The sequence below is a fragment of the Mustela putorius genome, unplaced genomic scaffold (genome assembly GCF_011764305.1).
Source record: "Mustela putorius furo isolate JIRA1106 unplaced genomic scaffold, ASM1176430v1.1 tig00000640_pilon_pilon_pilon, whole genome shotgun sequence".
Classification (NCBI taxonomy): Eukaryota; Metazoa; Chordata; class Mammalia; order Carnivora; family Mustelidae; genus Mustela; species Mustela putorius.
The window spans coordinates 9,060,784-9,132,872 of record NW_025421432.1 but is presented as its reverse complement, the minus strand read 5'-3'; the positions used below and the strand labels follow the sequence as shown (position 1 = coordinate 9,132,872).

The window sequence follows — 72,089 nt, the reverse complement described above, 5'->3', positions numbered from 1 at the left end:
CAACTCTTGGTTTTGGCTCAGGTCATGATCTCAAGGGTCATGGGACTGAGCCCCATGTGGAACTTCCCTCTCAGCAGGGACTCTGCCTGAAGTTTCTCCTCCCCTGCCCCTCCCCCCACACCTGCATAAGCACGCACCTGTGCGCTCTCTCTAAAATAAATAAGTAAATCTTGAAAAAAATGAAATGTTACTTAGTAACAAGGGACTTTTCCTCCCCTTTCTTTCCATTTTTCCTTCTCTCTTTCTCTCTTTTTTTTCTTTCTCATCTCAAACTCAAATAAAAAAAGAGGCAATTTCTACATACCGCATATTCTCCTATCACTAATGAGAGTCTAGGCTTGGAAGATCCAGGCTATTAAGGGCTTAATTCAGGTTTTGTAGGTCTTGAAATTTAACTTTGAGGGCCTTTAAGAACAAGAATACAAAGGGCTCTTGGGTGGCTTAATCAGTTATGCCTCTGATTTAATTTCAGCTCAACTTGTGATCTCAGGGTTGTAAGATTGAGCCCCATATTGGGCTCCTTGTCCAGCAGTAAGTCTGCTTGAGATTCTTTCTCTCTTCCTCTGCCCCTCTCCACCCCATTTGCGCTCTTTTTCTCTAAAAATAAAAAAAAAAAGAAAAAAGAGAGACACAGAGAAAGAAAGAAGAAAAATTTTTAAAAGAAAGAAAAAGAATACAAAATTATGAATTCAAAATGAAATATGAAAACAAACATTTGCTTAGAATAAGGAAGGAAGGAAATTACAATAGATTATAAATCTTACAGAAAAAAGATCATAAAATCTATAAAAAATGCTTAATTTATTGCCTATGATACTTTTTGTCTCTTTATCTTTTGGTTGTTTACTCTTTGATCACCTTTTTCACAGAACAATGATTTTACAATATTATCTATAGAGATTTATTCCTATAGGAAGGCTTGTCAAAGTGGATTTTTCTTTATAATTGATAATATAGAAAAGTTTCATCTCAATTCTGTTGACTGACCTATGAAATCATGCTGCAAACCACATAGATACACGGTACTCCACCAAACTTCACTCCCCTTAACCAGATTTCCAAAACCCCCTCCACTACTCCCAGTGCCCCTCTACCCATGCTTCCCACCCCACTCCTATATTCCACACTAGAAGACAATCTACCTCAAAGTCAGAAAGGAAAGAGATGGTCGCCTAACTAATTGTGAATAACATCCCATAATTCTCCTTGCTGGCCTTGGCTTGCATGATTTTTGTAACAAAATAGCTATGAATGAAAAAAGAAAACAGGAGATTATAATTAAGAAGGTGATGGCTAATATTATGACTGATATTATTAACTAAAGGTATTTAGAAAATTAAATGAGGTAGGGAAAGCTTTTTTATTAATTAAATTAAATCAAGTGGGGAAAGATTTTTTGAATAAATCATTTACTTATTCAAAAAACATTATTGAATTAGAATAAGTACATAACCATGAAAGATATGTAACAGTATTTCTAAATGTGATTATATTCTCAAAATTAACATACATTAAAATTGACTTGTTTTTGTTTTTGTTTTTTGCATTTGACATGAAATTATATGAGTTTTAACACATGCATAGCTTCATGTAAATACGACCACAATCCGCGTATGTGATTGTTCCATCACTCCAGGCTCTACATCGGATCTCCAGAACTTATTCATCCATAACTAGAAGTTTGTCCCTTTGACCAACATCTCCTCATCCCCAGGACCCCTAAATCCTAGCCCCCAGCAACCACCCATTCACTCCCTACATCTATGAGTTCAGTTTTTTTAGATTCCACTTACATATAGCTGAAATCATACAGAATTTGTCTTATTTATTTATTTATTTATTATTTCATTTGGCATAACGCCCTCAAGTTTCATCCCTGTCTTTGTAAATGGTATATTTGGATGCCTTCCATCAGGTTTATTTCTAGGGTGTTGAATTCTTGGTTTTGGTTTCTATAACTGGATATTGAATTTTGTTAAATGCCTTCCTTGTATAAGTTGATAAGATCATATTTTTTTTCCTTTAGTCTATGAACAGGGTGAATTACATTGAATAATTTTTCACATATTGAACCAATCTAGAATTTTCAAGATAAATGGTGCTTGATTATGGTGTATTATTCCTTTTTTTAGGTTCCTGGATTTGATGTTAGTATTATGTTGAGGATTATTTGAATCTACGTTCACAAGGAATATTTGTCTATGGTTGTCTTTTTTCATGCTTTTCATGCTAGAATTATAATATCAGGATATTTCTGGCCTCATAAAATGAGTTGTATTCACTCTTATTCTATTATTTGGAAGAGATTATATAGCATTGGCATTATCTCTTATGTGTTTCATGGAACTTTTCAGTGAAACTATCGAGCTACAAATGATGTTTTTCAGAAGATTTTGAATCACAAATTAAATTTATTTGTTTTATAACTATTCAGCTTATCTCTTTCTTCATGGGTCAATTTTCATACCTTGAGACTTTCAAAGAATTGCCTTATTTCATATTAGTTGTTGTATTTATGTGTTTAAGTTCTTCACATTTCTGTTTTTCATTTATTATCTGTAAGATCGGTGGTGATATCCCTCTTTCATTTCAGTTGTTGGTGGTTGGTGTCTTTTCCATTTTTAATTTGTCAGTCTAGTTAAAAATTTATCAATTTTATTAATAATTGGAAACATAAATATATAGAGTATGTATTGCAAATAATATAAATGTTTCTATATAATTTTATGGTCAGTGCATATATTCATACATTTATTTATATTTGTATAGATAAATATATGTAGATGTAAATATAGATAATTTAATAGATGGACATGATTGGGGCAAAACATGAATAATTGGTGAATCTGATCCTTGTACTACTTTTGTAACTTTTCCTTAAATTTAAAATCATTATAAAGATAAAAAGTAACAAAATAAGGTAGCAAAAACACTAAATATTGAGAAGCAAGAGGAAGAGAATCAGATTACTCTACCATCACCAGAGCATTTTAGATTTTATGGAGGAATGGTAGAGGGTGGGATTTATTCAGCTGTGCATTGTGAACCCTTACATACAGTGCTAGATGTTAATTAATATTAGTTAATTAATATTAAATAATTAATTAATATATAGAAAAACTGAAATTAAAAAATTTAAATTCCTAAATATATTTTAAAAGAATTGGGAAAAGCAGACTGTGTGCTTTGCTTGTGTGAGACTCCACAAGTCTCTTCTTGCTTTGCTGTGTTTGGCAGTTTGTCCTCTGCCATTGCTTAGGTCAGTCAGGGTCAGGGCCACCATACCTACTTTCAGAAATGAAGGTGGGATATCTGTCTGTAGCCCTTATCCTAATTTTACCATTCCACCATTTTATTTTATTTATTTATTTTTAAAGATTTTATTAATTTATTGACAAAGGAAGAAATCACAAGTAGGCAGAGAAGCAGGCAAAGAGAGAGGGGGAAGCAGGCTCCCCGCTGAGGAGAGAGTTCAATCCCAGGACCTTGAGATCATGACCTGAGCCGAAGGCAGAGGCTTTAACCCACTGAGTCACCCAAGCATCCTCCATTCCACCATTTTAAATTGCATTCTAGAAAGGTGGTGAGGTTTTATAATACCTTCAGTAATGTACCGAATTAGCCAGATTCCCATGTCCTCATTTGAAATAATATTAAAAACATTTAGACCTTTCTGTTTGTTTACAAGATCTATAAGCGAGAATAGCTAACTGAAATCTAGTCACCCCAACCTGACTGACACCAGTGACTTTAATGCAGTTGAATGAATCTCTCTTTGCCTTTTCTCTGTCCCTGTTTGTCTCTGTCTCTGACTCTCTCCCTCTCTCTCATCTATCCATGTATCTGCTATCTGTTCACTACATACTGTGGCATACATACGGATGCCACATGTTTTCTTAAGGAAAGAATCAGTGACTTCTGTGATGTAACTATTACCTGGGTTGCTAAATTATTCTAGTCCAAATATATGTCTAATCATAACTCAATGTATCAGTAAAAAATGTTGCATTTTAAATGTTCACCTGTGCACTAAAAGAGAGATGTGAGGTCTGTTTTTGTTAAATGTGTTACCAACACCAGTAATTTCTCTTAGTTTCAAATATACAAGGTTTTTTTTTTTAATACTGATTTAAGCAACTGTACTGTACCTACCAAATTTCACTAAAATATGTAATTTTGTTCAGACTCATTCATATGCTTCCTACATAGAACAACCCAGTGTATTTAATGCAGCACCTTCTCCTGAACTCAGAAATGACCTCAGATACTATTTTACATTGATTATCAACCTATGACACTGGTATGCATAAAAATTTAAATTCATAATGATTTATTTTAATTACTAAATATTGAAGTTCAGTTTAGACAACATGGAAAGATACATGGTCGCACACTGAGAATACATTAGCAGTTTTAATGTTAAAGGTAGTAAAAAGTGACATGGGCACTGTCCTTGCTTATAGCTATGGCTGGAAATTAACTTTTGTATGTGACAAAATTTGCTAAGATGTAGAATATACGAGAAGAATCCTAAATAACTCATTAAAAAAAACTCATTTGAAGTTTTTATTTTTTCTCCCCAGAATAAATGCATATGTGTCTTGTCAAAAAAGAGACTAATTAGTTTTGAGCTATTGCTTTGAAGATACCAGGCACTCTTTCAGGAGAATGATGGTGAAATTTTATCTTACATCTCATAGGCAAATGTATTCGGATGGTGAGGATTAATGGCTTCTTGTCATTGAAGCTTAGAAAATTAACCATTTCTATCTAGAAACGAATGAACTGGAATATTTTGGTGACACTATATCTCACATGCGAATGCCCTTTATTTACAAAATAAGTAACTCCTTACAAAAATTCATGTTTATGTTTGGGAAGCATTAAAATGTGCCCTTTAAAAATATTATTTGCCTCAAGTCTATCAAGCTTAATGACTGTGACACATATCGAAGAAAAAACAAAATATTTCAACAGATTTTTTTCTTCCCCCTAATGCTATATAAGCAGTTTTCCCACTTGTTAAAAACTGTTTTGTCCTCCTAAAGTTTACTTGTCAGAAACAATAAAGAACAAAAAATGATCTTATACTTTAAATTATGCTAGCCTTAGGCAAAATATCTTTGAAAGCCTACTGCCTCCTTCTTTCCTATTTCTAAAGATTACTGGCAATCTGGAGATACATTAAAAAGCCACTTCCACAATATTGCAGAAATTGGGGTAGAAGATGCACAAAGAAAGTAATATGTATATTAAGTCAAATTTATAAATCAAGGGAGAAGTGTGCTTGCATAGGGTAGCAACAGAGAGAGGCAGAGTGGAGGAAGTCGAGCAACATTGAATGTAAGAGCAACTGTGAGAGAGAGAAGGATCTTTAGGATGATATTCTTTTCTTCAACAAAACCCAAATGTGCTCAAACAGTGATCTTCAGGTTTCTGTATCATCAAAGAAAGAGGTCAACACATAGTTGAAAATGCCTACTGACCACCCACTGGCTTTGACAGTTCGACCCTAATTATTTCATTCTCTGTTCCCAGGTGCGAGTGAGAGCCTGGCAGTAAGGTAGGTTGGATGAAGTGAGCCTGATACCTATAAATCAAGCCACTATAGGATGTCGGTTTTACCTACAGATACAGGTGTTGTTGGCATTGAGACAATGTATGATATCAAGAATAAAGCTAAGAGTGGTGCAAATGTATTATTTGGTGTGTAAAGGACCACCCAAAGTAATATGTGATGTCTCAAAGTTTGTTTTGATCGTCAATAGTACTTAGTACCACAAGGATCATTTACCTGAACCAGAACTAAATACCAGCAAAAGCTGGTATAGCGATTTAGGAAGTGGACACCTGGATCACACTGTGGTAAACAGACTTTCCTGCTGTTTGGGAAAATCTGCTTTGAAGGTTTAAAACCAAGGATTGGGAAAGGCCATTCCTGAGGCAGCAGGAAGCAGGGTTGTAGAGGATGGAAGGCTGAGAGAAGACAAAAGCTTAGAAATTTCACTAACTTTTCTGTTACTGTTCTTGAGGAGCTCAGGGTAGGGAGATGGAGCGTGAGGGGGGTTGACAACATTCATGGAGCCCCAAGAATCACTGAATATCCTTGAACGCTCTGGGGTTTTTAAACAGGACAGCTGATATCATGTAGATATCTTGTTGAGGAGGGAATTTCTCCTGACTTTTAGGACACACTGGTACACATTTTCTAGAGCTGGGCAGCAGCGATGACATGTACCCAGATAGGCATGGATGAGAGATTAATCAAGTACATTCAAATGAAACTTCCATTCTGGAGATTATATATGAGTCCAATCATTATTCCTAATCTGAGTTACATGAATGATTTTCTAGAAAGAAGCACCTATAATCTCTCAAAGGATGCCTTAGGAAATGTCTCTACAGTGTTAATAATTGAATTTTAAAGAGAAATAAAGTGACTACCAGTTGGTATAACTAATATATTTTTAACATTTAAGGACATATAACTGGAATAAAGGAGCATGAAGAAATAGTTCTTAAAAAAAATTAAACCTCATAATCATTGCATTCAATTAAATTACAGGCTAGTGTGTTCTACTTTTGTAGCTAAATCAGGGATGCATGTACTATTTTGGAAAGCTGGGTTATAAGCTTAATACGCTGGTGTTTACGGGGTAGCATAGTCCTGAAAAGCCTTGTGCATTACCTTTATTGCCCTGTAATTATCCATTTAAGTGTTTATATGTTGTCCACTTTTCAAGACATCTTGCAATTAAGGCACATATTTTAATATCTTAATCATTTTATGGACCAACATCAGCCTAGACCTTTCCTATTCACTTAACTAAGTGGGCAATCAATACATTTTATTAAATGCATCAGAGTATGACTCAGCTAAACTTACTGGTGTACTTCCTAGTGAAAGATCACGTGACAATAGCTCACTCACACTGAAGAAAAATACTCAGGTAAAAATAACGAAAGCTCTTTGTTCTTAAATTTGACAAGGCAAACCTATAAATTGAAGGCAAATTTCATATGTAGTTATGTCCTTAAATGTTGTAATAAATGGCACAGGTGGAAGGAAATTAGTAACAGGAGCTACATATTGGAAGTCAAATGAGATGCAGAAAATGTTAAGGTCAAGCTTGACTAAAAGATGATGAGGTGCACATAATGTACAGGGATATGGCTAGATATGTAAATGAAGTCGGGTAATGGGTTACATTAAAAGAGAAGTAAGGGGCGCCTGGGTGGCTCAATGGGTTAAAGCCTCTGCCTTAGGCTCAGGTCATGATCCCAGGGTCCTGTATCAAGCCCCTCATTTGGGCTCTCTGCTCAGCAGGGAGCCTGCTTCCCTTCCTCTCTCTCTGCCTGCCTCTCTGCCTACTTGTGATCTCTGTTTGTCAAATAAATAAATAAAATCTTTTAAAAAAGAGAGAGAGAGAAGTAATTGGAGCACCATATATAAGCATTATAATGAGATGCCTAAGCCTTAGAAAGTTAGATTTTAAGAAAGAAAGCAGCAGCCAGGCATAGAAAAGCACATTTTGATCCTTGTGATCTTATGTAATCACTGGAAGAGGCTCTTCCCACCCTCAGAGTCCCAAGCATGCTTCTTGCCCTGTCCCCAAAAAATCACTTTATGATTTTCTTATTGTGGAAAATTGCTTATAGTTCTCTAATAGCACCTACCAGTAGAAAAAGTTGATTTGGTCAAAAGGTGGCTGATGTGATTGAATTAATTAAAACTGCACTTTGACTAAGGTAATTTTGTGTGGATTTTTTTTTTTTTTTTTTTTGCATTTAAATGACAAATGTTATGGCCAATAATGGAAAACAAAAATAAAAACACTAAGCTCCTTCTATTGAATCAAATTAATACTGAGACTTTTATCTTAACAAAAAGTACTTTAAAAGATTCCAGTAGCAGAACTTAGAATGATGAGACACAAATTAGTTCAATAGAGTACTTAAATCTAATTTATCAACTTTAAAACTATAATATTTTTAATTTGGAAAATAAGTAAATTTATAGAGTAAGTACTGTTTCCAATTCTCTTTTCTCAGCTAGTTCAAGTAAATAAAAATAACTTATCCTTACGTGTGTAATAAATACATGCTTAATCCTGTGTAAGGGAAGCAAAACTCTATTTCTGCCCCCTCTGGGGTTTTCAACTGGGACTCTTACACAAAAAGACAGATTACCAAGAGAAAAACAAATGATTTATTAATGTGTCCAGTGCACATCACATGGGAGAAACCTAAACCAAAAGTAACTCAAATTGTAGCTTAGAATTCCAGTTTATATAACATCTTCAACAAAGAATAATACATTTGTAGAGGATTGGCAGGACAGAGGAAAGCAAAGTTAAGCTTCCAGGGACAGCAAACTATGGCAACATAAATATATGGGGGGAAGTAATGGAATGAGATTTGTTTTCAGATTCCTCTGGTGCCATCTCGGGGAATGATAAGTTTGTCTCCTGTTAAAGGAAAGACCTGGGAAGATGTACACCCCCCCTTTCCGCAGGAAAGAGGGAGATTTTTCTACATTTGCTGCTTCCGAATTGTCTTTAACTCAAAATGATTTTTATGTTAGAGAGCATATTTTTGGGTGACATATTCTGGTTTCTTTCAAGAAAAGAAAAAAAAAACAACTAAAAAGAGGGAAATGAAAACCATATTCAATTTCAACAAAGAAAATGTCTGTTAAAACTTTGGCATATATCTTTAACTTGATACAAGTTCATTTCCTGGATATTTGTAATATTAACTCCATTGCACTGCTCTATTAAATGAATCATATTATTTGAAATGCTTGGAGGCAAAGGCTTTGGTGTCAGAATGAAGTTCAAATCTTGAAGTACTTATATAGCTTCAGATTATTACTTGGCTTTGTGGCTGTTGTCATTTGCATGTTAGTTTATTTCCTGTGTGGCAGATCGAAATGTGTTTTTATTAAAAATTTGATTTGATACTGTAATTTTTCATTCTAGAATTTCCATTTGATACTTTCATTATACTTTCTATTTTTCAGATGAGATTTTCTGTCATTTCATTCATTACAAATGTATTTTTTAAATCTAGTTCAGCATGGTTAAAATCAATGTTTTAAAATCCTTGTCTGATAATTTCAACATCTGTAGCAACTTGGAGTTGTCCCCATTGATTATTTTATATCTTGAGAATAGGTTACATTTTCTTGGTTGCTCATATGTCAAGTGATTTTGCACTGAACACTAATTTTAAATGTTATATTTTGGAGACTCTGGATCCTGTTGGATTATTTTCAAGGCTGTTGAATTTTTTTTTTTTAAAGCAGGAAATTAATTTGATTTGATTCAAACTACAAACTGACTCTTGGGTGGCAGCTTAGGCCACAGCTCAGTTCTTCCTTCTCACCAGGTCATAGCTAGGCATTTTTTTTTTTTTTCAACTGCCTCATGCTTAGGTGGCTAAAGATTTAGCCAAAGTGTTAGAAAGAATTTATACAAAGAATTTGGGGCATCTCCTCTTTTGGATTTTTTTTTCCTTTACTCTCCAACACATGTGATTGTTCTGAAATCCTTTTCTTCTTCAAGCCAGAAAAAATGACTTATCAGAGTTTTAGCCACATCTGAGGCAGCACGACTTCCTACCTTTAGGCTAAACTTAGAAAACACACACACATACACAGAGAGAAAACTCACACTTTGTGTTTCTTGTGTTTCCTTCTTTCAAGTGTCAAATTTCCTTTAGAATTTGCCTGACTTTTTTCACTCTCCAGAGCCTTCAAGTTTTTATTTTGATTTTTATTATCTCATCAGAGTTTATAGCTATTATTTTTGATATTGTCAGTTGGTTAAGAATTTACTTGCCTGCATAAATATATATATATATATATATATATATATATATAATTTTTTTTTTTAACTGTCAGGGAGAGAGAGAGTGAGAGAGGTTGCAGGGGGGATGGGGGGAGGGGGTGGGAGGAGAGGGATCTGGGCTGGTTACTATGAATAGTATGTTGTTTAAAGACTGCTTTCCTAGAAAATGTATAATTGAAGATGCCGAGTATCAGATACTCAAAATCCATTAGGAAAATATATGCATTACTAAATTTGCATTGGTGTCTTAGAGATCCTTAATGATATAGAAAACACTAGAAAGAGGGAGAGAGAGAAGGAGAGCAAAAGTATAGTGTAGGCTATACTGAGTAGCCACAGTTTGGTTTAAGAATCTGGTTTCTTTTGCCGTGCAGAAGCTTTTGATTTTGATGAAGTCCCAAAAGTTTATTTTCGCTTTTGTTTCCTTTGCCTTTGGAGACATATCTTGAAAGAAGTTGCTGTGGCTGATATCGAAGAGATTACTGCCTATGTTCTCTTCTAGGATTCTGATGGATTCCTGTCTCATGTTGAGGTCTTTTATCCATTTTGAGTTGATCTTTGTGTACGGTGTAAGAGAATGGTCGAGTTTCATTCTTCTACATATAGCTGTCCAGTTTTCCCAGCACCATTAAAAAAATAAAGAGGCAACCCACGGAATGGGAGAAGATATTTGCAAATGACAGTACAGACAAAAGGTTGATATCCAGAATCTATAATGAACTCCTCAAACTCAACACACACGAAACAGGCAAACATATCAAAAAATGGGAGAAGATATGAACAGACACTTCTCCAATCAAGACATACAAATGGCTCTCAGACACATGAAAAACTGTTCATCATCATTAGCCCTCAGGGAGATTCAAATCAAAACCACATTGAGATATCACCTTATACCAGTTAGAATGGCCAAAATTAACAAAACAGGAAACAACATGTGTTGGAGAGGATGTGGAGAAAGGGGAACCCTCTTACACTGTTGGTGGGAATGCAAGTTGGTGCAGCCTCTTTGGAGAACAGTGTGGAGATTCCTCAAGAAATTAAAAATAGAACTTCCCTATGACCCTGCAATTGCACTCCTGGGTATTTACCCCAAAGATACAGATGTAGTGAAAAGAAGGGCCATCTGTACCCCAATGTTTATAGAAGCAATGGCCATGGTTGCCAAACTGTGGAAAGAACAAAGATGACCTTCAACGGACGAATGGATAAGGAAGATGTGGTCCATATACACTATGGAGTATTATGCCTCCATCAGAAAGGATGAATACCCAACTTTTGTAGCAACATGGACAGGGCAGGAAGAGATTATGCTGAGTGAAATAAGTCAAGCAGAGAGAGTCAATTATCATATGGTTTCACTTATTTGTGGAGCATAACAAATAACATGGAGGACATGGGGAGTTAGAGAGGAGAAGGGAGTTGGGGGAAATTGGAAGGGAAGGTGAATCATGAGAGACTATGGACTCTGAAAAACAATCTGAGGGGTTTGAAGTGGCGGGGGTGTGGGAGGTTGGGGTACCAGGTGGTGGGTATTACAGAGGGCACGGATTGCATGGAACACTGGGTGTGGTGAAAAAATAATGAATACTGTTTTTCTGAAAATAAATAAATTGAAAACAAACAAACAAACAAACAAAGCCTCTCTGGAAAAAAAAAAAAAAGAAAAAAAAAGAATCTGGTTTCTTAGGCACTGGAAAATGAACTGTTCCAGTAACTGCTGATAACTTGTAAAAACTGTAGCTAGCTGCCAAAATGGATATTGGGATGGTCAAGCTTCTTCTTAACTGTATTCAACTTTTATGGTGGATCAGCAAATTCCATAAGATTTCACCATGCTCCCCAGTTGCACAGACTGTGAAAAGGGCCATTGGAACCCATTTTGGTCTAACTTTCTTTGGAGGAGTCCCAAATGTGATTCCTCCTCTCAAAGGCAACTGGCCCAGGGGATCCAGCTGGCCCAGGCCCAGTCTGGCTAATTCAGTCCCTGAGGAAATCAGTGTAGCTTGGCTCTGGCTACTCTAAATATTTAAATGTTTGTCATGGGGAAAGTCCTATTCTTTTTTCCTTTCTCTTTTACTTTTTCTTCCTGGATGACTTCACCCATTCCCACAACTCTATTGCCTCCATATGCTAATGACAACCAAATTTATATCAGTAACCCTCATTTCTCCCATGAGTTCCAAATTGGAACATCCAACTGCCTAATTTACATCTATTTTAAATATCTCACAGATATCTCAAACTTAACATGTCAAAAATTAAACTCTTAATTTCTACCTCCCTCCTCCTCAAATCTTCATCTTCTCTAAACTTTCTCTAATGAGTTGTTCAAGTCAAAGACCTAGACTAGTCTCATTCCAATTTTAAAAACTTCTAGAAATCTATGGGAAAAAGAGACAACCTATTAGACAATGAGGCAAAGAATATGAACAGATAGTTCACAGGACAAATACATAAAAACATAAAAATTTACTTTTATTAAGAAAAACACACTTATTTTAAAATATCATTTGTCACATATCCAATGGAAAAAAATTCTAAAATTCTGAAAATTACCATAATTGTGAAGTCAGCACACAAATGATGGGGCATCTCTGAAAGAGGTAAATATCTGGCAGTGTCTACCAAAATTACTGATGTGCTTAATCCTTTAACCCAGAAAACCTACCTCATGTAACCTAAATAATAAATAGGGTATTATAATATACAGATACAGTTGCTATAAGGGGGTGTGGCTTTCTTCAGAACCAATTAGAAACAATGTGAATATCCAACAATAAGGATCTGGTTAAAGAAACTTTTCTCTTTTATCCTGAAGAGAAAGTCACAGTTAAAAAAACAATCAGGGAACTTCCAAGTACAGATAGGGAACAATTTTTAGGATATTTTTGGAAAAAGAAAGTAAAAAGAGTACATAACCACGTATATGTTATGCCACTATATAAAAAAGATAGGAAGGTGATATGTATAAACATACTCGTTTTTATTAACTTAAAAACTGAAAGAACAAATGAGAAACTAATAAAAATGGTGAAATGAGGTGAAGGGACAGAGAGGGGAGTGAGGTTTCTTGGTATACATACCAAGAAACCTCACCAAAAAAAAAAAAAAAAAAAAAAATATATATATATATATACATACATATATATAGCAGGCTCCCTGCTGAGCAGAGAGCTCAATGTGGAGCTTGATCCCAGGAACCTGGGATCATGACCTCAGCTGAAGGCAGAGGCTTTAGCCCACTGAGCCACCCAGATGCCCCACTTGGCATATATTTTTAAAATAATTCTGTCTTTAAGTCATATAATACATTAACGGATCACAAACTTTATGTAAGTTAAATTACTAAAACTCAACAGAATAATAGAAAAAAAGTAACAATACATTGGAATCTAGAAAAGCTCATCTAGGATTCATTTAACATTAGAAATCTAATCTAATCTAATTCTCAACACTAATGTTTTTTTGGGGAAATTTATATTATCATTGTTAAAGTTTTAAAAATAAAGAATGGTGTTTTAGAATTTGATATTCATTTTCAAAACACATCTCTTACCATTTTCTCTTCTATATTATCCCAAGAATTCACACAGTATGGTTTTCCAACTCCCATAAATTAACAATCAAGCAACCAGTACTTGATGAAAACCATACCTGTTAGTTTAGCAAAGTTAGTACTGAAAAGTAACAGTCATTAGTAGCTATTTGTAAGAATTCCTGATATCCTCTGAATGGTCATTTTCTTAATCAGTGCTCTAATTATATTAAGAGATATAAAAATGACTGACCATGAGTTAGAAATCTTAGAAATTAAGGAATAGATGCTAAAGAACAGACGATAGGACTTATACAACAATAACCCTGCATATGAATAAACAGGAAGACTTGTTAAAACACCAATTCCTGGCCTTGCCCTCAAAGATTCTGATCCCGTGGGCTTGGAGTGGGGCCTGAGATTGGTGTTTCCAGTATACTATCCAATAATCTGTTGATGCCTGTTAGAGAGTATTTTGAGTCAGACTGAACTGTATCATAGCACTAAAACTCTACAAAGATGAATAGACAGAGGACACTGGGAAAAGAGAAGATGAATTATAAGTGACAGAGAAATTTATGGGGTGTCTGGATAGCTCACTCAGTTAAGTGTCTGCTTTTGGCTCAGGTCATGATCTCAGGGTCCTGGGATGGAGCCCATGTCAGGTTCCTCACTTAGCAGGGAGTCTGCTTCTCTCTCGCCCTCTGCCCCTCCCCCTCATGTGTTGTTCTCTCTTTCTTTCTCTCAAAAAAATAAATAAAAGCTTACAAGAAGAGAAAATTCTTAATTGGTTAGGTATACATCAGACTTAATGATCCATATTACAGCAATACAAAAGTAGTTGGAGATCTCTTAAATTGCCATATATATATTTTAACTTCTTGCATTCTTGCACTTCATAGACTTCTCCATGTGATAGGACATCTTCTATCTGCCAAAATTATTAAAGGTTTTATGGACAATGTGAATGTGCCTTGAGTTTATTCTGTGGAGACTGGGGACTCATCGAAGAATTCTAAATAGAACACTATGTGAGCAAACAAAAGCTCTTCCCTCTGCCTTCTCAGTTTCTGTGACTGGCGTAAGACAGATTGATGAGAGAAAAACGCACAAATTTTATTTAATAATTTTGCTTGCACATGAGATTCTTCAAAGGGAAAATGAAGACCCAAAGAAGCCTTTAGGCCCCCGAAGTTGTGTATCTGTTTGAACAACAGATGATAGAGTATGGAGATGTGACAAGTCTAAAGGGTTTGGGATAAAGGAAGTAAATTGGGGGGCAGTGACTGGGAGATACATTAGGGTGAAGGGCAACCCATGAACTGTAAGGTTTATTTTAATAAGTTTGTTTGTACAGGTCCATTCCAGTGTCAACTCCCCGTCTCTGGTGATAAACATGTTCTTTCCTTCTTGGTACAAGGCACCTTACTCATGGGAAATTTTATGACCTGCTTTTAGGTAGAGAGGAGGAGGTCAGAAAGCCTTTCCTGCATCTGCTGTTTTTCAAGTACCTGCAGCACAAAATAATCAACATGCCAAAGTAGTATATTTTGGAGTGGCATGTTCTTGAACCTTTCACATGATAACATTGTATTTTACTTGGATCAGTATGACAGCAGTGTGGAAGACGGGTTGTTAAATTTAAGTCAGAAAATGCACTTATAAATCACAAATGATAGAGCATACTTAAGTGGTCAGTTAATTTTTGACAAAAGTGTCAATGTAATATATTATGAAAACAATTGTCTTTTCAGAAAATGAGTCTAGAACACTTAGATTTCTGTGTGGTAAAAAAAATAAAAAATAAAAAATGAGCCCAGACCCTGACTTAACATCACATGTAGAAATTAACTTGAAGTAGAGCATAGACCTATCATAAAACTCAAAACTATTAAATTCTTAAAAGAAAACATGGTATAAAATATTTGTGCTGTTGAGTAGGGCACAAATTTCTTACATAGGACATTAAAAAGCACAAAATGTAAGTGAAAACATTTGATAAGATGGACTTCATTAAGGTTAAAAACTTAAAACTTACACTTTTCAGAAGATACAGTTAAGAAAGTGAAAATATATGCCAGTGATTACAAAAAAATGTAAAAATAAATAAAATACATATTTGACAGATGGTTTGTATCCAGAATACATTTTAAAAGAACCTCATACAACAAAACAAACATCTCATTTAAAACAGGTCAAATGATTTGAATAAGCACTTTACTAAGAAGATATCTGAATGGCCAATATGCTCATGAAAAGATACCGAACATCACTGGTCATCAGGGACATGCAAACTGAGACCACAATGAGATCCTCCTCCCCACCCATAGGAATTGCTAAAGTTAAAACAAAAACAGTTAACAAGGGCATGCTAGAGCATGTAAAACTTACATGCTTGGTGAAACATTAAGCATACAGCCACTTAGGAAAATAATTTGATAGTGTCTTTTAAAGTTATACATATACTTTCCATATGACTTAGGCACACTCTCACTCTTTTCCCAATAGGAAGGGGAAAATATGCCCAAATAAAGACTTGTATGCAAACATTAATAGCAGGATTGTGAATAATAGCCAAGACTGGAGAAAAAAAAAAATCAGTCCTTCAGCAGATAAACAAAGAAAATATGCAGATATCTATACTATGGAATACTTCTTTGTGATTGTAAGGAGTTAGAGGGACATAGGGGTTTATCAAGGGAAAGAAATATGACCACACAAGCTTGTAAGACACAGCAAGCTTTTCTGAGTGGCTTTTAGACAGGATTGCCAGAGAAGAAAGTCCTTCACAGGATGAGACTGTTTCTGAGGTTTACAGCAAAGGGGCTACCATACAGGAGGGCAGGAGTACAAGGGACTATAGCGGGAGGTTAGAGAGGAAACGTACATGTCTAGCTGATATGTTTCAGCACCATAGTGGGGAGTCTCTAAATCAGTGACCAGTCACCTTTCAATGGCAATAGCAGCTCTGGATTTTATAACCCTAAGGCTCTATCTTAATAATGACCAGCAGATACTGGGTGTAATTTCTCAAGAGATGTAAAGCAAGAAAATCCTAAATACCTAAAAATCTGTTTGTCTGTTATTGGAAAAAAATTGGATGTGTAAAAATAGGAGTTTGGTGCCAGCAGACTACTGAGGTAATATATTTCAGGCTTCCATGAAGAAACGAACAAACTTAGGATCCAAAAAACTTAGGGTCCATCTTTGGCTCATATATATAATGGTAACAAGAAAGGAGAAATGGTAATACATTTGACATCATGCACATCTCAAAAATATTATTATAAGTAAAATAAGTTAAATGCAAAAGAACATGTATTGGTTAATTATGTGACATACTAGAAAAGATGAGGCTAATAGCAGAAAACATATTTGTGGGCTCAAGTCCAGAAGAGCGGACAGACAGTAAAGGAGAGAGAGAACTTTGGAGAGAGAGAGGACTTATCTTTATGTCAATCAGGGTGGTGCTTACACAATTACATGGCATCACTCATACTCATAAAACTCCATTTAAGCAGGAAAGTCTTCTTGTTTGTAAATAGGGAAATAAGAATAATTAATGATGAAGTTGATTTTAAATAAGAATGCTGACTCTAGCAGAAACATGAATTCAAGTTCATTTTTGGCCATTTTCCTATTTTGATCCTTTCCAGTGGTAAGAATTGCTAGCCCTGAAGACACAGACAAAATATGTTCATTGATTAGTGCCTCAAGAGAAAGCATGTTCTTCAAAAGGAGATGTGAGACAGGTAAATTTCAAAAAGGTAGACAGGAAAAGTATTTTTATAGGCGTGATAACAGGTATCCTGGGTAAGCAGCAAAACTAGTCATTTCTGGGAGGATGCACATGGTGCTTTGTTGGATTGCTTCTGAATGAGCAGTACAACATACCTCAGATTAAACAATAAATTAAGTGGGAAGTTGTAGAATACCAGAAAGTAAGTTCTTAGTTTACAACCTGCACCTGACCTTTCTGGTGGAACAGTTTACTTCTTATTGCTCCTCTCTGCACTATGAGGCTTCTGGGAGACTGGGTGATACTCATCGCAGATGCTTTTAAAATCCTCCGCATTATCTTTGGAATGCAACTTTTAGTCCAATTTGCTTATTTAAGAAATTTGGTTCTACTAAAATTAGGAGATTACATGTATTTAAAAAATCAAGAGCCACTGTGATCTCTTCTTATCCAGAAATGTATGCACAGTGCCTTCTATGCAGTCTCAGCTCACTTTAGCACAGATATAGCCTAGCTTAGGTTTTCCAAAATTTCTCTGGAGCAGGACATTGTTTAATTGTGTGGCTTCAAGGAGTATCCTCAGAAACAAACAAAATAAGACTTCATATAATCTGAGATATGAACACGATTAGTAGTTATATTCCATAGATTTACTGCATTCCTAATCCATTTTAGAAGGTATTCTAAAAGAACAGATAATTGTGTAGAATGAAGCAACTATGAAAACGTAAAAAGACCTTTTGAAGGTATGTGGTATATAGAGTATTCAAAAAGTATAAAATGGGGGTGCCTGGGTGGCTCAGTGGGTTAAAGCCTCTGCCTTCAGCTCAGGTCATGATCCCAGGGTCCTGGAATGGAGCTCCATATTGAGCTCTCTGCTCAGCGGGGAGCCTGCTTCCCCCCTCTCTCTCTGCTTGCCTCTCCGCCTATTTGTAATCTGTCAAATAAATAAATAAAATATTTTTTTAAAAAAACTTAAGTCTTATCTGCAAAGATATATTTCATATTATTTTGAATGTCTTCTTTCTCTACTGTGAATTAAGGATGGATAGTTCACCTTATTTCATGGTAGACATCTTAATTTCCATAAATGATAGATAAAATAAACCATAAGGTCACTCTATGTTTTGCTATTCATGAAGTCAGGAGATTTGGGTTCTAGTCTAATTTTATATCATCTCAAGTTAGTCTCCTTAGCTCTGAAAACCAATGCCCTCATATCTAAAATGAGACCAATGATATCAGCTCTGTCTGCCTCATGGTGAGGTTATGAATAGCAAGTGCCTTTGAGAGAGCTTTCAAACACTGTAAAGCCATCTATAAACAGCAGTGCTTAGCTCTAAAGTGCCATAATAGTAAACATACCATACCAGCTCATTTTGATTCATTCATGTATTCAATAATTCAGTTCTTCTTCTTTTCCCCTACTAAATAAATACTGAGTATCTCCAGTGTCCCAGGGATTATCCTATGCCCTGAAGATAAAGAGATGTAAAGGACACAGAGTTAATCTTTCGGATACCCAAAGGGCATCTAGGGTGGGAGACAGACACATAAGCAGCTTATCAAAATACAAAGTCATAATTGCCTTACTAGACATAATAACAGAATCATAAAAAAAAATAGGAGTCCAATAACTCTGCCCAAGAGAAATGTTTCATAACAAAAATAAGTAGGGGTGAATTTTGGTAGATAGATGCAATTAGAAGTTTGATTTCTGGTTAGAGAATACAGGTAGAGATTAAGACTCAGGTTAGAGTAGAAGGTCCGGGAAACCAGTTTTTTTTTTTTTAAAAAAAGGTTTTATTTATTTATTTGATGGAGAGGGAGAGAGTGATCACAAGTAGGCAGAGAGGCAGGCAGAGGGAAAGGGGAAGCAGGCTCCCCACTGAGCAGAGAGCCGGATGCAGGGCTCGATCCCAGGACCCTGAGATCATGACCTGAGCGGAAGGCAGAAGTTTAACCCACTGAGCCACCCAGGCACCCCGGGAAACCATTTTTTACTGAGGTTTTGCATGAAGGATATGTACTTTAGTCAAGATTGCTACAAAGGCTCTAAGCTGAATAAACAGTCATCAATGATAGGCCTCTGAATGGTTTAGATTAACGAATTCAACCATATAATTTTACGCCTTTAGTAGATGATTGACAGCCAGCCTCACCCTAGCAGCCATAGGAAATAGCATTCTGGGGCTACTGCAATGATAAATGTATGTGTGGTTCATCAACAGGGATTTTCATGCTTAATCGCAAAGGCTTACAAAAACCCCAACTGAATCTGAGAATTGATATGGAATAATAAAGACCAAGTATAAGTATAAAACTTCCTGAATGATCTAAGTGAAGGGATTTAGACCATGCCAAAATATACCTCTTTGGCATTTTGATTATTTTGAAGATGCTTGAGAAACAGCAGATGCAGGAACCTAATGTTTTCAATCTAACAGTAGGACATAAAATTTCCCATGAGAAAGGTGCCCTCCCTGTATCAGGAAGGGCAAAATAATCTTATCACCAGAGACTGGGAGTCCAATGGACCTGTGCAAACAAACTTACGAAAGTAACACTTATCATTCATTAATTCTACCCCCTCATCGATTTCCTAGTCACTGAACCACAATTTACTGCCCCTCACTCAAGCCCTTTTGTCTTGTCACTTTCCCATGATTTACTCTTCCTTGTGTAAAAAGGTACACAAGTACACAAACATTTGAGATTTTTAGGTTTCATTTTCGCTCTGAAGACTTGTATACACATAAAAATCAATGACTGGATGAATGAATGAGTAAATAAATAAATAAATAAATTTTAAAATGTGTATGTTTTCTTTCCAACTAATCTGTCTTACGCCAGTTTAATTCTTAGGCCAGCCACAGAAGCTAAGAAGGTAAATGGAAGTTTTCCTTCCCTCAGAGGTAGTGGGGTAGTCTACAGATTTCCTTAAGTTATCCAAATGTAGTCGACTATGGAAGTGCTTTGCAGTCTATTCCTTCCAACTTAAACCAAAGTGGGGAAGTAAGAGTTTTATTTTCCGATGTATTAGCATTTCTGAACTCAAATGCTCTGAGTTCTGAAAGATCTTAACAAGCCAAGTGAGCTGAGCACTAATGTTTGATAAAGATCTTAGATTTTACCTTACAGGCAATGAGGACATTTGCAGAAAAAAAGTGACAGCTCAATTAAGTTTTTGCAAATGCTTATTCTGGAAGCATCAAGGTCAAAAGATAGAAATGGGGGTGAGGCTGAAGTTGACAGGAGAAACGTAGAACAGTTAAAAAGAAACTTGCTGACTTTGAAGTGAGATCATCCATGGAGGGAGGGGTAGAAATGGTGGTAAAAGAGGGATCTGATTATGAGAAAATACTGTCCTCACAAGTACTTCTAAACAGGATGTGATGAGACTGGTGTGGAGAAGGATGAAGAGGAGGAGTTAGACTCTGGTTTTGCAATCTATGCAGTTCACAGTACCACTAACTAAGAAAGCCCCATACAAACCTGGGAAGAGGTGGGGTATGGCAGCAGAAGATAATGAGTAGTTTGAATGTGCTCATTTTCAAGGCATTTGTGGGATATTCAAGTTTAGATGCCACCATGATAGTTATAAATATGATTCTGATGCCCAAGAGAAACATCTAACTGGAAATATGTATTTGCAACCATCAACTTGGTTCAGGTCATGCAAGAAAATGGAATGATTTTATTTTTTTTTTTTTTAAGATTTTATTTATTTATTTGACAGAGAGAGAGAGAGATCACAAGTAGGTAGAGAGGCAGGCAGAGAGAGAGAGAGAGAGAGAGAGAGAAGCAGGCTCCCTGCTTAGCAGAGAGCCTGATGCGGGGCTCGATCCCAGGACCCTGGGATCATGACCTGAGCCGAAGGCAGAGGCTTTAACCCACTGAGCCACCCAGGCGCCCCTGGAATGATTTTAAAAAGATTATTTTAGGGGTGACCGGGTGGTTCAGTCTGTTAAGCAGCTGCCTTCAGCTCAGATCATGATCCCAGGGTCCTGGGATCAAGCCCCACATTGGGGCCCCTGCTTAGTGGAAAGCCTGCTTTTCCCTCTCCCTCTGCCTGTGGCTCTATCTACTTGTGCTCTCTCTCTCTCTCTCTGTCAAGTAAATAAATGACAATCTTTAAAAAAAAGAGTAAAATAAAATAAAAAAGATTATTTTAATTGATAAGAGGACAGCAGTAAGAGCTAACCTAAAGATGAGACACCAACAAAGGATTCTGAGAAAGAAACTTACAGAAAAAAAGGAAAGTAGTGAGAGAATTAATAAAAAGAAAGTTTTAAGAAGGAGGAGGGGGAAGATGGGTACAGATAAAGAGCCAAATGTTCCAGTGATACCAATAGATGAAAAAAAATGAAAAAGATTTCCAAAGTACAAAAATCAAGGACACTGTAGCCTTGACATAATATTTTGGTATTATAGTTGAAGCAAAATTCAAGTTTTAATTGGCTAAGTAGTAAACAGATGCTGAGAAAGAGTACAGAAAATATACATAAATATAAAGATAATACATAAATATAATGATAATAGCTTGAGAGGGAACTCGAGTAAAGTGAAAAAGACTTCTGTAATTGATTAATCAATCATGAATTGACTTCATTTTATGGCGGGGAGAATATTGGTAATAATAGAGGACATTATGACTGGATTCTGGATCTATTTTTTCTATTGCTGAAGAAGGCAGTATATAATAGTTAAAGGTATGATTTTGGAGTTCCGCATCTTGTGTTCAAATATCACTTAACTACTTTGTGCTTTAGTTCATTTATATATACAGTGACAAAAAATGATTATTCCTGTCTCATAGGTTTGTTGTGGCTGGCACATTTTAAGTATTTAATGTGTCTTACTTATTGTATTATTAGATTATTATTACAGATTTCTTTTTAAGTAAGCATAGAGTACTTTTAAAGAATATATATGTGTTTATTACATAAGAATTTGGCTCCCAATCAATTCTTGCTCATGATTTTATGCAAATGCCGATACTGTTCTCTTTCTACATAAGGAAATTGCTTTCTCTATGATTAGTGAAAGCCTGTTAGAACATGGAGTTGTCAATCAAGCCTTCTTTAGTGCCAGAAACAAGTTTTATCCATGTTAATATCAGACTATCACTGGGGATCTCTTCTCAGTGATATACACAGGCTCTAAGAATAGAGTACTTACCCTCAGGAAGAACAAGTATTCTTCCAGTTTGAGGTCTCTGCATGAGTTTGCTGCCCCTAATCTTATTCCCTAGATATATTTTCATTTAAAATGGAAAAACTATACTAGATACTCAATTTAAAAGAGAGAGAGAGAGTAATGATGACCCAAATCCCAACATTCTTAATCAGGTACCTATAAAGCAGAGCATAGAGGCTAAACATGGAGGTTCCGTAATCAAACCTATTAGTTCAGATTTGGCTCTAACTATGGATAGAAAATGTGAGTAGGACAACAGAGTTGAGTCAAAGGTATTTTCTTGAGTAATTTTAGGTGATCTGATACATATTTTCTTTCCCAGGGGCCTATCCTAGTCCTACTTAGCAGCTTTTTAAAGGCAAGTATATAATTTCAATCAGGAGAAGACACAAGACGTACATTGTCACAGCAGTTGAAAGCAAAGTATAACAACTGTAATAGGGGACTTGGAAAAGCCCTACTTCAATAAGAAAGAGAAGCGATAGAAGAAGGAGATGTAGAGAAGGAGGGGAAGTGGGAAAGGGGGAGGAGGAGAAGCAAGTGGGGAGGGAAGACAAGAATGAGAGAGAGCAGGGGAAGAGGAGAGCGGCAATGCCACCATACCACTACCCAAAGACAGCACCTGCATGAGGAGCACATTGTTCAATCCTGCATTCCTAAAAAGACATCCTACTTAGCACCACAGTCTAAGTGAGTGTGCCTGATGACTCTAGTTTGTTCTCACCCACACCAATAACCCTCCTGCTTAGAGACTGAGTGAGGGTCAAGAGAAACCTCAAATAACACACTGGGAATGAAGCAGCTATAACCAAAACAGTAGTTCAGATGATATAAGTGGAAGGTAAAAAGCCATAAAATAAAGAGAGATCAAAAATAATATAAAAAATATGGTATGGTATGGAAAGAAAGGAGACTCCTTCTAGAGTTAAGAGAAGAAAGTCTTGATGCACACATGAGCATTGAGAGAAGCTGACCTTTTCGTGGCTCCAACTCTGAAATATGTGAGGCATCCTTATCTGCTGTGAGTGAAAGGGCTTGAGGAGATTCATAACTGTTGCAACGAACCTTGGAGAATCCCAGGGGTAGAGTGATGTAAAAGAATTGCTGACAGCATTGCAAAATGGACTGAGATAATTGGAATCACAGGGCTCCTATAGTTCTCACTAACTCTTCATTTCTTCAGAGGAAGAGAAGGGGTCCAATCATCTTTGGAAATTCAGTGCCTAGAATATTGCAGTGAGGAAAGTAGAATGCATGTGAGAACATTTTGTAAATTACTACATTTTAGTATCAGTTCAAGTTTCCATTGCATTTTTAAACTACATCTGTATACTTTATAAAATCTCACCACTTTTTAAAACTGGTACGAAGGAGCAGTGGGAATGTTTTAAAAAAGGAAATTGTTGGAAGTAATGAACTATTTTTATTATTACATTTTAAATTTTTTCTTAGAAGTATAAAGTCCTTTTTATTAATTTAAAGTATAAGTGATGAACTAAATAACTTCATATGCTCATAAAATTATCCTGTGTGATATGTGATATATTAAATGGTATATTATAATTTGTATCATTAACTAAAAACTTATTTGTTAAGTGACTGAAATATTGAAAAATTCAATATTTTAGCAAAACAAAGAAAATCACATATTTTATTAATAAATTTCCCCGAAAGTGGCAAGCAGGTATCAAAACACCCTTTTATTTACTTTTAAAATATTTATTTATTGGAGGGAGAGAGAGAGAGATTGAGCATGCAAGTGTGGGTAGGGGCAGAGGGAGAGGGAGAGAATCCTCAAGCACTCTGAACTGAATGTGGAGCCCAATGCACGACTTGATGTCACGACTTAGGGATCATGACCTGAGCTGAAATCAAGAGTTGGATGCTCAACCGACTGAGTCACCCAGGCACCCTAAAACACTCACTTTTAGAGAAAAGGACTATGAATGAACCCAAACTTCACAAATCTGCATGAAATTTTTTCTAATCAGTTATGCTTGGAAATACATATTTCATGTTACAGATTTTGTACATAGCTTTCCCCCAATCCCTAGGATAGCAAGAAAGAGACATGCTTTCATGAGCTACAAGATAGTTTCCTCATTTTTCTGAGTGATTATTGGGGATGGGGGTGGGAAGTGAGGAGGATCTCAGCAGTGACAAGGGACAGAAGTTGAAGAAGGGGTGGAAAAAAAATACCCCTCGCCAATTAGTATTAGGTTAAAATCAAATTTCATTTTTCTAAGTCTCAATCCACTTATGCTGTGTTGATTTTGCCAGAAAGCATTAAACTAAAATAGGACTTTAATTATTTTTTTTACTATTCACATCACTAAAAAATGTGCCAAGGCTGCTAATATTTAATTTAATAGTTTAAGTTCTGATAATTGATCATTTGTCCCCTTAATGAAAAGCATATTTTCAGCTGCTCTGATAATGTCAAAGCCAAAAGGCTAGAAGGAATCAGGATTATAACCACTTTTCAACCTAGAAATCCTTAAAGACTTCATGTCCTTTCTCTATAGCTTTTTAAAAAATTATTATTTTTTGTCTTGTTTTAAGAAGAAGTAGAGTTAACACTAACCCCTAATCTTGACAGAACTAACAGGGATGCTGTTCTCTTTACTCTAGTCTGTTTTTAAAGACATAGTAGAGGGGAAAGGCACATGTCTTCTAATTTTAAGCTATTGGGAAGGGGGAAGAAAAAAAGTATTTTACCAGTTTGGGTTCTTCAGCTGCTCTAAAAATCAAATTAACATAAGACATATTAAATAGAGAAAAACAATTTGTCACTATACAAGGGCCCTATAATAAGAGACCCAAGGACAAGTTGGACAATTAATGCTTGTATGCCACCTTCAGCTAAGGAATAGGATAAAGGCTGGTGCTTCAAAAGGGAGGAGGGTGATTCATAGGACAACACGAGCAGATGTTTGATAATTAGATGTTTGCCCTGCTTACAGATAGGTCATTCAGATAAAAAGTTATCCTGTGGTCATAGCCTTCTTTCTGAGCCAGGCTCCCGACCTAAATGATTTTAGGTGGTTTAAGGAAAGGTGATAATTTTTCTTAAATCCTCTGGGTCTTGATTACCTTCAGCTCGAAATAGTGGACATGCTTATATGACACATTTTGGGTAAATTTGTTCTAAATCCCTTCAGAATTCAAAAGTCAGTTATAATTAAGCCTGTAGCATAAAGTATATGGAATACATCATTTCTCATAGGAAAATTGCATTTGTTCCTTCAAGTGGAAGTGCAGTTTATTCTTAAGGTGCTGGATATGGTTTAATATAAAGTTTTACCTATGATATTCTGAAAATAATTGGAAATGTTCCTAAAATGGAATCAGGAGATTTGGGCAGTGAGAACTCTGATACCCTGCCACTCCTAGTCTGATGCAGACCAAACAGGAAGAGATGGGCTTGACTTTATACAGACTTGACCTTGCCTGTGTATACCACTCTACTATTCCAGCTGGAGGAAGAGAGGATTCCCTGACTTCCATGGGCTACAGATGAACCAATGAAAAGCCACCCTACTTCAAACCCCCTATTCCAACAGACTTTCAGTTTACAACAGCCTTACCAGCTCACCTCTTTTCTCCTCAAAAAAAAAAAAAAGCCTCTCCTCTGTTTATCAGATTTACCTATGGTTTTGCTGTAGCCTCTTTGTCTCAGATTGCAATTCTTTTTATTCCTGAATAAACCACTCTTTGCTGGCAAAATAACTGGCAGGTTTTTTTTTTTTTTTTTAAGGTTAACAATCTAGTTTTTAGAAAATAACATTTTTGTGGTACAATGTTTAATACATTATCTGAAGTATTTTATTGATAAAGTGATGTAATCCCTGTCCCTATTAGTGTTCTTTATGGTGAGCAGAAGAATAGCTCTAGAGGTTACTTAGGCTCAAAATAAAGATTCATTAGAAGAGCTGATGGTAGTCCAGGTAACATAGAAAAATCTAACTAATGGAAAACCAAGTGTCAGAAAGATATGAACTAGGACGGCTCCATGGGCTCAGGTAGCAGGAAATAAGGGAGAGTCAAATCACCATACTCATCCCTATTTCTCTTTTTCTTTTTGTTCTGTTTCTTTTTTCTTTTTAACCAGGCTGTTTCATTTTATTTGCAGTTATTTTCTTTGAAAATCGTATTAATGGGGTGGAAAAAATTTTATTCATCCTTGCTCAGTTCTTTGGCTGGTCTAACAGTCAAATTAACATAAAACAGATTAACAGGAAAAAAATTTAGTTTTGTGTATGGGTACCTCACATACATGAGAGGTTCAAAGGCAGAAAGGTAAAATAAGGTGTATGTGCCATTCTGAGCTAAAGAATGAAATGGGTACCTGGAGCTTCAAAGGAAAAAAGGGCACATCACAGAGCAAGAGGAAGAGAAGTAAATGTTTGGAAATTAGATGTTTGCCTTGCCCTATAGATGGGTCATTCAGATAAAGTTTATCTCTGGTAATAATTCTCTTTCTGGAAAAGACTCCAATTTAGATTCTTCTAGGTAGTTAAGGGAGGGGGAAAATTTTTCTCTTGAGCCCACAAGATCTCAATTACCTTCAGCTCAAATTAGTTCAAATACCAAAGTGGCACATTTTGGGGAAACTTGTTCTGAACCCCTTCAGTATAAATCAGGGGAAAAAAACACCATAATTTTTCAATTTGGTCTTTTTACATGATACTAAAAATGTAACCTTATTCTAGTTTAAATTAAATTCCAGTTGAAAGCTATATCTGGGAGGGAAGAACGAAAGGCATAGTCATGCTAAATGATACTTCATATAAATAATGGATAGAAGGGAATATAGGAGAGGAAAAATAATTTTCTCTCTACCCTTCTAGGACCTTGGCTATGACATTCCCTTTAAAGACAAAGAAAAAGAAACAGAAGCTTAATAACATGTATACCTCCTGTATTTATGCGAGATATCCAGGAAAACTCAAAGTAGTCGAACGTCATCATAAATACCATCTTCATGGCCAATAGACGCACAAAAAGATGTTCAACATTACTCATCATCAAGGAAATACAAATCAAAACTACAATGAGATACCACCTCATACCTATCGGAATGGCTAAACTTAACAACACAGGAAACAACAGGTGTTGGTGAGGATGTGGAGAAAAGGGAACCCTCCAACATTGTCAGTGGGAATGCAAACTGTTGCAGCCACTCTGAACAGTATGGAGGTTCTTCAGAAAGTTAAAAACAAAACTACCCTACAACCCAGCAACTGCACTACTAGGCATTTACCCAAAGGGCACAAAACTACTAGTTCGAAGTGATACATGCACCCCAATGTTTATAGGCAGCATTTTCAACAATAGCCAAACTATGGAGAGAGCCCAAATGTCCATCAACTGATGACTGGAAAAGGAGTTGTGGCATTCCATTTTATACATAGAATAGTACTCAATAATGAAAAAGAATGAAATCCTGCCATTTGCAAACAACATGGAGCTAGAAAATATTATGTTAAGCAAGGAAAGTCAGAGAAAGAAAAATACCATATGCTTTTACTCATATGTGGAATTTAAGAAACAAAATAAATGAACATAGGGAGTAAAAAAGAGAGGCAAACCAAGAAACAGACTCTTAAGTATGAAGAACAAACTGAGGGGTGTGGATACAGGAGGTGGGTGGGGGTTGGGGGTGGGGGATGTGGTAAACAGGTGATGAGTATTGTACCTAAGGGTTGAATTACTAAATGCTATACCTGAAACTAATATTCCACTGTTAAGTTCACTAACTGGAATTTAAATAAAAACTTGAAGAAAAATTAATAATTCAATTACCATCTTCAGCTAATGACAAAAGAGAGATACTAAGGGTAGGAGTGTCAGTTGTGGGAAGTTCTCAGGCAAAGCACAGTAAACAAGGGTGTGACTGATATGCAGATTTAAGTCCGTTCTTCTTTATTTAGGTCTCCAGAGATTTAATTATATTTCCCTCTTGGCACAGAGAAAGAAACACAAATGATTCTTACAAAAAGGTAAATTCTCTGTCTTCAGAAGTTTTCAGAAATTCTCCCATATCTGTTGTGTTAAAAAAATAATAATAACAAGTTCAAAATAATCCTTATGCCAAAGAGGCATACTTTGGAATAGTATTGTAAGGGCCTGTTTAGCCAGAGCGGCCCCATAAACAACCATTTTGTTGTTTATGCAGTAAAACTTAAATTGACCCTGCCGTCCCCCGCCCCCCAGGGGAACTTATTTAAAAGCAAGTCTGGGAAACCAGTCCCAGGTAACAAAACCCCAATACAAGGGTGGGTCAGGTTAGGTAGAGATAACAGCCCAAACTCAGGGATGAGTCCGGTCAGGTGGAGACATCCAATCAGTAAAGGGAGCATACTGTCTCCCTAGCTACCAAGGAGTGTGGGCCCCGCCTTTTGGGTGCCAATTCTGACCAAGGTGATAGGCTAGTTCAAATGTCTACTATAGGGAAAATTGTAAGTCAATTGGTCACTTATATGTGACCTAGCATGATTGTGCAGCTTTCTCTGTGTGTTACAATCTCATTCGCCACCTGTGTGTGGCCAGGCCAACCACATGGCCTTTGCTCTATAAAGGTTAGTCTGTGAGGCAGGGAGGGGTGGCGCTCTCTGTAAGAGGCGTGGCCCTGGCCAGTCAGTTTGATTCTCGATGCTTGGCGCGAAATAAAGCTTTGCTTGAGCTTCGCTGTGTATCAGTCTCACTCCTTTAACCACGGACCCATTACTGGGGGACCCAACACTGGGGACCCAACAGTATTTTCTGCTCCTTTTGAGGAGTAAACATTTCTGATTTTGCCTAAGAACCGGGAACTGTCCAATAGGATTTATCTAGCAAATGAGAAATGAAAAAGAAAAAGCATGTGTGCATGGCAATTTTTTGAGAGAAAGAGAAATGTTCTGTCTTACAAAAGCATTTCTCTTTTTAGCTTTGATACGCAGGAGACAAAAACTTCCTTGGACACGTCTGACTAGTTAATAGCTGTGTTAGTAATATAAGCTAAATAAAAATAAGGGACTTCTGTTTGTTTGCCATGCTCATGTAATACTGTTGGGGTCGATTTCACGTTAAAACATGTTAACCCCCTGGGCCTGCCTGGGCCTACTTAGCCATAGTGACTCCATGTTGCCTAGGTAGACATTTTGTTGTCTAGAAAAGTTACTGCTCTCGGTTCCAGGTAACTTACTAAAACACAACACCTAAAACAGGGTAACTGTTATTAAAACACACACCTAAAACAAGGCCAGTTCCAGGTAACTATTACTAAAACACATACCTAAAACGAGGCCATTGGTAACCATTACTAAAACACACAGGTAGGAGACATCCAATCAGCCAAAGCCACAAATGGTCAACAAATGCAGATGTCTGCGATTGTGCCCTATAAAAACTAGCCTGTAAGACCAAGGGGCGTCGCTCTCTTCGGAGGCGGCCCTGGCCGGTCAGTCTGACTTCTAATGCTTGGCATAGAATAAAGCTTTACATAACTTTCACTTTGTCTCAGCCTCATTTCCCTGTCCGGTCAGCCTAACTTCTAATGCTTGGCATAGAATAAGGCTTTGCGTAACTTTGTCTTAGTCCCATTCCTTTGATAACGGACCCAACAATACCACTCAAAATATCTATGACTCTAAAATATTGAAAGTTTATTATATAGTTAGAAAATTACATTTTCTTTCTGCTGAAATATGTTAAGTTCAAACAATGTGCATTTCTAAGTGAGTTTATGTTAAGTTACTGTTATTTGTTTAGCACATAAACCGATGTGTCTTCCGTTGTGAGACTCTGGTTCTTCCTATAAAAGAGATAATACCGAAAAATGAAAAATAAACAAACAACATCTTGGTTGGGAAATTTGGTTAAGATTCAGTTTTGCTCTGTTACCTTGAGCATTGAATCCATGTCTTTCTTTCTGCCTCCTAAATATTTGAGTATCTAGCCTAACTCTCTGTAAAATATAATATACACTTTATAATTGTGTCATATATTCTGATGATCACTCTGACAATTTCAATGCAAAAGTCCTTCGGGCTATTAAAGCAAATGATGAAGTTTTAGAATATAGGTGAGGTTCAGTGGGGTGGAGTCTGGAGCCGATGACCAAGAAAGAATTCTTGAGACATCTTTGGTGCAAAACGGTGGCTTATTAAAGCAAGGGGACAGGACCCTGGGCAGAAAGAGCTGCTGCCCTGAGGTTGTTAACAGTAGCAGATTACCTAAAATGGGGAGGGGGGGTGAGGAAAAAGGGAGGCTTCAAAAAAACTTTCATATGCTAAAGAGGACTTACAAGATACCAGAGACCTTGAGGCCTTGTCATCGTCAAGTTTTTTTTTCCCTCTAGCAAGGTATTAACATTAAGATAAGTGGGAGATTCCTAAAGACTGTCACATATATCCTAGCCAGGAGTGGGGGTGGGGAAAGTGGGTGTCAGCCTTTTGCTTTGTTCTCAGCCAGCCTTCTGTTCCCTCATCACAATGGCAAGGGTTCTGAAGGACCAGAGCTAATTTTTCCTATAAGACTGAACTTGAAGGAAATAAAAACAAGCACCATTTTCAGTCACTTTGCAAATCTTTTGTACTTAAGCTCGCTCTTTCTTCTTCATCAATCATTAGCATGTAGGCATCAATACACTCATATGTGTTCATGGTTGCTTTCCATCCTCAAGGTATTTCTGCTTTGAGAAGTATCTTTGGGAATGAATGCTTAATGTTTTATGAGATAAACAACTGAAAATAGTAACATTGCTGACAAGAATTTTCAAATTAATAGGCCTGCTCAGCATGTTTTTATTAAGGATTAGCTGAAAAATCAAATTATATTTATGCCTTTACATGTGTCTCAATACATATGCATAAGAAAAATGACTTGAAAAAAAGGAAGAAACCAAAATATTGGCAAGTGCTGGAATTCATGGATTTTGACTTTTGTCTTTATGCCCTTCTACATTTCCAGATCGCCTGTAGCAAAGACTTCTGCGAGACTCCAACCTGATTTGTAAAAGAGAAAGTCTGGGTGTTTCTAATAGAATGTTTTGATAAGTTAATAGACCTGAAAGTGCTCCGGAGGGTCTGTCTTCCCCATTCCTGATTTTGGAAAGATGAATTTTTGAAAGGTCAAGACAGTAAGGGAATTCTTTCAAGTGTAGAAAGAAATAATTTTCAGTATAAGCAGATATAAAAATAAAAATTGGGTGAGTGGAAAACAAGTTTCGCTTCCTGTTATTGCATTTAGAATATATTTTTGCCTTTAGGTCATCTAATATTAGTATCTTCATCTGCTATCATTTGTTTGGTGATTCAGTTTTAAGATTTTCTCCAATTCAGCTCCCCCCCCATCACCCCGTGTAACTTCTTTTAAAAACAGAAAATTACATTAACATACTTACAAAATAACATTAGCTTAACACCAGTAATGGAGTGACTTTAAAGTACACAATAACTAACTCTTCCACTGTCCTTGGAATTAGGCAAATCGTCTTCATTTATCATGTAAGGATTCATTGTAATTGATTCTTTAAAAATCCTTTTCAGATGGCAAAATGTGGCTCTTGGACAAACAAAAAGATCAAAGGTTTACAAAGTAATACAAGCTAGATTTTAGATCCAAGAATGCCAACTAATCAACTTCCAACAATTTTTTATAAAGGCATATCCTAGGCAATTGTTTCTTGCCATAGAATCAGTTACGTCCTACCTCCTTCCTTCCTTCTTTCCTTCCTTCATCAAGGTAAAAAAAGTATTTGAAGCAACTGTGTCTCCCCATGTAAAAGAGAGATGGAGTTGCTTTGGTTAAAACGGGGGTTGCTTACCAGTCTCTCTGATGAGGGAGCAGGAGGCTGGCTGAGAACAAAGCAAATGCTGGCACCTTGCACCCCGTCTCCACCAGCTCCCCTCAGTATTGTGTGTGACATTCCTCAGGCACCCCTGGCTGCCCTAAAGGAAAAGCAAATAGTTAACTCGCAGAGATCGCAATCCTGCAGGACCGGAGTCTCCCTTGGTTTACAAATGTCCTAGAGACGTACAAAGAAAGAAGTCACCTTATCAATAGCACAATTTCCAGAGGCAAAAACCTCAGTTCTCAAACCCTAATGTCACCCTCCCCTCCATAAACAAAACTGAAGGAAGCTAAGGTAGAAGGAAATGTAAATATAGTTAAATCTTTTCTGAACCTAAATCTCACTAACAAAGACGCTTGATAGCAGGATTGTGACATCCCATCAGGAATCTCCCAACTATCTTGATGTTAATGGCTGGCCAAAAGACAACATTGATCAAGCCGCAAGGCCTCGGGGTAAATGGGCACCTTGTAGGCCCTCTTTAGCATATGAAAGCTCCGTTGAAACCTCCCTTCCCCTCACCTTCGCCCAACTGCAAGGTACATAACCTGCCATCTCTCACAACCGGGGCAGCAGCTCTTTCTGCCCAGGGTCCTGTCCCTGTGCTTTAATAAACCACCATTTTGCACCAAAGATGTCTCAAGAATTCTTTCTTGGTCATTGGCTCCGGACCTCAGTTCACCGAACCTCACCTAGGTTCTAGAATTTCATCATCTCGGTTCCTGCTTTTCCTACCTATGCTGCAAATACGGGGTCCAATTAGAAAATGCATTCGTAAGCTAAGATTTATCACAGTTTCCTAGTGTTATCCACATGGCATGTGTTTTGTGTTTAGTGTGGGTGTGGTTGGGAAGAAGCAACTGAGAAAGAGAAGCAGCAACTGAGAAAGGGAAGCACCTAGTCAGGCTGTAACATTCACATTTGCCTCACTCATGAGTTATTCTAAGTTCTCCATGTCATTCTAATAGACATCAAAAATGCTACTTTGTAAGTTAGCAATATCTGATAGAATGGGATCCATCCGCAAAATCACATTGTTACTCTTAAAGCAAATTAATAAATTAGTTAATTTAAGCACAAATTCTCCTTTCAAGAAGAGGCTTTGTGGAGGCCGAGAAAATTAAGGCCATCCCACCCCAGGTTTAGCATTAGCACAAGTACAGCCATCTTAGCTTTGGCAGTCATCTCAGGCCCAAGGGCTGAACTTTCCCCTACTTTATTTTAGTTCCAAGAAAGTACCCCACCCTGCAACACCCCTGCAACAGCTAATCAGCTTACTGCAGAAAACTCTGAAACTTCTCCTCCCCCCACCCAAGCTTCTTGTAATGACCCATAAAAACCCCTGCCTTAACTAGCCTTGGGGTGCAAGTCTCTACTCCGCTGCCTTGGGTATACTTGGGCCCAAGCTTGAGCTTGTCAAATAAACCCTCTTGTGATTGCATCAGTGCTTGGCTCCTTGGTGGTTTCTGGGACATGAAAACTTGGGCATAACAGCTTTTGTTGAAACTGTTAATTTGGCAGTTAACCAACGGAGCAGACCATGACTTTAAGCTGAAATTGACAGTATTTAAGTATATTTTAAATGCAAAAAACACTGGAACTATTTTCACTTTATGGAAGACACGGGGGAATAGGATGGGATATCTCAAGTATCAATAAATATTATTATAATTTGAAACTTGATCCCAAAGTAAAAATTTTTAGAGCTGCCATGTAAGTGTGGGCTCAACAAAAATGGGAATAATCACAGTATTATTCTATATGAGACCATCTGTTGTCACTACTTCCTAAGGATGGAGCCAGTGGCATTAGGTTTAATGTCTAGAATGATCATGAACTTCATTTAGAACCAGCTTATTGTTGCAATGTGAAATTCTCTATATTTAAATGATATAGAGGGTCTGTATAAAGCCCTGTTTGGGGGACCTCAGCAATTTGTAGCATTTGTGTAAAACTTATTGACAACCACCAACCTTCACTATTCTATGCTAAGAAACCGATTACAACTCCACATTCTCATTTCTTGAACAACCGAAGTGTATTTGTGTATATTTTTTTTCAAGATTGGAGTGGTTGAGGACATGTTTCTTGTTCATAAGGGTAACACCAGGAAGAAGTTATATGAAAAGTGGTATTGATATGAGTACTACTTTTTAAAAAATGGACTGCTTAGAAAAAAAAAATATATTGATCCTCTTGTTTGAAAACCAATTTCACAAATGAGGAGAAAAGATGCCATTTAATGTTATTGCTAGAGAAATTGTATCATTCAAGTCCCCAAAGTCGAAATACATGTCTAACACTAAGGGAAATGTTTGTTCTGTGTTTTCTGTGCATTTAAGTGTCTCAATTATAATCAAAGAGAAAGATGCACTAACTTTATCCGTTTTTGCTTAAAATTTCTCTTTCCATATTTTAGATCCAGTAATCAGAATAGCATATGTTCAGAGAATGTTGCAATAAATGATAAGTCTCCACATTGTATTCATGTTTTTGTTTTTGTTTTCGTTTTTGTTTCCAATGAGAGTTGATCCCATTTCTAGTTCTGAACGGTTACATGGACTTGTTCATTTTTTATGTTGATAATAGACTCTTACTTTTAAAAATATTAAATCAGCCTTTATTCAAGAGCAGTTTTATTTACTTCATAAAACCAGTATCAGCATTATTAAGAGACACCTTCAACATTTTTCACACGAAAAGGTAAGTTTCCTATTGAAGGTAAGTTTCCTACTGAACAGCCATGTGCTTGCTTACCATTTACAGAAATAATCTCAGTAAATTCTCTTGAGATTTTATCCACTTGAGAAAGGGCTTTTTAAAGGTTCTGGACTTGGAGGCAAAACAATCGGCATTGTCCATTAGGCTTAGATAAATGTTTGTACTTTATAGCAGTTTCCTAGCATTCTCTTTTTAAACAATGCCTCATCTCAAAATCAACGTTGTACTCAACGATGCTTCTATTTTTGTTTTCCTTGATCAGTACCAGGGGAAGAAGACTATAATAGGTCCTTCAGAAAGCCTGTTCAGGGTGACATGGAACTCAAGGGAAAGTTAATCATCTAATGGTTTCAAGGCACTTTAAATTCTTGCCACCCAGTTCACTTTTGTAAACAATCGGTGCATGATGAGTGCCTGAAGGGCTGAAACAGATTGCACATTTCTGCTATTTTACAAGAATAAAGCTGTTCACATGTACAAAGCATGTGAGTGGAGAACTACCCCCTGCTTTTGCCACAGCACCACTCCAAAAACAAGACAAATGAAGCAATGTAAAACAGGTAATAAATATGAGTGTATGTGCAACTTTGACTTTCTTTCTTTTTTTTTTTTCTAAAGATTTTTATTTATTTATTTGACAGAGAGCACAAGTAGGCAGAGAGGCAGGCAGAGAGAGAAAGAGGAGGAAGCAGTCTCCCTGCTGAGCAGAGAGCCTGATGTGAGGCTCTATCCCAGGACCCTGAGATCATGACCGAAGCTAAAGGCAGAATCAGGCTCCCCTGACTTCCTTTTAATATGAGATATCTAAAAGAAAAATATGCAATTGTGCTGAATAAGGACATACTTGAACTATATATATGTGTGTATATATATATAATATATATATAATATAATACATAAAAAGGATATACATACATACGTTCACACACAAAATGGGGATTTGGAATTAATAGTTAATTGGGAAGAAATAGATATTAAAATCATTTCACTTTCATGAAAGTAAATTCATACAGGGAACATCACAAAAAGTAAAAGGAAAACATTGAAAATAAAATGCATTTTTACCTAATAGCATGGTAACTTGGAGGCTGAAAATGCTTCAAATAAAGAGTTATTTATGCAAAATTTTCTTTCTCTCCTAAACTTTTATTAATATTTAAAACTTGAATTTGTTAGTTTTTCACTGATACATTTCAAAATAGAATTACCCATTTCATCGTTTTCTTTTCCTTGAACCAAAATAAAATCCCTTAACAAAAAGTCTTTTGGTAATGAATCACTAGCAATGAATAGCTCAAGGCCTTGTTTAAAGAACCTCAATAATACCAAAAAGCAGAAGAGGATATGAAAGGAAAGAAAATCTGGACTAAGTATGGCCTAAAAAATTAATTTAAGACATTCTTTTTTCCTCTTGCTTTTTCCAACAAAGTAATAACAGTTGGGAGTCTTTCACGCAGAATTGGCCTCAAGCATTCCATGAAATCCAGAGAATGTAGAGACAGAGAATTGAAGTTGAAATTGTTTCAAAGACCTCAACCTACACTGTCTTCAGTATGCAAATACAAGACTTTAAAAATGGGATTAGGAAAGTCTAGTTTTTGTGGGGGGAGAGATGGAATCCCACATCATTACTCAGACTTAGGACAGAAAACATACTTTAGAATTATGAAATCTAAAATACTTCACCTTATCCCAATGCAAAAATTAAACATATCATTGTGGTAAAAATCATGTATCATTAATAGAATCTCTATTAATGTGACCGTGAATAATGGTCATTTTAAAAATGTATGTCCTCGGGGGTACCTGGGTTGCTCAGTGGTTAAGCATCTGCCTTCAGCTCAGGTCATGATTCCAGAGTCCTGGGATCAAGCTTGGCATCAGGCTCCCTGCTCAGTAAGAAGCCTACTTCTCCTTCTCCCACTCCCTCTGCTTGTATTCCCTCTCTCCCTGTCTCTCTCTCTGTGTCAAAAAAAATAAATAAAATCTTTAAAAATTAAAAAAATAAAATGTATGTACTCATTTAAAAAATTATAATTTTTAAGTTTATCATTTATCTGGACAAAGGAATTACATTATAAGATCCCATTTTATATTGTACTAAAGCTATATACTTTATATGTAAATACATAAACATGGGTTACAGGGCACTCTGGGTGCCTTTGGTTCAGGTCATGATCTCGGAGTTCTGGGATCAAGCCCTACCCACATCGGGCTCCCAGTTCCATGGGGAGTCTGCTTCTCCCTCTGACCTTCTCCCCTCATATACTCTCTCTCACTGTTTCTCTCTCAAATAAATAAATAAAATCTTTAAAAAGAAATATATGGGTTACAAATAAATACAAACATAACATATTCACACTCCAAATCATGTATGATACCACATACAATGTATTGTGTCTGTTTATATATACATATTATATATGTATTATGCATGCATGTGCATATACACATTATATATGCTTATATTATATATATTTGTTATGTGTGTGTATATATATGTTATATAAATCTCTTATATATATGTTTTACTAATAGATACCAACTTCTTTCAGATTAAGAAACACAAAAATGATTTTTTAATATAATGGCATAACATAAAAAAAAGGACTAAGGCTATCATGAAAATCAATTAATATAACTAGTCAAAACTTACGGCTAAAAGTAAGATGTCAAGAGCCTCAATCTTAGAATACGTATATATCATTCTCTGAAAGGGTGTTCAGGATCTGTTAGGCCCTACAATCTGTCCCAGAATCTAATTATTTCACTTTGCTTATATGTAAAGATATAAAAATAATAAGTAACCGTTTAAAATAGAACTAAGATTGTGTTATTAAATTATCAAGCGTAAAATTTTGCAGTCCACCGAATACTCCTATTTCTAAAATTCCAAGGAATAATAATAGCAAACATGACATTTGTTATGTGTTCGGCATAAACTTACACTAACTTATTACTCACAATGACCTATGAGGTTTTACAATTGACATCAATAATAGTTTCCACTCTGTGTGACCTGGGTGGTTCAGTAGGTTAAGCGCCCACATTGGGCTCAGTTCGTGATCTCAGGTCCTGGGATGGAGCCCTGTCTTGGACTCCCTGCTCAGGGTGGAGTCTGCTTCTCCCTCTGCCTGACACCCCTCTCCTTCTCATGCTCTCTCTGTCTCCTTCAAATAAATAAATAAAATCTTTTAAAAAATAATAATAATTTCCACTTCTTTCAAACTGGATTGGCTGCTGTTGGGAGAGATAGCATGGAGTACAGTTTGTCATTATTGAGCAATGTCCACTCTCTTCCCAAGGAAAACAATTCCCGAGGGGGAGAAAAAAAAATCTCCCCCCCAAAAAGAGAATAATATATAGGTATAGGCTCTTTATGTTTACAGGTCCAATAAAACTATAAAGCCAAATAGGCTTCCAAGTTAAAACTGAGCATATCAGTTATCAAAGTTTTATTGTTTTGTTCAATGGATAGTTCTTTAAATCTAAAGATGACTATTTTGACAGGTCCTAAAATGTAACAGAAAAAAAAATTGAATTTATTACTTTATGAAAAATTCTTCCTTAAGACAAGTAAAAATAAGACATGCGAATGTTTCTGAGGTAACAAATCACTTTCTTGTTTTAGTAAATAATTTAAAAAATGGATAGGCTGCACTGTATAAACGTCATCCTAACAGGCTTAGAAGCCACTACTAGACTGCAGCTACTTGGTGAGGTCCCTAAGCACCCTGGAATGCTAATCCAATGGTCAGTTGTTAGTCTTGATCTTTTTAACAATAAGCATCGCTCACAGTTGATTACTGCCTTTCCTGAGATATATTTGTTACTTGGTGTTCAGTGTACTATATTCTTCTGGTTTTTCCTCCCACTTCTCCTGCTGCTCTTTTTCATTTTCCTTAGTTGATTTCTCCTAATTTTTCTGACCTCTTATAGTTAGAGCTCTATGGTTCAGTCTTATCTATATTCTTTCCTATATATACCCTCTGTTCTTCCATATTCATGCCATCCTGTGTGCCCCAAGCCTTCTCTTACTCGGATTGTTACAATAGCCTCCTGACTCATTGCTTCTTATCTTGGACCTTCACTATTTATTTTTGACAGTGCAAACAGAGTGATTTTTTTTTTTTAAGATTTTATTTATTTATTCGACAGACAGAGATCACAAGTAGGCATAGAGGCAGGCAGAGAGAGAGAGAGAGGAGGAAGCAGGCTCCCCGCCGAGCAGAGAGCCGATATGGGACTTGATCCCAGGATCCTGAGATCATGACCTGAGCCGAAGGTAGAGGCTTTAACCCACTGAGCCACCCAGGCGCCCCCAGAGTGATTCCCCGTCCCCAAACATGCAACATCAATTTAATCTTCTGCTCAGAGCCCATCAATGACTCCTATCACACTCAGAATGAAATGTAATCCTTATGACAGCCTCTTGGCCCCCACCCAATGTGTCCTACTGCTTTCACCTTGGTTATTCTGCCCCAGCATGTTGATTTCCTTGCTATTCCTTGAACACAGCAGGTGCCCAGCAGCTTTGAATTCCCACCTTAGATTGCCTCTCCCAGATGATCTTAGGGCTCATTCAGTTCTACTTTGTTTACTCTTATCAGTTCTTGGATTAAATATCATTGTCTTAATGAGTCTTCCCTGACCATCCTCTTTTAACTTGTATCCCCATAGCCCCCTGCATCTCTTCCCCAGGTCCTGATTTCTTTCTTTTTTTCTCCACCATCACTTACCACCATTTTCCATTCCATGCATTTTAATTACTTACTATTCAGTGTTTGTCTTCCCTCACCAAAAGGCACACTCCATGAGAGAGGTATTTCCATGTGCTTAATTTCCCCTTTCTCTCCAGTGGCTAACAGACCAACCAGCATATTCTGATTAATAAATATTTTGGGGCACCTGGGTGGCTCAATGGGTTAAAGCTTCTGCTTTCAGCTCAGGTCATGATCCCGGGGTCCTGGGACCGAGTCCCGCATTGGGCTCTCTGCTTCGGTGGGGAGCCTGCTTCCTCCTTTCTCTCTCTGCCTGAATCTCTCCTGCTTGTTATCTCTGTCTGTCAGGTAAATGAATAGAATCTTTAAATAAATAAATAAATAAATAAATAAATAAATATTTTGGAAAATAGTGAAGGCAAAATAATATACTCTACTACAATGCTAGGTATGGACCAATTGTTTCTTCTTTCATTAGAAAATGTTGAATTCATGGTATCCATACATATTCCCTCATACAGATTTCTCAGACTCATGAGAATATATCCACAAAATTTAAGCAGGGGAAACACTAGCATACTACTACTAGCATAGATTAATGGCATGGACTTCGGGTTTTACAGACTTGGTTCAAATCCTGGCTCTGACATGTACTAGCTCTGGATCAGCAGGCAGTTCACATAACCTCTCTAAGCCTCCATTTCCTCAAATGCAAAATGGATGTGAAAATCTCATATGATTGCCATGAGGGTTAAATGAAGCAAATCTTACTTAATATAATTATTTAATTATATTATAGTTTTATGTTTAATGTTACTATTGTAAGACCTCTATGACCAGGATCTTGTGTTCGTAGATGGGAACAGAGATGGTGATTACTTAATTTAGAGTAAACTTGGCTGATCCAAGAGAAACTCAAACCCGTAATAGCCCCCGAGCTTCTCTAACCTTTTGAACAATTGTCTTCCACTGGAAAAATGATGCTACACACTAATTTTAATTCTGTTCCTGCTAAGAGACCATGAGGTAAAAGGAGGCTTCAGAAATAAAGAATCATTTCAACTTCATAATTGGCTGTTCGGTTAGTGCAGTGACTTTTTCAATGAATGCTTCGCAAAATGTGATGTTGTCTAATACAATTCCATGGACACAGACTCTTAATTCACATTAATGTGTAAGAACTACTTAATTAGCATGTAAAGTTTGAAAAAACCTCAAGTTTACATTTGTTCTTTGCAATTGCTTTTTTGGTGCTCCTGAGTGACATGATTGTAAGGTTTTTCAAATAGATCTTGGGACTCTGCTTTTCTTTTCAGCTGGGACTCTGTTTTTCTTTTTAGCTTTACTGATGTATAAGTGACAAATAAAAATTGTAACGTATTTAAAGTAAGCAATGTGGTTATTTGATATATATTGTGAAAAGATTCTCCCCTTTGGAATTAACACACCTATCAGCTCAGATATTTGTTGTGTGTGTGTGTGTGTGTGTGTGTACATTTAATTTCTACTCTCAGCAAATTTCAATTATAGAATATAGTGTTATCAACTTAGTGTCCATGTTATAAATTGGACCATCATCCTATTCATCTTATAACAAAGTTCATACCCTGTTCTTTGAGGAGGTCATCAAGAGGAAACAACTGCTGGTTGTCTCAAGAGTTAGACCCAGGCAACAGGAAGCCTGTACCCCCTCCCTTACCCATGGAATGGACACTCTGTTCACCATTCCCATGGTGGGAGCCATTTTAAAAAATGTAGCCTTGAGGGAGCACATGTGTTATTGAGACAACCTGGACAGTATATGTGACTGAACCCAATTAAAGCCTCTATATAGACTTTTAAGATTCTGGCAGGCAATTGTGGCTATCTACTTGTCTTGCAGTCACTGAAGACAAGCCTCAGATGTATGCGAGTTCCTTTACTCATTAAACCTGCCACCTACCAAGCTTGAGTGGTCTGTCTCTTTGCCCTCTCCTTGCCCTTCATATATAGGGGCCATTTTCAGTTTTTGCTTGGACAACTTCTTGAAGCTGCAAACTACCTTTTTCTAGCCTCTATCTATTTCCCCCGCTTCTCAGCCCCTGGCAAACATTTTTCTACTCTCAGTTTCTGTGAGTTCAACTTTTTTTTTTTTTTTTTTTTTTTTAAGATTCCACATATAAGTGATCCCAAGCATATATCTGTCTTTCCCTGGTTTATTTATTTATTTTTTTCACCAACATACCCTCTAGGTTAATCCATGAATTTCAAAATGACGGAATTTCCTTCTTTTTCAAGATTGGATAATATATCATAATTTTTGATCCATTTATCCATTGATGGACACTGAGGTTGTTTTCATACCTTGACTATTGTGAATAATGTTGCAATGAACATGGATACAGGTATCTCTTTGAGAAAATAGTTTCATCTGCGATTCTATTAAACTAAGGCTTCCCTAACTTCTTTGTGCCTAAAACCCTTAACCTTAAATTAAGCAGGATAACCACATATATCAATTTATTTAACCAAGAATATCTGGAAAGAATCAAGGGTTTCTCTAGTTCACATATTAGATTCATGTATTACAGCAAGGAAATATATTTTCCATTTAAATAACTTTCTTCTGAAAACATCAATAGTAGAAGATTGAACATAAAAAGTTACACAATGGAATATCATATTGATTTGGAAACTTCCTTGACCTACCTATAGATCCTGAGAGATGGCTTCATTGAAGCTAGAAATCCTATTTTCCTCTAATTTGATTTTATTAGTGAGTCATGCCTGAGACAGTCAGCATTTATGACACAGAATTGAACTATTATGAATAAACAAAACATCATCATTACCCAGCATATGGAAGAATTCAAAGTCAAAAATTTTACTAGAGAATTTTATAATGTAGCAATGCTTAAGTCATTTACTCCTCTAGAATTCTCAAATTAATGTACTTTCTTTTAACTCCCAAACAATATGTTTTTTTTAAATTTCAACTTTCCTTTACTTCTGAAGCAAGATTTGGCTAACTTGATACTTATTTCCCTCACCTCACTTCAAAATGAGATGGTCCTATTAATGAAATTACTCTCCCCTGTCCTTTTTTACCATTGGATCATACTTTACTACACGGGCTTATGGACTATGGTCCTCATTTACTTATTGTAGTCTATGAGTAAGTATTTCCATAACTTCAATTGCCCTTCAATTCTATTTTCAGACATAGAGCTTCTCAATTCTGTTCTACTATAAAGCATCCATTGAACACTTACATGTGAAGCATGGTACTACAAACAGAGACAGCAAAAGGGAAATTTTATAAATCATATATACATACATATTTATAACATCTTCATTGCCCATAGAATCTCAGGTATGTTACAAAATGCTTATATAATATAAAAGGATAAAAGAATCTTTTAACTTCTCTTTGAAGCAATATAATATAAAAATTATTTTAAAAATTCAGATAGCAAGCAGAAAAATACAACTAAAAGTTCATAGTCCCCTTAAGAATCTCTAAATATTGGGGCCAAAACTGAAGAAATTCCTTTAGTTATTTGTCTTGATAGGGAGAAGGGAAAAAAAAAATAAAAATATATATATATATATATATATATATTTATATATATATATATATATATATATATATCCCTGAGGACTTTTTAACATTTGGAATTTTCATAGATACTAGATATTTAAGAATTATGGTTTATTTTTAGGATGAGTGCCTGGAAGTTTACTATTCTGGTTTTTAAAATTTATTTTTTATTCTGTGTTTCTAATTAAGAACATATCCATGAGTTTTAGTATTCCACCCTTGAGTTAGATTAAGGGCGTTTATAAAATAAAGGAATGATTGGTGGCCTCACTTATATCTCCTTGGAGCCGGGATTACAAAGATAACGAGCCCACAGTGAAATGGGAGAAAAATATAATTCAATACAATAGTACTTCAATACAACCATACTTGAAAATACCTCCAAACTGGATTTATTTATTGAACAGCCATCACTGAATGCCTCCTATGTATCAGGCACAGGGGATGCAAAGAGAAAGTAAAACACTCCCTACTTCCAGCAAACACAGCATTATGCTCCCTCTTGAAAGCCTCTGTTCCCAACAGCTGTCCCAGGAATAACAGAACAGAGAAATATGATTCATAATGACTCCCACAAGGGGTGATTTTTCTCCTGCAACTTTTACAAAGAAAAGCAAAATCAGAAGTCATGTGGACTATCTTTATTCTATTTTAATTAAAAAAAACTGTCATAAACAATTTTTAAAATCATGATTGCTTGTCTATAATGATACTTAATTAATAAGTCTCCTAATCATTACAGTACATCCTTGGCTAATGAAATCTGAAATTCGAGTGAATGAAGACTTGGAATGCCACTCCCAAAAGGTCATTGATTTAATTGTTCAGTGCTAAGAGCTGTATGTACTATATATATATATATATATATATATATATATATATATATACATGTATATAGGTTTTTATTAGTAGTAGGATATATATATATATATATATATCCTACTACTAATAAAAACCTTTGATAAAAGAAGCATTTCTTTATTCTTAAGAACAAAGAATACTTTCCTCTGTAAGGAAAAATCTCATTAGTAGTTCAAAGATAATAAACTAGTAACTTGATCAAACTGTTCCCAGAAGATAAAGTGTCAAATATATAAATGCTATTCAACTGTGAACACCTTTGTTTTCTCCCTTTGAAAAAAATAGATTCTCTTAATTTTCTCTGACAGGGAATAAAAATGGAACACCATGAAAAGCACCATTCATTTAATGAGTTTTTTTTCTTATTGGAAACCCCAGTGTCTCAGAGTTCTGCTGACATTTGTGCCTTTTGATTTAATGGGGCAGCTTTGTCTTTGGGACAACTTGCTCTGACACAGAACCACTTTATACTTGCCTAATTAGAATTCAGAAGGCAATGAGAAGTTGGAGATCCCTTACACAGTTTGCCAAAATCTCCCATTCATGGCTATAGTTCAAAGTCTTTAATTCAGTGAAAATTTTAGTGAGAATCTTCCAAATCTGACAAATCATGACATAGCAACCAAGAGCACACCATTTTGAAACATAAAGTGTTGCCCAATAATATATATCAATGTGACTATATGTAACAATGTAATAGATGTATAACCATGTAAAATTGGCTGGAGGATAAAAATTTCAAATAGATGTTCACTTGAACCTCTTATAGAGGATCAACTGAAGAAAAATTAATGATAAAAACTGTCTAGTCTTTTAAAATAATTTGTAATAAAAGGCACATCTTAATCAGTATATTCAGGGTCCCTGTTGGTTGTCACTTTGTCTAAGGCTCTTATTTCTCTCACCCCCTCCATTGGTACTGTTCCTGGATCACACCCAAGGCATCTGCTAAGCTGTGCTCGAGTCCTTAAATACGATGACACAGCGATTAGTGGGCCAGAATTCTTAGTGCTGAGACTGGACTGTGTATCAGAGTCCAGTGTGGCTTACCCTGGCTCTCCTGCTCATTTGCTAAGCAGATGGTCAGGATTAGGGGCACATCTGTGACCATGAAAGAAATGTGTTTTCAGTGCAACCCCAACTGGCCTAAATAGGGAAATGAACCCCCGGTTCTTGCCTTGTTTAGCTCTTGCTTTAACAAAACAAGATAACTGGTCCAGGTGCTAAGTCAATAAACTAAGGAAATACTAATTATGCCCAAGAAGAAAATAATCAGATTCAGGATGGTATTTTGTTGTGGCAATATTTATTCAGGTCAATGTCTTAGAAAGAAAAAGCTAAACATTTCAAAAGTAAAGAACAGAAGACAAATGAGGTCATACAAAAAGGACTTAACTGCTTTAGGCAGTTATGTGGAATGGTGAAGAGAGGAGAGACACTGTTTGGAAGTCCAGAGGAAGCTGCACATTGATCTTAAATCTAGATAGTCACCATAACTGTGATGTTGAAATTATTCGAAGTGCTAGACACTGTTTGGAAGTCCAGAGGAAGCTCCACGTTGATATTAAATCTAGATAGTCACCATAACTGTGATGTTGAAATTATTCAAAGTGTTATATATTATTCAATTTAATTCTCACAAGATTCTCCAGATATGATACCTCTCTCTGCATTTTACTGGCTGAGGAATCTGGGATTTAGAGAAGTTGACTCCTTCAAGATAACAAGTATCTCCTAAGATGAACATTCTTCAGAAATGAAAAGAGTATGAAACAAAGAGAGATAAAGTAAAGCCAGCAATTTAAAACAAATAGTATTATTGAAGTGCCAACATTGTAAAAGAATTAAAGAAGAGTCAGGAAAGTATGAGAGTACATTATAAAAGAAGTTGCTGAAGATACAAGGTGAATAGGGCTCCTGGGTGGCTCGGTCTGTTGACTGTCTGCCTTCTGCTCAGGTCATGATCCAGGGTACTGGGTTCGAGCCCCATGTTGGATTCCTTACTTAGCGGGGAGCCTGCTTCTTCCTCTCCACCACCCCACCACCACTCCTGCTCTCTCTTACGCGTACTTTCTCTCTCACTGTCTCAAATAAATAAATAAAATCTTGGGGGGGGGCGGATACGAGATGGGTTTGGAACAGGTGGACCTGTTCTGCCAAACATTTACATTTATTTACATGTCTCTGCACAGGAGTGACATGTTGGTGTTGGTGTCTGTGGGTGAAAATGTGCAAGGCACCTTCTGCATGTGGGGAACATATGCTAAACCAGTTGGTTCTGAAATCGATGACAGCAAGGGGGGCATTTTGTTGCGTAATAACAATAAAAGCAACAAGAAGTAAAGCTTCAAGATGTTGAGTACGAAGAGCATGATAAAGAGTCAAACTATTGTTGAGATTTGGACACTGTTTCAATTTGGGCAAAAGGCAGAAATGGGTGTTCACACCAGAAGTATTTATATACAGCTAAAGCTAAAGATCCTGGGGCGCCTGGGTGGCTCAGTGGGTTGGGGCCATGATCCCAAGTCCTGGGATCGAGCCCTGGTTTGGGCTCTCTGCTCACCAGGGAACCTGCTTCCCCACCCACTTCCGCCTGTCTTTCTGCCTACTTGTGATCACTGTCTGTCAAATAAATAAGTAAAATCTAAAAAAAAAAAAAAAAAGCTAAAGATCCTAATAAATCTCAGCATTTAGACTAAATTAATGTTATCTAGGTCTAGGTAAATAATGTGCATACCTATATATACATAATATTATTTTATCTCTTTTATCATTTATATAATACATATATATAGCCATATGTACAACTAGCTATCTTATAAATAGAATAAATATACATAGAAGGTTAATGTAGTTATATGTCATTTATGTATAATTATTAACCATACTATAGTTATTCATATATAATTTTAGATGTTGTATATCATATATACTATTTATGATATGATTACCCATTGGAGTTAACAGTTTCTATATTCTTTTTTTTTTAAGATTTTATTTGTTTATTTGACAGATAGAGATCACAAGTAGACAGAAAGGCAGGCAGAGAGAGAGAGAGAGAGAGGGAAGCAGGCTCCCTGCTGAGCAGAGAGCCCTATGCGGAGCTTGATCCCAGGACCCTGGGATCATGACCTGAGCCAAAGGCAACAGCTTAACCCACTGAGCCACCTAGGTGCCCCTTCTATATTCTCTATATCATCTTCTTAGATCAGAGAGGAAAATTATGATTTACTTGCTTTTAATTACTCAATGTAAATACAACCATATTATTTTGCTATTAATACCTGTCTCTCCTACTAGACAGATCCATGTGGTCTGGAATTAGTGAGAATTTTTATGTTCCATTGATCTCTCACAGCGCTGAGGTGCAAATATTATTGAACCTGTAATTTAAAAAAAGAGACCAAACAATTCTTTAGTTATAAATACCTAAAACTAAATAATTGATAATTGATATAATTGATAATTGATGTAAATACCTAGAAGAATTGGGAATTGAGATAATTGATAATTGATATAAATAACTAAAACTAAAGAAATAATTACAAAATAGAGTAAATTCCCGCTTAACAGTTACCAAGAGCTAATAGACCAATGATTTATCAGAAGAAACCCGGCATCAGTGAAGGGAAAAAAATACCTAAAATAGCAAGTTGAAAGTTCGACACAAATTTTAAAATAATACAGTCCTTTTGATTACAAGTAGGACCTCACTTCACAGATATTGAACTTGTGTGTGAAACACCTGTCAGAGTAAGATCTTTTTGAGATAAAGATCTAAAACTAGATAATATAGTTTTGTCTCATGGATGACTGGGAATATTTTCCTAGTCTAATCTACTCTTTCTGAAAACTTGATTTGTGGAGCATTACCAGAATAGCAATGTTTTCATATTTGGAAGTCTATAGCCCATAAATAAACCACATGTAGGAAGCTTAATTAACAGGTTGTCCTGATAGACACTAATATGAAAACCTTAAAGACTGGATATTTAAGAATAAGTCAGATGGGGGCAGGAGGTCGTTCACCTATTATATGCTTAATTTGACATGGTTAACCCAAATATGATGGGCTTTATTATCATATTCTTGGCTCATTCTCACTTTTTTGTGCACTCATCATGATATGTGATGATGAACAAAATAGTTCCTAGACCATTATTTCAATGGTGGGAAAATACATAATTTTTCTTTTGCTGTTTACTTTATGAATCTTCCACAGGAACCATTCTGCTCTGACATCTTCAGTTTTATTACTCTCTTTTGACCTTTCATCAAATGACCCAGCATTTTGTTCTTCAAGAAGATTGACATTTTGTGATATGAATACAGCATTTTTCCTCACCATCAGCCTGGCAACTTTTCTTCTATACCTTTCTCCTTGATTTTCCTCTTTAGCTCCAGGCAGAAAGGCCTCTTTTAGAACTCATGCTTCATCATATATTTGCTTTCCATTTCTCCCCCAGTCATACCAATAATAAATTGTACCAATCGTACCAATCACAAAACCCCTTCCTAGCACAAATTGTCTTCTAACTACAAATTTTGTTTCTGCTTCTCTCTTTCTCTCTTTCAACTCAGTTTCCCAAGAACTGCACCACCTTTCTGTTATCTCTTAAGTCTTCTCTGGTCCTGCCTAGGGATTGGCTTTAGTGCAGAAGAAGGGTAAAAAGAATTTACTAGATGGAGAAGACTAGCATAATACCATTTTGAGGGAACCCCCCCCCCCACCTGTTGTTCAGATGATTGTTGGAAACTTTGGCCTTCACCTCACTGTTAGCCTGAATCTTTGAGACTCCTTGGGCAATAATACTCTGATCTATCAACAACTGGCTCAAGATCCCAGGTCTATGTCAATAATGACTCCTATCATTTCTGTGGCCTTAACCCACTCTGGTACCTAATAACTTTTCTGCATTCCTAATCTTTAACCAGACTCTTGAACTCTCACACTCCATTCAATTCCTTTCAGAATGCTTTCAGTATTCCTACTAAATGCCAGGGATTGTGATCTGTCCTGAGAACACCAACCTGAAAAACTATCCATGTCTCTTCAAGGATTGATGCCTTTGTTTCTTGTCTACTCCCCCACTGCCTTAACTGCATGCCAGCTGTCTTCCGTCATCGCTGCTCTGCTGAAATTGTTCTCTCGGAGGTTGCCAATGATTTTCTTGATCCAAAATTAAATCTTTTTAAAAATTTCATATTCTGTTTGTTCTCTTGAAGGTTGCCAATGATCTCCTTGTTCCAACATTGTTTTTTTTTTTTTTTTATTTAATATTCTCTTTCTCCTTGACTTTCCTCCTATTATTGGTTCCATTGAGCATCCATGTGCAACTCTCCTGCCTCATCTTGTCTATTACAATGCATTGGTTGTACTCCAGCCTCTACAACGGCTCCATTTTATGTTCCATGATATTATTTTACTGAACTGCCTGATCAAGTTGGCCTAATATTAAATCCTGATTTTCTATTTTCACTTTGCATGTCTCCCCATAACAAAAAACAACAGAAAATCTAACTTTAAGACTTAAACTAACAAGAAACTATATTTTATTCCCCCTCATTCATTCATTCATTAAACATCTTGAATTTATCTCTAAAACTGTTGTTTTACCTAAACTTTGTACCTAAAAAGTGAGGAGACAGATTAAATTTTTAAGAACACTGACCTTTAAAATTTCTGTGGCAGTGTAAAAGCAAATCCAAATTGTCTTTCAAGTTCCACATTTCAATGGATAGTTGCTTGCTTAACTGCAGCATTTCTACCTCCACTAAAATGTTCCAGCACAAAATTCTCTCAGTGTTAACCCATCCATAGTATAATGAATGGTTTGGCTCTTCTAATTCTGCCTCTTTTTCATATATCCACATTTTGTTACTGATACCTTGAACATAGATCTAAATTCAAAAAGTAAATAAATTGTAAGCCCAAACTTTCTTCAAAACAATGCCATTGTTCTAGTTACTTAGACCTAGGACCCTGGAATGATTTTTTTTTAAGGGGAAAATATTTAGAATGTTTATTACAAAAGATTCATGTTGAGAATATGTACACATATCTTACAAATTAATAAAAATAAACAAAGCTTCTTCTTAGAAAAAAAAGTGGCAAAGGAAGTAAACAAAAAAATCAAGGCAGAACACAACAACATTAATAAACACATGAGATGATTGTCAGTTGCATTAACAGAGAAAGCAATTCAACAATACAGCTAAATTTTAGAAAGGAAGATCAGTAGGAAACAAGAATTATCATTTATTATTAGTGGTTAGATAAGTAAGACAAACACTTTGGAGAATTATTTAGTATAGGCTTGTTAATTGCAGTCTTATTTGAAATAATTTTTATTTATTTGTTTATTTATTAGTTTGTATTAGTGACATTTTATTTAGTTATCTATTTTTATTTCTTTTCAGCGTAACAGAATTCATTGTTTTTGCACCACACCCAGAGATTATGCTGAGTGAAATAAGTCAAGCAGAGAGAGCCAATTATCATATGGTTTCACTTATTTGCAGAGCATAACAAATAACACAGAGGACTTGAGGAGATGGAGAGGAGAAGGGAGTTGAGGGAAATTGGAGGGGGAGATGAACCATGAGAGACTATGGACTCTGAAAAACAATCTGAGGGGGGCCCCTGGGTGGCTCAGTGGGTTAAAGCCTGTGTCTTCCCCTCAGGTGGTGATCCCAGGGTCCTGCGATCGAGCCCCACAGTGGGCTTTCTGCTCGGTGTCGAACCTGCTTCCCCCTCTCTCTCTGCCTGTCTCTCTGCCTACTTGTGATCTCTGCCTGTCACATAAATAAATAAAATCTTTAAAAAGAAACAAAAAAACAAAAAACAACCTAAGGGTTTTGAAGGGGGGGGGTGGGAGGTTGGGGGAGCCAGGTAGCTGCAATGATTTTTGAGTTTGCTCTTCTTTCCCTTCTAGGTAGAAGGACTTGTCAAATCCTCTTGGTTCACCTTTAGCAATAAAAGCAAGCATGAGGGGCGCCTGGGTGGCTCGGTGGGTTAAAGCCTCTGCCTTCGGCTCAGGTCCTGGTCCCAGGCCCCTGGGATCGAGCCCCACATAGGGCTCTCTGCTCAGCAGGGGGCCTGCTTCCTCCTCTCTCTCTGCCTGCCTCTCTGCCTGCTTGTGATCTCTGTCTGTCAAATAAATAAATAAAATCTTTAAAAAAAAAAAAAAAGCAAGCATGAATAATGCCGGATATTGGAATATAGCTTGGAAGTTTACATTGCCTCCTCCCACACATTTCTCATCAAATGGAGAGGAAATGGAATATGTAAGGAAATAACAGTATTACTTTACATAATCCTGTGGGCTTGGCATAATTGTCCCATTTCCCATATGGTAAGTTGAGGCTGGGTTAAGTGACCCATAATTTAAGATTTACACTAACCCTAATATGCCATACTACACTCCTTCAGAATACACAAATTTGCTTTTTCCTTCCCATATTTCCTAATTATATATAGCTTTGGTCCTTTTATCGCCAGCCTAAACTAGTAGATGAGTTTATTTTGTGTCACTACACTTTTACTATGGATACAATTAATTCTGCTCATTGCTATCATTCTTTGTTGTATTCACATTCTATTTAAAATCGTTTTTTTCTGATTACAAAATGAATGAAGAGATTTCAAAAACCCTTAAAGATGTTTTATTTGTTGTCTTTTGGCATTTATTATTGTGGAGTAAAATTTTGAGGTACTTTTCTGTTTCTTTGAAGCATCTTTCAGTGATTTATTTTTTCCTAATTATTATGCTTGTATAGATTCATCTACATTTGCACACACCTATGTCTAATCATTGGACTGTTTTTGTCTATGTTTTCAGTTACAAGTTGTGTTTGTTTATATTATATTTACGTCTCTCCTTCCCAAACTCATGTAACAAATATATTTGAACTCCTGCATTTGTTCGATTTTGCTATTTTTTAATTTTAATTGTGAAAAGGGGGATAAAAAAGAAAACAAGGCAAAATAATTTGAAAATTAATCGATACAAATTTCACCTTAAAAAATCAGAAAAAAATCACAACAACCATAAAGTGAAAGATATAACACAGTACAATTTTGGACAAAACTTAATGAAATAGAAAGGAAAAAATGGAGCAAAGAGCTTCAACAAAGCCAAAAGTTGGTTCACTGAAAATATGAATAAGATCAACAAACCTGTGGCAAGACTAATAAAGGCAAAGTCACCCTAAATTTTAGGAAACAGATCTCTTGGGAGTGATTTAAATACTCCATTGTTTTTACTAGCTAATGCTTATATTATTTCAATTCTCAAGATGGTATCATTTAACACCTGTTTCTGTTTAATAAAATGTAAATTATTGTGGGATCTAAATTTTTTAAATTTAAAGATAAATTTGAGACTAACAATATGGAAGCAAAATATTATAGAATAAAATCTGCCAAATACATAAAGAAAGAAAAGCTATCTTTCAGTTTCTGCTCCTAAGACTTATTTTTTTTTTAATTGTTTATTTATTTGACAGACAGAGACCACAAGCAGGCAGAGAGGCAGGCAGAGAGAGAGGAGAAGGAAGCAGGCTTCCCGCTGAGCAGAGAGACCGATGTGGGGCTCCATCCCAGGACCCTGAGATCATGATCTGAGCCAAAGGCCGAGGCTTTAACCCACTGAACCACCCAGGTGCCCCCGCTCCTAAGACTTTTTAAGCTTAAAGTTGTCTGGAGGAAAATACAGTAATTTGGTTTATCTAGGAGATAAAAAATTACAGCTCAACAAACCTTTGTTGAGTGTACCAGAATACAGTGAAACACTTGAAAGCCTTCTCTCTCAAGTTCCTGAAAAGAGAGAGGTTCCTGGTCAAGCTTCAGGAAAGATGTGAAAACATAAGATTTGTACACAAAGGAAGATCCATATGAGAATTCTATGAATCAAAAAACCTAAGAACTATATCAAGAAAAAACTTTAGAGTTGAAGACTTTATATAGTACGTGTGCATGTGTGTGTATCTGTGGTAAAAAGACTAATCCGTGCCATGTATTGGTTCATACAAAGGATGCTGTTGTTTGTAAATCCTCAATTTCTAGATTTAAAAATATATATATTTTATAGAAATTATACATTTAATATAAAATATAAATATATAAATTATATATTATAAATTATATATTTTATATAATATATATATATTCCAGTATGTGTGTGTGTGTGTGAGAGTGTGTGTGTGTGTGTGTATATATATATATATATATATTATGTTAGTGTTTATTTCTTCATCTCATCAACTACATATATAATACTATCAACTGTATATATATGTCATTTGTTGTTCCTTTCTTCTGTGATGTCTTTGGGACACTCCCTAATGGATTTCATTTAATTAAATTTGGACTTTTTATGGGGAAAACTTTCTAGTAAATCTCTTATTTTCACCATTGATAGTGGCAAACCTAGTTGTTGGTGTGCTTACTATTCATCACAACACAGGAATTAGCATTCATGTGCATCATTAAAGAAGGGAGATGAAAAATGTCTCACATTTATGAGCACCAAGGTCACAGTTTTCAGTTGTCCTAGCACTAATGAAATTCGTGGCTTTTGAGCAGTACCACCTTCTGTACAGGAGGGAAATCCTGCCCATCTATATGTAGACTCCAACTCTACAAAAACAACACTGCACATTTATTTTACTGAGAATTTATTATAATTTGTGTGTACTAACAAAAGATAAGAGCATATTAGATACTATGCAAGTAGACCAACTTTTGCTAAAGCCAAGATCTTTATGGTGTGCCTGTGCATGTGTGAATGTGTGTGTAACAGAGAAAGAGGCAGAGAAAGGTTGAAAGAGACATGGTTGTAAAATGTGTTACCCTTAGCTTATTAACATTCTAGAGTGTGGGTGGTAAATTTAAATGATATTTCAATGCTATTGAAGCATTATCTTGTTAACTGCTAATTTTCTTTAAAGATTATACTTCTGCCATATCAAGTCAGAAATAGCTAATTCCATGAAGGAGGGGAAAGGAAAATAAAAGAGGTTTGGGGATGGTATATTCACGGAGTCCTAAAAATATGATGGTCCACCATTCCCTTTATTTCATGAACCATATGTTCTGCTTCCTATTTAGGGTTAGCTATAACACAGATGACATCTGGAAGGCTTTAACTGACCTTATTTTTTTGTTTTTTAAATCTCTGTCTTAAATAAACCTGAGGTATTAGAGGTGGTATAGAAATGTATAAGCTACAGGCATGCTTTGTGACTGGCAGCAGTACTAAAATTTCAATGTAAAAGACATTGGTTTTATATTTCGTATCCAATTTACTCAACATAGATGAGTTTTGGAAACAGTGTTTTGACGAGCTCAATTAAATAAGCTAGCAAATATACATTAATTTCTTAAACCAAGACATTTCTTATTTGTAAAACACAAAATAAAGGTAATGCTCATTTTAAACCCCCAAATCAGAAGTGAGGATATAACATAGGAATTCTGAAATAGGAAAATGTGTTTGATAGCTAAATTTGTCATAAATCTTGCTTACATGTTTAATGAACAGTGATTTCAATCAGAAAGCACCCTGGATATCATGACATAATCATGACCCAGATATGTGAGGTTAACTTTTAAATGTCTCCAGCTGTCTCTAATTAATAGACATCCCTAACCTTGGAATTGAAAATAAGCACAACATCAAGGGGTTTCATTAGTGTGAAGAAGTTTAAACACAGCATCATTAAATGGTGTCTGAGGAAAACCAAGCCTAAAAGGCATTTACTTCAAAAAGTTAAAAAAAAACAGGGGACTTAGGTGGCTCAGTTAGTTGAGCGTCTGCCTTTGCTTCAGGTCAAGATCCAAGGGTCCTTGGATCAAGCCCCATGTAGGGCTCCCTGCTCAGCAGGGAGTCTGCTGCTCCTTCTCCCCGCTTGTGTTCTCTTTCTCTCTCTCTCTCAAATAAATAAATAAGTAAATAAAATCTTTTTTAAAAGTTTTGGAAAACCAAATAGTTCTATATATTTCATTTCCTCAAGAAGATATCACCATATATGAGGAACATCATAGAAGTTTTTATAATACATAAATAAAAATTCTTTTTTTTAAGATTTTATTTATTTATTTGACAGAGATCACAAGTATGCAGAGAGACAGACAGAGAGGCAGGCAGAGAGAGACAGGAAAGCAGGTTCCCCGCTGAGCAGGTAGCCCCATGCAGGGCTCGATCCCAGGACCCTGAGACCATGACCTGAGCTGAAGGCAGAGGCTTAGCCCTCTGAGCCACCCAGGCACCCCCATAAATAAAAATTCTTAATTTAGAGTCATATTAGAAATTTTTATAATACATAAATATACATAAATACATAAATAAAATAAAATAATAAATACATAAATAAAAAACATAAATACATAAAAATAAATAAATACATAAAAATATGTAAATAAAAATTCTTTTTTTTTTTTTTTTTTAATTTTTTATTTTTTATAAACATATATTTTTATCCCCAGGGGTACAGGTCTGTGAATCACCAGGTTTACACACTTCACAGCACTCACCAAATCACATACCCTCCCCAATGTCCATAATCCCACCCCCTTCTCCCAAACCCCCTCCCCCCGGCAACCCTCAGTTTGTTGTGAGATTAAGAGTCACTTATGGTTTGTCTCCCTCCCAATCCCATCTTGTTTCATTTATTCTTCTACCCACTTAAGCCTCCATGTTGCATCACCACTTCCTCATATCAGGGAGATCATATGATAGTTGTCTTTCTCTGCTTGACTTATTTCGCTAAGCATGATACGCTCTAGTTCCATCCATGTTGTCGCAAATGGCAAGATTTCATTTCTTTTGATGGCTGCATAGTATTCCATTGTGTATATATACCACATCTTCTTGATCCATTCATCTGTTGATGGACATCTAGGTTCTTTCCATAGTTTGGCTATTGTGGACATTGCTGCTATAAACATTCGGGTGCATGTGTCCCTTTGGATCACTACATTTGTATCTTTAGGGTAAATACCCAATAGTGCAATTGCTGGGTCATAGGGCAGTTCTATTTTCAACATTTTGAGGAACCTCCATGCTGTTTTCCAGAGTGGCTGCACCAGCTTGCATTCCCACCAACAGTGTAGGAGGGTTCCCCTTTCTCCGCATCCTCGCCAGCATCTGTCATTTCCTGACTTGTTGATTTTAGCCATTCTGACTGGTGTGAGGTGATATCTCATTGTGGTTTTGATTTGTATTTCCCTGATGCCGAGTGATATGGAGCACTTTTTCATGTGTCTGTTGGCCATCTGGATGTCTTCTTTGCAGAAATGTCTGTTCATGTCTTCTGCCCATTTCTTGATTGGATTATTTGTTCTTTGGGTGTTGAGTTTGCTAAGTTCTTTATAGATTCTGGACACTAGTCCTTTATCTGATATGTCGTTTGCAAATATCTTCTCCCATTCTGTCAGTTGTCTTTTGATTTTGTTAACTGTTTCCTTTGCTGTGCAAAAGCTTTTGATCTTGATGAAATCCCAATAGTTCATTTTTGCCCTTGCTTCCCTTGCCTTTTGCGTTGTTCCTAGGAAGATGTTGCTGCGGCAGAGGTCGAAGAGGTTGCTGCCCGTGTTCTCCTCAAGGATTTTGATGGATTCCTTTCGTACATTGAGGTCCTTCGTCCATTTTGAGTCTATTTTTGTGTGTGGTGTAAGGAAATGGTCCAATTTCATTTTTCTGCATGTGGCTGTCCAATTTTCCCAGCACCATTTATTGAAAAGGCTGTCTTTTTTCCATTGGACATTCTTTCCTGCTTTGTCGAAGATTAGTTGACCATAGATTTGAGGGTCTATTTCTGGGCTCTCTATTCTGTTCCATTGATCTATGTGTCTGTTTTTGTGCCAGTACCATGCTGTCTTGATGATGACAGCTTTGTAATAGAGCCTGAAGTCCGGAATTGTGATGCCACCAACGTTGGCTTTCTTTTTCAATATCCCTTTGGCTATTCGAGGTCTTTTCTGGTTCCATATAAATTTTAGAATTATTTGTTCCATTTCTTTGAAAAAGATGGATGGTACTTTGATAGGAATTGCATTAAATGTGTAGATTGCTTTAGGTAGCATAGACATTTTCACAATATTTATTCTTCCAATCCAGGAGCATGGAACATTTTTCCATTTCTTTGTGTCATCCTCAATTTCTTTCATGAGTACTTTATAGTTTTCTGAGTATAGATTCTGTGTCTCTTTGGTTAGGTTTATTCCTAGGTATCTTATGGTTTTGGATGCAATTGTAAATGGGATTGACTCCTTAATATCTCTTTCTTCTGTCTTGCTGTTGGTGTAGAGAAAATGCAACTGATTTCTGTGCATTGATTTTATATCCTGACACTTTACTGAATTCCTGTATAAGTTCTAGCAGTTTTGGAGTGCAGTCTTTTGGGTTTTCCACATATAGTATCATATCATCTGCGAAGAGTGATAATTTGACTTCTTCTTTGCCGATTTGGATGCCTTTAATTTCTTTTTGTTGTCTGATTGCTGAGGCTAGGACCTCTAGTACGATGTTGAATAGCAGTGGTGATAATGGACATCCCTGCCGTGTTCCTGACCTTAGCGGAAAAGCTTTCAGTTTTTCTCCCATTGAGAATGATATTTGCGGTGGGGTTTTTCATAGATGGCTTTGATGATATTGAGGTATGTGCCCTCTATCCCTACACTTTGAAGAGTTTTGATCAGGAAGGGATGTTGTACTTTGTCAAATGCTTTTTCAGCATCTATTGAGAGTATCATATGGTTCTTGTTCTTACTTTTATTGATGTGTTGTATCACATTGACTGATTTGCGGATGTTGAACCAACCTTGCAGCCCTGGAATAAATCCCACTTGGTCGTGGTGAATAATCTTTTTAATGTACTGTTGAATCCTATTGGCTAGTATTTTGTTGAGTATTTTCGCATCTGTGTTCATCAAGGATATCGGTCTATAGCTCTCTTTTTTGGTGGGATCCTTGTCTGGTTTTGGGATCAAGGTGATGCTGGCCTCATAAAATGAGTTGGGAAGTTTTCCTTCCATTTCTATTTTTGGAACAGTTTCAGGAGAATAGGAATTAGTTCTTCTTTAAATGTTTGGTAGAATTCCCCCGGGAAGCCGTCTGGCCCTGGGCTTTTGTTTGTTTGGAGATTTTTAATGACTGTTTCAATCTCCTTACTGGTTATGGGTCTGTTCAGGCTTTCTATTTCTTCCTGGTTCAGTTGTGGTAGTTTTATATGTTTCTAGGAATGCATCCATTTCTTCCAGATTGTCAAATTTATTGCCGTAGAGTTTGCTCATAGTATGTTCTTATAATAGTTTGTATTTCTTTGGTGTTAGTTGTGATCTCTCCTCTTTCATTCATGATTTTATTTATTTGGGTCCTTTCTCTTTTCTTTTTGATAAGTCGGGCCAGGGGTTTATCAATTTTATTAATTCTTTCAAAGAACCAGCTCCTAGTTTCGTTGATTTGTTCTATTGTTTTTTTGGTTTCTATTTCATTGATTTCTGCTCTGATCTTTATGATTTCTCTTCTCCTGCTGGGCTTAGGGTTTCTTTCTTGTTCTTTCTCCAGCTCCTTTAGGTGTAGGGTTAGGTTGTGTACCTGAGACCTTTCTTGTTTCTTGAGAAAGGCTTGTACCGCTATATATTTTCCTCTCAGGACTGCCTTTGTTGTGTCCCACAGATTTTGAACCGTTGTGTTTTCATTATCATTTGTTTCCATGATTTTTTTCAATTCTTCTTTAATTTCCCGGTTGACCCATTCATTCTTTAGAAGGATACTGTTTAGTCTCCATGTATTTGGGTTCTTTCCAAACTTCCTTTTGTGGTTGAGTTCTAGCTTTAGAGCATTGTGGTCTGAAAATATGCAGGGAATGATCCCAATCTTTTGATACCGGTTGAGTCCTGATTTAGGACCGAGGATGTGATCTATTCTGGAGAATGTTCCATGTGCACTAGAGAAGAATGTGTATTCTGTTGCTTTGGGATGAAATATTCTGAATATATCTGTGATGTCCATCTGGTCCAGTGTGTCATTTAAGGCCTTTATATCCTTGCTGACCTTTTGCTTGGATGACCTGTCCATTTCAGTGAGGGGAGTGTTAAAGTCCCCTACTATCATTGTATTATTGTTGATGTGTTTCTTTGATTTTGTTATTAATTGGTTTATATAGTTGGCTGCTCCCACATTGGGGGCATAGATATTTAAAATTGTTAAATCTTCTTGTTGGACAGACCCTTTGAGTATGATATAGTGTCCTTCCTCATCTCTTATTATAGTCTTTGGCTTAAAATCTAATTGATCTGATATAAGGATTGCCACTCCTGCTTTCTTCTGATGTCCATTAGCATGGTAAATTCTTTTCCACCCCCTCACTTTAAATCTGGAGGTGTCTTCGGGCTTAAAATGTGTTTCTTGGAGGCAACATATAGATGGGTTTTGTTTTTTTATCCATTCTGATACCCTGTGTCTTTTGACAGGGGCATTTAGCCCATTCACATTCAGGGTAACTATTGAGAGATATGAATTTAGTGCCATTGTATTGCCTGTAAGGTGACTGTTACTGTATATGGTCTCTGTTCCTTTCTGATCTACCACTTGTAGGCTCTCTCTTTGCTTAGAGGACCCCTTTCAAGATTTCCTGTAGAGCTGGTTTGGTATTTGCAAATTCTTTCAGTTGTTGTTTGTCCTGGAAGCTTTTAATCTCTCCTTCTATTTTCAATGATAGCCTAGCTGGATATAGTATTCTTGGCTGCATGTTTTTCTCGTTTAGTGCTCTGAAAATATCATGCCAGCTCTTTCTGGCCTGCCAGGTCTCTGTGGATAAGTCAGCTGCCAATCTAATATTTTTACCATTGTATGTTACAGACTTCTTTTCCCGGGCTGCTTTCAGGATTTTCTCTTTGTCATTGAGACTTGTAAATTTTACTATTAGGTGACGGGGTGTGGGCCTATTCTTATTGATTTTGAGGGGCATTCTCTGAACCTCCTGAATTTTGATGCTCATTCCCTTTGCCATATTGGGGAAATTCTCCCCAATAATTCTCTCCAGTATACCTTCTGCTCCCCTCTCACTTTCTTCTTCTTCTGGAATCCCAATTATTCTAATGTTGTTTTCGTCTTATGGTGTCACTTATCTCTCGAATTCTCCCCTCGTGGTCCAGTAGCTGTTTGTCCCTCTTTTGATCAGCTTCTTTATTCTCTGTCATTTGGTCTTCTATATCACTAATTCTTTCTTCTGCCTCATTTATCCTAGCAGTGAGAGCCTCCATTTTTGATTGCACCTCATTAATAGCTTTTTTGATTTCAACTTGGTTAGATTTTAGTTCTTTTATTTCTCCAGAAAGGGCTTTTAGATCTCTCGAGAGGGTTTCTCTAATATCTTCCATGCCTTTTTCGAGCCCGGCTAGAACCTTGAGAATTGTCATTCTGAACTCTAGATCTGACATATTACCGATGTCTGTATTGATTAGGTCCCTAGCCTTCGGTACTGCCTCTTGTTCTTTTTTTTGTGTTGAATTTTTACGTCTTGTCATTTTGTCCAGATAAGAGTAAATGAAGGGGCAAGTAAAATACTAAAAGGGTGGCAACAACCCCAGGAAAATATGCTTTAACCAAATTAGAAGAGATCCAAAATCGTGAGTGGGGAGAAAGGGGATAAAAAAAGAGGTTCAAAAAGGAAGAGAGAAAAAAAAAAAAAAAAAAAAAAAAAAAAAAGAAAAGAAAAGAAAAGAATTTTAAAAAAAGAAAACACCTAAGAAAAATGTAAAAAAAAAAAAAATATATATATATATATATATATATTAGATAAACTAGTAAAAAATCGTTAAAAAAGAAAAAGGTAACAGTTAAAAAAAAAAAAAAATTTTACCCGAAGGCGAGAAAAAAAAAAAAAAAAAAAAAAAAAATGAAAACGAAAAAATTAAATTAACTGCAAGACTAAAAAAAATCACAGGAAAAAAGCCATGAGTTCCGTGCTTGGCTTTCTCCTCCTCTGGAATTCTGCTGCTCTCCTTGGTATTGAAACCGCACTCCTTGGTAGGTGAACTTGGTCTCAGCTGGATTTCTTGTTGATCTTCTGGGGGAGGGGCCTGTTGTAGTGATTCTCAAGTGTCTTTGCCCCAGGCGGAATTACACCGCCCTTACCCGGGGCCGGGGTGAGTAATCCGCTCGGGTTTGCTTTCAGGAGCTTTTGTTCCCTGAGCGCTTTCCGTAGAGTTCCGGAGGACGGGAATACAAATGGCGGCCTCCTGGTCTCCGGCCCGGAGGAGCCGAGAGCCCAGGGCCCCACTCCTCAGTGCGCCCTCAGAGAACAGCGCCCAGTCACTCCCGTCTGCCTGACCTCCGGCCGCGCTCCGAGCTCACCGAGCCTGCGACCGGTTCAAGGTAACACGGAGCTGCGAGCTTACTGTCAGCTCTGTCTCTGTAGCCGGCTTTCCCGTTCCAATACCCGCAAGCTCTGCGACACTCAGACACCCCCGATCCTTCTGTGACCCTGCGGGACCTGAGGCCACGCTGACCCCGCGTGGGCTTCGCCCCGGTTTAGCCTCTGGAGCGATGTCCCTCAGCGGAACAGACTTTTAAAAGTCCTGATTTTGTGCGCGGTTGCTCCGCCGCTTGCCGGGAGCCGGCCCCTCCCCCCGGGGTCTATCTTCCCGTCGCTTTGGATTCACTTCTCCGCCGGTCCTACCTTTCAGAAAGTGGTTGATTTTCTGTTTCCAGAATTGCTGTTCTTCTTCTCTTCGATCTGCCGATGGATTTTCAGGTGTTTGCAATCTTTAGATAAGCTATCTAGCTGATCTCCGGCTAGCTGAAGCAGTCTCAGCTTGCTACTTCTCCGCCATCTTGACTCCTCCCCTCCGTAAATAAAAATTCTTAATGTCAACTTCCTCCATAAAAGATTTTTATATACCTAATTAATGTTCTAGTATCAATTTTATAATTAAAGTCAAGTTTAAGACAATCTAAATTCAAAATTTGCTTTAAATAATGTGTTGGAGCATGTTTCCCCCCAAAACTTAAAAATAATATCCTATTTCATATTTAATAAGGGTCACTAACTAATAAGTAAAATGTGTTTCTGCCTCAGAGTATATAGAATATTCCACAATTTCCAAAAGAACTGTTTTAACTCAGTGACCACTAACTACATGTAGATATTTAAATTTCAATTAATTAAAATTAAATAAAATTTTAAAATTCAGCCACTAAGTTTCTTGTTACACACATATGGCTAGGGGTTTGCTGTATTGGACAGCACAGATACAGAACATTTGCTTATGGCAAAAAGTTCAATCAGCTAAGGCTGCAAATAAAGCACAGAAAAACTTCAAGGGTAAGCATACAGAACTTTATGAAGTATTAAAAATGGCAGGACTTTTTTTTTTTTTTAAGGCAGAATTATTTCGTTTGGAAAGAAGGAAGAGGTTTAACTTTATGATGGTTTTTAAATGGCAAAAGCAGGCAGCTGTTCCTCATATACTGGCTTGAGATAGGGGGAACTGATTTAAAATATAGTGAAGGGATTTAAGTGAAACTGAAAAAGTGAGGGTTCTTTCAAAGGGGAATGACTTACAGGAATCTTCCCATTCATGGCTTTCTATCAGAAAGCCACATATCTAGTGAAATCTGTGAATATTTATCAAATCAAATGCCTGGGTCTCTTGTCCCAACTCGGAGAGATGGAGTTATTTAATCAATCAGTCTTTATTGGGTAGATACCATGAATCAGGTACTGCACAAGAGGAGAGAAGGTATACAACAGGAGCAAGGAGCACTGAACACCATTTATCTATCTCCTCCCTTGATAATATTACATTCCAGAAATAAGGAAGATAAGGAACGTATAAACAACTGAATAAAATAGTTTCAGGGAATAAAAGGGTCTTGAAAAAGAGGAAGTGATGGTGGGTAGTATTTGAATTGGAGAAGTCAAGGAAGGTCCCTCTGAAGAGTTGGTATTTGTGTTGAGAATTTCATAAAGAGAAAAAGGTAATCAGATAATCTAGAGGAAGACTACTACTCCAAGTAAAAAAAATAGGAAGTGCCAAATCCTCAAACCCCAATTGCTGGTGGGAGTGGGGGAAGCTACCATGTCTGAAGAATAATGAAGGAGGGGAAGAGTAACTTGAGATGAATTGGAGAAATATGAAGAGGCCAGCTCATGTAGGGCCTATAGAGATTATGATATGGAGTTTATGTAATTCTGGTTGCAATAGGAAGCCAAAGGAGGATCTAACGAGATTGTCCTGGCTCTTTTTGACAACTGGGATGTGAAGACATGAGCAGAGGGACAGTGCAGTGAGAACAGTCAGTGAAAGATACCATGACAGGACTGCAGATTTAACAGCAGCGATGTCAATAAAATGTCAGATTTCATCTGACATTGGGGTAGAATGGAATGGAATGGAATCCATTAATGGATTGAAAGTGGTGTGTAAGATTTAAAAGAAGAGAAGGAGAGAGAGAAAAAGAAATAAAAGATTATTCTTAGTGTTTGACCTGAGCAAAGGACAAAGGGATGAATGGTGGGGGAACTTATTGAATTAGTGGAGACTTGGTGGGGGGACATATTTGGGCAAAAGTTTCCTTTGTGAAGTCTGAAATACCTTTTAGACATTAAAGCTGACATATGTAACAGACATTTGGATATAGGAACCTGTTAATCCAGGGAGGATCCACAAGAAAAAAAAAATAAGTAAGGATTAAGAAAATTTGAACACCTTTGTTAAACAACTTGATCTAATTGACATTATTTGAATAGGACTGCAACAAGTACAAAATGTGTAAACTTTGTGCATGTTCCCCAAGGCAAACTTCTGCTTGGCTATAAAATGAACCTAACTCAAGATTAAAATCTTATAAGTTCTGGGGTGCCTGAGTGGCTCAGTTGTTGAGTGACCGGCTCTTGGTTTTGGCTCATGTCATGATCTCAGGGTCATGAGATCCAGTCCCAGGTAGGGCTCTGCACTCAGCACAGAAGTCCACTCAGGATTCTGTCTCTCCTCCTGCTCCTTTCCTTCTGCCCCTCCCCCAGTTTGTACATGCACACATACTCTTTCTTTCTCAAATAAATAATAAAATCGTTAAAAGACAAATATTACAAATTCTGAACTAAAACTATCATAGAATTAAATTAGGAACCAATAACAGTAACATATCTAGAATTAAACTAGTAACCAATGACAATAAAAGATCTAGACAATATGCAAATATTTGGAAATTAAGTACACTTTTGTAACTAAACTATGAATATTCTAAAAAACCACCAAGAAGTAGGAAAATATTTTCACTGAATAATGATGAAAACATAGCACATTACATTTAGCGGATATAGTAAAAGCATTTCTTAGAAACTTATACTTTTAAATCCCTATATGAAGAAAAAAATAACTAAAGCAATAATTCTAAGTTTTTAAGAAGCAAGGAAAGGAAAAACAAATTAATCCCAGAGTAAAAGTTATTTAAAAATAGTATAAGAGCAAGCAATGAAATTAAAAAAAAAATAAGAAAAGCAGTAGATAAAAATTTTAAAAGACAAAACTTAGTTCTCTCTAAAGGTTAAAAAACTTTCCAGATTTACCTACAAAAAAAATAAAAAAGGAAAACACAAATTACCAAATTGAAGTAGAGATTGAATTAAATGAATTTAAACTGTCTTTATTTATAGTTAATATAATTATTTCCAAAGAAACTCCTAGGAAATCTATAAAAAATATTACTGGAACTAATAAGAAAATTTAGAAATTTCATTTCATACAACATAATATATAGAAATTAATTGTATTTCTATATGTTAATCAAAGCAATTAATAAAATTAAAATATAAACATTTATTTCAGTAACATCAAGAATAAGATAATCAGGGAGAAATTTAACAAATTTAACAGATAAAATGCAAGACCTCTATACTGAACACTGTATCATATTGCAAAGATAAATTGATAATAGAATTTCACTTATCCTCAAACTGATGTATAAACTCCAGGCACCCTTGATCCAAATTTCATCTGTCTTTGTTGTAAATATTAACAAACTGATCCTAAAACTTAAATGGTCATGCAAAGGATCTCCAACAAACTGATAAGAACAGATACTACACTTGATCTTAGCCAAAAGGCCGAGAAGCGATGGATCTCCAACAAACAAAACAATAATGTAAGGTAACAGATTTGGAGGAATTGCATTTCCTGATTTAAAGCCTTACTTTAACATGTGGTTATTAAAATAGAATAGCTAAATCTAGAAATATAGATAAGTGGACCAGAATGGAGAGTTCAAAGATATACTGATACTTACACAGTCAACTGATTTGCAACCAAAGCAACAAACAAAAAAATAAATCCTTTGAACAAATGGTGCACAAACTGTCTTTTGAAATAAAACAAAATATACTTAAACCCATACCTTATAGCAGACACTACCGTTAACTGAAGACAGCTCAAAGATCTCAACATAACTTTTAAATCTACAAAAATTCTAGAAGAAATCATAGGAGAAAACTTTCACAAACTTCACAAACTTAAGGTGGACAAATATTCTTTGGAAAGAATCATAAAGCACTAGCCAAAAAAAAAAGAAAAAAAGAAAATTTGAACTAGACCAAAATTCAAAACATTTTATGAAAAGATTACATTAAAGACATAAGGGGACAAATTACATACAGGGAGGAAAAAAATATATATATATATTTATATTTATATATATTTATGTATGTTCTCTCTTTATATAAATATATTTAAAGATTGACAAAAGATTTCTAGTAGAAGATGTAAGATAACTGCTATATAAAATAATTGAAAAGATTAATTAAATATATGCTACCTTAAACAGGCATTTATTAGAAAAATAAAAAACATATGTCCACAAAGACTTATAAGAGAATATTAATAGTATCTTTACTTACAATAGCCAAACACTAGAAACAATCCAAATGTCTAACAATAGGAAAATGTATATACAAATTGTAATGTATTCAGAACATGTACTACCTCTCAATATAAAAGGAATAAATTATTGATACAACACAGTAATAGATTTCAAACTTCTTTTGTCTGGCAAAAGGAAAGAAACCAGACATGAAAATATATACTCTTTGAGTCCATTTACATGTAGTTCATTAACAAGTACTGCTAATTTACTTTTTACAGCAACAGAGGGAATGCTGCTGACCAAGTTTTGGGATTGACTAGAAAGGGGCACAGGTGTAAATTTCTGTTGGTGACTGAGGCTAATAGAGCTATAAGACATGATAGGACTCATTGTAGACATCATGTCACTTGGTGATTATATACCTGGGGACAGCTGCTATGGCTATAATGGAGAGACTGACACTTGAGCACGCAGCAGTTGAAGAGTGCAGTGGGCCGGTCCTAAAGATTCAGGCATTGGAATAACTGCGGTAGCCAGGAGCAAGTAGGGATGAAAGACTGATGCTGGAGATCTTGAGAATGAATGGATGAATTTTAATATTTCATTACTTATTCACATAGAAAATGCATTTTTTTTTATCAAGCATATGGTGTTGAATTCCACGTTCTTACATAGGCATTCTAATTCTACCACTTGACAAAAGATTCATTGATAATTTTTTTTTAATATAATTTTTTATTTTTTATAAACATATATTTTTATCCCCAGGGGTACAGGTCTGTGAATCACCAGGTTTACACACTTCACAGCACTCACCAAAACACATACCCTCCCCAATGTCCATAATACCACCCCTTTCTCCCAAACCCCCTCCCCCCAGCAACCCTCAGTTTGTTTTGTGAGATTAAGAGTCACTTATGATAATTTTTTTTAAAGTTTTTATTTATTTATTGACAGAGAGATCACAAGTAGGCAGAAGCAGTCAGAGAGAGAGGGGGAAGCAGGCTCTCCGCTGAGCAGAGAACCCGATGCAGGGCTCCATCCCAGGACCCTGAGATCATGACCCTAGCCGAAGGCAGAGGCTTAACCCACTGAGCCACCCAGGTGCCCCACTGATAATTTTTGAGCAACTGGTTTCCTTTTTAATATTGTTGTTAGCACATACTTCCATTATCAGGATCTGTATGTAATTAATCACCTAGAACCATACAAAAGGAGGTTACTATAAATTTAAGCCATTGTGGTTTAGATTAAAATGATGGCCTGTTCAGTGATGTTCTTCTGAAACTTTTCTATAAAACTGTACAACATATCCTAATAATTATGTCTTACTTGTTCTTGTAGCTGCATAAAAGAAATGCATTGAATCACTTAACTACTTTTCCCAAATATCACTAGAGAAGTATTTCATTCATTCATTTATTCATCCCATGAACATTTCTGGGTATTATGTGTCAGGCACTGTGCTAAATGCTGACAGTCTGGTCCAGTTTGGTTTCACAATGAAAGCTGTGTTATGTTAAAAACAATTCAGGATAATAAAAATTCAAATCAATATAATGTATTACTGTGTAGCTATAATAACAGGAAATGCTTTCTCTGTTACTTATAGTCTGTGTATTTCATCTTTAGAGCTTCAGGGCTCCTGTTAGTCCTTAAATAGTCAATGCAAAAATACTCAAGACATTATCTCCAAATGACCATAGAACCTGGAGCTTAATAATGGACAGGACATGTTCTCTTAAGGAATGTGGGATTCACTTGTCAAAGGATAATTTAATTTCTGTCTTTTAAAGGGAATGAGGGGAATGAAACATTATATGCAAGTTTCTTATATATGCTAACAATTGTCCTAGACAATTTAACATAATTACATAACAAAAAATCTTCACAATTCCTGATTCTTTATCTCTGTTTTCATAGGAAATGGAGATTCGGACATACTGAGAGTTGTCTAACTCCATCTACCCACTGCAGAGTCTAATCTCTTCAGTAAAAGGCCATATACTTTCGTCTCATCTCATTCAGAAACATTCTGAAGACTTCGTTAGAGTGATTCAAACAGAAATGATCACAGCATCTTTATGGGTACTTTTTGCTTTAGAGTTCGTAAAATGATTTTATATATATATATACATATATATATATATATATTCTCATGTGTCCCATAAAATGACCCTTGTTCTTGGCATACACATTGATAAAAGCATTTGGAAAGAATGATGCACGAGAAAGATCTTTTTGATGCCTTCTTGGTGGGAGCTAGTTTAATGTAATTAGGTTTATTTCAGAGGCAGAAAAATGAAACATGAATTTCAGAGCTTCATTAAGGAAACACCATTGTGTACACTACCCAAAGTATTTTAGTAAGATATTCTGGACCTGATTATTTTTGAGAGCTAAACACAATAAGGGAATACGCTAGAAGTTTTCTAGGTATGTCATTTCTCTCCTGCATCCAACACGGTTAATTACAGTATTGACAGGGAGGATTGGTAACAGAGAGCCACGTGCTGGAAATGATGAATATGACAAATGCTTCATCACTTCATTTACTAACATGTGGACTAAATGATGCTAGGAGTAAATATTCTAGTATAAAAATTTTCTACCATATTTGGGTTGAAAACAAAACCTTTTTATTCCAAAATAATGTTAAAGTCTACCTGGAAATTGTAAAAATAATACAGAGGTCCATGTGCCCTTTGCCTATTTTCCCTCAATGATAACATTTTACATGACTATAATACAATCATCAAAATCAGGTGGTTGGTACAATACTATTAACTAAATTACAGTCTATATTTATATTTCAACTGTTTAATTTTTAATTTTATTTATCTTAGTGTATTCTTTATCTATTGATACTTTCTTAGGAAAAGTTTTGACTTATGTTTCCATTGAGTTGTCAAAAGGTGTCAATTTTTATATTTACAGGCACAAGTTAGAAATGGAATAGAAAACTTCTTTCTAGGGGATAGAAGAAAATTCTGTAAGTTATCTCAGAGGTAAAAAAAAAAAAAAAAGACATCTTGTCTACTTTTTTATGAGAATAGCTAATACAGAAAATTCTTCCTTTAGGGTTTGACTCACCATATTGAAAAGAATAGAAAGAAGGATAAAAGTACAATCTATGCTGAATATAATCTAGTTTACAAAATAATACAATATGTTAAAGTATAAACTATGTATCTTATATTGTCATTAACAAATCAATTAAAGCCTAGCAAGAATTTTTTATGGAAATTAGATTACCTATAAGTTACTGATAAAGGCTCAGTTTAGGCATTGAGACCCAGGTATTCCTTTATTTTATGGGAACTTCATGAAGGGGCTTTTGGGAAGGTAAATATCTCTTGGTGATTTTCCTGTTGGAACATTTGGAGCAGAAAGCTCTTAACTGGCACCAGAAGCTTGTGTCACTGCAATTTAAATGTCCAGAATTAACTGTTAAGTCACTCTTTTATCATGATTTCCTGCTAAAATTCCCTTTCCTGTATTTTAAACTTTTGTTTGATTTTAGTTTTGATTATTTTACTTTTGTATTTTTCAATAAAGTAAATTATTTCACTTGCAATATTTAAAGTTCTCTATTATAAAACAACCATTCTAATCATTTCTATTGAAGCTTTTCCGTTCACAACAATATATCCAATAAAAAATAGAACTTTTCGTATATTAAGACATTTCCTGAGTTCTGGTATATAGCAAAGCAATGGTTCATTTCTGGAAAGATAAGATCCATAAAATCCGTATTTGGCCTCATAGGCCTTGGGCCAAATTGTAGTAATTTTCATTAGAAAATCACTTAAATGGGGGTGCCTGTGTGGCTCTGTCATTAAGTATCTGCCTTCTGCTCAGGTCAGAATCCCAGGGTCCTGGGATCAAGCTCCACATTGGGTTCCCTGCTCAGCAGGAAGCCTGCTTCTCTCTCTCCCTCCACTGCTCCCCTGGTTGTGTTCCCTCTCTCGCTGTGTCTCTCTCTATCAAATGAATAAATAAAATCTTTTAAAAAAAAGAAAAGAAAGAAAAAGAAAATCACTTAAAGGCATTGAGAATGGTAAACTTAGATCTTTACAGTTTGTTTGGTCATCAAAGAAATTACTTTCTAATTAATTAATTAATTAATTAACTTATTTTAGAGAGGGACAGAGAGGGGAGAAAGGGGCAGAGGAAGATGGAGAGAAGCCTAAACAGGCTCATGCTTAGAGCCTGATGTGGGGCTCGAACTCACAATCCTGAGATCAAGATCTGAGCTAAAATCAAGAGATGGATGCTTAACAAACTGAGTCACCCAGACATCCCCCCAAATATTACTTTTAAATTTTATTTAGTCTGCAGTATTTTAAATTTTATCCCAACTCAGAGAAAGCTGTTTATATTTCTAAATTAGAGAAAAATAACCTTTATAAAAAGTAGACTACATAATAAGAATTACTCTAAACATTTTACATGAATAATCATTCTAAAATTAAGTATTTTTTATATCCTTATTTTTTCAAATGACTGATAAGACAAAAAGAGATTGAAGAGAGGATTTGCACATTGTTTGAAAGAACTACCCCAAATCATCTAAAGATTCAATACAATTCTTATCAAAATCCCAGTGGGGACTTTTCACATAAATAGAAAACACAGTTCTAAAATTCATATGGAGTCACAAAGACCTTGGCTAGGAAAGCAATCCTGAGAAAGAACAAAGCTGGAAGCATCGCAATTCCTCATTTCAAACTATACTACAAAGATATAGTAAGCAAAGCAATATGGTACTGACATAAAAACAGGCAAAAGAAATAAAAGAATCAAAAACTCAGAAAGAGATCTCCATATAAATAGTCAACTGATATTTCACAAGAGAGCCAAGAATCCGCAGAGTGAAAGAGACAGTCTCTTTGATAGATGGTGTTGGGAGTACTGGGGAAGCATATGCAGAAAAATGAAAGTGGACCCCTATTTTACACTCACAAAAATTAACTCAAAATGATTAAAGACTTAAACATAAGACCTGAAACTGTAAAACTCTTACAAGAAAACATAGAAAGCTCTGGACATTGGTCTTGACAACAACTTTTTGGATGTGAAAACAAAAAGACAAGCAACAAAAGCAAAAAGCAATAAGGGGACTACATTAAGTTAAAAAGATTCTGCATAGCAAAGGAAACAATCAATAATATGAGAAAGCAATATTTGCAAACAATAGTTCTGTTAAGGGTTAATGCCCAAATGTACAAAGAACTCTACTGTTCAATAACAAAGAATTTAAAGATTTTTTTTTAATTTATTTTATTTGACAGATAGAGATCACAAGTAGACAGAGAGGCAGGCAGAGAGAGAGGGAGGAGGAAGCAGGCTCCCTGCTGAGCAGAGAGCCCCAGGTGGGGCTGGTTCTGGGCTGGATCCCTGAACGTTGGGATCATGACCTGAGCCGAAGGCAGAGACTTTAACCCACTGAGCCACCCAGGCGCCCAATAACAAAGAATTTAAAGATGGACAGATGGGGCACCTGGCTGGCTCAGTCAGTGGAGCATGCAACTTTTATTCTCTGGGTTATGGGTTCATGCACTACATCAGGTGTAGAGATTACTTAAATAAACAACGTAACCCACTAACTAACTTTAAAAAATGGGCAGATGAATTAAATAAATAATTTTTTCCCGAAAGATACAATAATGGTCAACAGCTACATGAAAAAATGTTCAACATAATTAATCATCAGGGAAATGAATATCAAAACCATGATGAACTATCACCTCATACCTGTGACAATGCCTATCATCAAGAAGATAAGAGACTGGGGCGCCTGGGTGGCTCAGAGGGTTAAGCCTCTGTCTTCTGCTCAGGTCATGATCTCAGGGTCCTGGGATCGAGCCCTGCAGCAGGCTCTCTGCTAAGGTGGGGAGCCTGGTCTCCCCCTCACTCTCTGCATGCTGCTCTGCTTACTTGTGTTCTCTCTGTCAAATAAATAAATAAAATCTTAAAAAAAAAAGAAGAAGAAGAAGATAAGAGATAAGTGTTTGCCAGGATGTAGAGAAAAGGAAACACTTGTACACAGCTGGTGGAATGTAAACTGGTGCAGCCACTTTGGAAAACAGTAGGAAGATTCCTCAACAACTTGAAACAAAAAACCCCATGCTAGCAAATGACCCAGTAAACCCACTTCTGGGTATATATT

The 72,089-nt window shown here is 36.2% G+C and overlaps 1 long non-coding RNA gene and 1 pseudogene across 1 annotated transcript; both read right to left on the bottom strand.

The window, feature by feature from the left end:
• Positions 1 to 18,517: 18,517 nt before the first annotated feature.
• LOC101685671 lies at positions 18,518 to 30,712 on the bottom strand. The gene is made up of 3 exons (XR_199147.3): positions 30,618 to 30,712; positions 23,302 to 23,550; positions 18,518 to 18,603 (listed from the first exon to the last, which is right to left on the bottom strand). It is a non-coding gene; the product is annotated as an uncharacterized LOC101685671 (long non-coding RNA).
• A 34,258-nt stretch (positions 30,713 to 64,970) lies between these two features.
• LOC123392875 lies at positions 64,971 to 65,177 on the bottom strand (annotated as a pseudogene).
• Positions 65,178 to 72,089: the final 6,912 nt, after the last annotated feature.